General features: G+C 31.5%; 6 protein-coding genes and 1 long non-coding RNA gene across 8 annotated transcripts in view; 2 read left to right on the forward strand and 5 right to left on the reverse strand.

Moving 5' to 3' along the window:
* The window catches only part of LOC105797381 (probable disease resistance RPP8-like protein 2), a 4,110-nt gene extending 3,534 nt beyond the window's left edge, over positions 1–576 (forward strand). The window contains exon 2 of the mRNA XM_012627364.2: positions 1–576. This exon is cut by the window's left edge and continues 1,199 nt beyond it. Within this exon, the coding sequence (XP_012482818.1) occupies positions 1–576 (576 nt within the window).
* Positions 577–7,666: 7,090 nt separating this feature from the next.
* Positions 7,667–9,664, forward strand: LOC105798146 (uncharacterized). Its single transcript, XR_001134936.2, has 2 exons — positions 7,667–8,134; positions 8,245–9,664. It is a non-coding gene; the product is annotated as an uncharacterized LOC105798146 (long non-coding RNA).
* A 3,766-nt stretch (positions 9,665–13,430) lies between these two features.
* LOC105798147 (probable ubiquitin conjugation factor E4) lies at positions 13,431–19,998 on the reverse strand. Its single transcript, XM_012628085.2, has 16 exons — positions 18,917–19,998; positions 17,636–17,840; positions 17,289–17,440; positions 16,895–17,177; positions 16,659–16,811; positions 16,004–16,216; positions 15,791–15,903; positions 15,578–15,692; positions 15,396–15,485; positions 15,091–15,294; positions 14,901–14,996; positions 14,645–14,767; positions 14,419–14,511; positions 14,149–14,313; positions 13,963–14,052; positions 13,431–13,881 (listed from the first exon to the last, which is right to left on the reverse strand). The coding sequence occupies exons 1-16, from the start codon at positions 19,801–19,803 to the stop codon at positions 13,702–13,704; spliced, it is 3,162 nt and encodes a 1,053-aa protein (XP_012483539.1). The 5' UTR covers positions 19,804–19,998; the 3' UTR covers positions 13,431–13,701.
* Positions 19,999–22,441: 2,443 nt separating this feature from the next.
* Positions 22,442–24,061, reverse strand: LOC105798148 (hypothetical protein). Its single transcript, XM_012628086.2, has 2 exons — positions 23,769–24,061; positions 22,442–23,467 (listed from the first exon to the last, which is right to left on the reverse strand). Exons 1-2 carry the CDS (start codon positions 23,911–23,913, stop codon positions 22,722–22,724), a joined length of 891 nt encoding a protein of 296 aa, XP_012483540.1. The 5' UTR covers positions 23,914–24,061; the 3' UTR covers positions 22,442–22,721.
* A 1,255-nt stretch (positions 24,062–25,316) lies between these two features.
* LOC105798149 (pentatricopeptide repeat-containing protein At3g29230) lies at positions 25,317–27,433 on the reverse strand. Its single transcript, XM_012628087.2, has one exon. It carries the CDS (start codon positions 27,328–27,330, stop codon positions 25,519–25,521), a length of 1,812 nt encoding a protein of 603 aa, XP_012483541.1. The 5' UTR covers positions 27,331–27,433; the 3' UTR covers positions 25,317–25,518.
* A 1,159-nt stretch (positions 27,434–28,592) lies between these two features.
* On the reverse strand, positions 28,593–32,558 carry LOC105798150 (cyclin-dependent kinase C-2 C). 2 transcript variants are annotated; one of them, XR_008188588.1, is made up of 10 exons: positions 31,807–32,558; positions 31,341–31,625; positions 30,889–31,206; positions 30,566–30,793; positions 30,390–30,487; positions 30,214–30,319; positions 29,610–30,131; positions 29,430–29,512; positions 29,239–29,341; positions 28,593–28,838 (listed from the first exon to the last, which is right to left on the reverse strand). XR_008188588.1 is itself a non-coding variant. In XM_012628088.2 (9 exons), the coding sequence occupies exons 1-9, from the start codon at positions 32,194–32,196 to the stop codon at positions 28,831–28,833; spliced, it is 2,070 nt and encodes a 689-aa protein (XP_012483542.1). In that variant the 5' UTR covers positions 32,197–32,556; the 3' UTR covers positions 28,593–28,830. The 2 variants fall into 2 exon arrangements, 1 of the variants encoding a protein (XP_012483542.1); XM_012628088.2 differs by lacking the exon at positions 29,239–29,341 and having other exon boundaries at positions 29,398–29,512; positions 31,807–32,556.
* A 13,737-nt stretch (positions 32,559–46,295) lies between these two features.
* On the reverse strand, positions 46,296–49,110 carry LOC105798151 (probable WRKY transcription factor 3). The gene is made up of 4 exons (XM_012628089.2): positions 48,665–49,110; positions 47,397–48,070; positions 47,160–47,315; positions 46,296–46,834 (listed from the first exon to the last, which is right to left on the reverse strand). The coding sequence occupies exons 1-4, from the start codon at positions 49,073–49,075 to the stop codon at positions 46,549–46,551; spliced, it is 1,527 nt and encodes a 508-aa protein (XP_012483543.1). The 5' UTR covers positions 49,076–49,110; the 3' UTR covers positions 46,296–46,548.
* Positions 49,111–72,089: the final 22,979 nt, after the last annotated feature.

The following is a 72,089-nucleotide window of genomic DNA, read 5'->3' on the forward strand; positions in this document are numbered from 1 at the left end:
AATCCCCCGGTCATCATTGCGAGTGAACATCTTCGATCCTTGTCTGTTTCTCGTCCCGAAAACATCGATTTCAATCTTTTGGCATACCTAATTTCGACCTGTGTTCATGTATCTGAGTTGAGTTTAACTTGTTCCATAGGTGAGTTCTTACCAGCATGCCAATTTCCGTACCAAATCACTTTCATGTCCTTGAGTGAGACCGAGCTTAGGACAGATCCAATGCCAACTCTAGGGAAACTACCCAACTTAAAGATTCTTGAACTGCAAAAGGCCGCGTTCATTGGAGAGGAATTTCACTGTTCTACAGAAGGTTTTCCTGAACTATACTCCCTGAAACTTAGTTCCATTTCTACGGTAAAACACTGGATCGTTGATAACTCTAGCATGCCTAAACTTCGTCATTTGGATATCATCGATTGCAAAAGCTTAGAGATGTTACCAGTTGGATTGATGTTCATTACAACACTTGAAGAACTCAAGATTGAACTGATGCCAAAAGCTTTCAAGGATAGATTGTGTGAAGGAGACCAGTTCAACAAAATCAAACATGTAGTCATCTTTCAAAACTGTTACTAGAAAACATAAGCCTGAACAACCATATATTTACGGAAGATATAATGATTTATATAGCCCTTTTAACATTTTTTTACTTCTTTTAGCTTTTGAATTTGTAATATTTGTCAAGTCACATTGATATCGTGGTATATAAGTTAACAAAAAATATTTTATCCATTTTAGGGTAATTGACAAACAATGTAAGTTCAATACTAACAATTAATTAAGGACTAAAATTATTTTTTTTTGAAGTTAGAGGACCAAATAAATGATTATGCATTTATAAAATTGTTGCTATCGAAACTTTTTTTTTAAATCGACTTTATTTTGAAAAATGAAAAAAATGGGAGTCACCACCAATCACTTTTGAGAGGCGTGATCAGGTCACCTCGTAATTTGATCATTTTAATAAGAGGTTTGATTTATTAAAACAATGTTTTTCGGTCTACAAAAATCCAGAAGATGGGTTCGGAATTCGGTTACGCACGAGGAAAGATTAGCGCTTTCATTACGCCCAAAATTGGTACCTAGTTGATTACTTGGTGTCTTTAGTATCGAAAATTGAAAATTTGAAAAGATTTTAAAGTACGATCTTTTATTGAAACCTTACTTAACTAAGTTCATTTTCGCAAAAAGGGGTTTATTTCAAGTTAATCGAGAAAAAGGATCACGTCCCGTAAGTTAGGACACAATGCCTTAAGTACTCGAGAACGAGAATAAACACCGATTACTCAAATCTCATTTTTGTTTAAAAGTAAATATTTGACTATCTCGGTTTTAGAAAGAAGTCATATTTCATAAATTAAAACCACGACTTTTCTAATTCCAAAAATAATGAACGTCGTTTCGATTTAAAATTTTCTTTTTATTCATCGTGCAAAAAACGAACATGATGCTTATAGAGACGGGCATTTTAACTTATTCAGATATAATAATGAATAGGTACTTAAGCCTAATGTATGATATCACGATAATGAGATAATTTAAAATGATTAAGATGATAAACAACGGGTGAATAAAAGAATACTATAATACAAATAGTATAATTATAACAATAATAACAACATTATTTTGTGGTATTAATTATAAAATAAATAAAGTAATACAAATGGAAGAAATAAAATGGTAGATGTCTTATGACGAATATAAACATAAATAATTTAAAGATGATAAAAGAAATGATAAAATAGTAAAAATGAGATTAAAAATATATACAATAAAGAATAAGTAAAATGTAAAAAATGTAACAATCTTACTTTAAATATATAAAAGAAAATAATAAATAAATGGATAAATAAATAAATAATAGTGGTAGTAATTGAGATAAGAATAAAAATAATACATAATCTTTAAATATATAAAAAGAGTAAATGATAACAAATAAATAAACAAAATATATTAAATATATTAAGGGTTGAAATTAAGTGAATGAGAATTAAATTGCAATTTTGACGAAATTTGAGGATAGATTTTAAAAATAAAAAGAAAGGCAGAATGGAGGACTAAAATAAAACGCGTGCAAAGGAAGAGGGACTAATTGGGAAATTATTCCCTGTCCCCAAAGCGACGTCGTTCCTCTGGGGACTAAAATAAAATAAAAATAAAATAATAGGGTAAAATAAAAAAGAAAGAAAAAAAAAGAATAGGACTAGATTGAAACAGGCCATAAAAGAAGAAGGACTGAAAAGGTAAATAGACACTTAGCTAAAAATGCACGGATCCTCTGGGTCGGATCAAGTCGGCCCACAAAACGACGTTGTTTTAGGGCCTTTCAGACCCTTCCAAAATGGTACCGTTTTGGCACCCTATATACGCCAACTAACCTTCAAAAAAATTCATTTTAACCCCATTTTTTTAAAAAAATCCAAAAAACCCTCTCCCCTCTCTCTAAGCCTTCTCCAATCTCCGAGCATCGGGGTCACCGGGCTCTGCCGTGATGGCTGTCGGTCACCGGCAATGGCGACGCCATCCACGGTGGCCGGCAAAATAAAAAAAAAGCCTTTTTTATCACTTTTTTACTCTCAACCCCGAATTTAAGATCAAAATGCCCAAAAACCCACCAAAATTTCGAAAAGGAACGAAAAAAAAAAAACAAAAGAAAACAAAGGGACCTTTCAGTTCCCAGTTGCCGCCGACGAGATTTTCGGCGAACCCACAGACTCTGCCACCCTCCAGACCGAAGAAACCTCCGAGTACGACGATTCAAGTAATCGTTTTCGTTTCTTTTTATTTACTTACTATTATCTATTTACTTCGAAAATAAAATAAAATTGCTACCTTTTGAAATTATTTGTTTTCTTTTGATTATTCTCGTGTGTAAATATTACATTGATTAGGGCTTTCATAGTCGAATGTATATTTGATTTTTTGCTACTGTTTACTACTGTTTCTCTGTTATTTCTGCCTTCCCTGCTCTGTCTTCTTTCTTTATTCTTTTTTGCAGGCCTTGGCAAGGTAAAAGGAGTCGTGCCTTGCCATCTGGTGTAAGGGAGGCAAACCTCGAGCGGTGGGTGAGCTGACGCGGCAGGTGGAGAAGCGGCGTGGCTGGGTGTTAGGGTTTAGGTTTTTTCTGAGTTAGTTTAGGTTTTGGGGCCAATGGGCCTCTTTTGTATTTGGGTTTGTAATTTTTTTTGGGTCTATAATTTTTGGACTGGACTGTTTAATTATTTTGGAAATTTTATTTATTTTTGTATTTGGTTTTTTTCTGGTTTGGGCCCGGGCGAAAATGGCCCATTACAGCTACCCCTCTTTGCTCATTAACATGTAACGGGAATGGAGCAAAGACCTTATAAGGGACAATTTTGTCTGGTCTTGTCGAATCTCGACTTCTTTGGTGCTTCTCTTTTTCAAGTAGCTCCATTCTAACCCACTGCAACTTTAAAGGTATAAGATTTGTTGCTTCAATCTTCAATCCACTCCACTGCAACTTTAGGGAGATGAGATCGATGACTTTAATCTACTCCACTGCAACTTTAGAGAGATAAGATTTGTAACCAAATTTAGTCCGACCCATTGTAACTTTAGAGGTATAGGATTTGTCGCTTTAATCTGCTCCACTGCAACTTCAGGGAGATGAGAGTTGTTATCTTTAACCTGCTCCACTGCAACTTCAGGGAGATAAGGTTTGTAGCTTTAATCTGCTCTACTGCAACTTCAGAGAGATAAGATTCGCTATCTTCAATTCTGCTCCACTGCAACTTCAGGGAGATAATGTCTGTAACTTGTAGCTTTAATTTGTTTCATTGCAAATTCAGGGAAGTAAGATTCTCATCTTTAATCTTTTCCACTACAACTTCAGAGAGATAAGATTTATAGATTTAATCTACTCTACTGCAACTTCAGAGAGATAAGATTTGTTATCTTCAGTCTGCTCCACTGCAACTTCAGGGAGATAAGATTTGTCGCTTTAATCTGCTCCACTGCAACTTCAGGGAAATAAGATTCACCATAATAATTTCAATCCATCCCACTGCAACTTCAGGGGTATAGGATTTATGGTTTCTCTAATCTGTTACACCATTTTCTGGGGAACATGACCTATAGAATCCATTTCATGAGCCTATTTATGCCAAGCAATTGTGATATCATGATCAAAATGAATCAAATGTTTCTAATTAGATGTGTATGCATGATATTTGCATGAATGCAGAATATCATTTTCGATAATGATCCCCTTTCAACGCTTAAGTCGACATTGCTCGTTGTTCATCAAGGTTGTATCACTGACGTATTACCTTGTTTTCTTGTTCAGCTGATATTTTGACAGAAAACCCGAAGAAATAATCACAGTTTAGACTATTCTTTTCCAAATGTTTCCAACTCTTAAATTTGGTTAGTTCTGACTAGTGGTCCTGTTTCAGGTCCTCGTACTATTTATAAGACTTTTCAGAGCAAATATGCAGAACTCCTTTTACTTGAATATTATTAGTCAATTAATCGTTATTTCAATGTAAAATGCTTGAAAAAGATCATAATCGTGGACAAGATTGAAATTTATTGAGAGCAAAGCTCGAAATGAATAAATTAATCAAATTAGGAAACTTCGATAAAATACAAGATGAATAAGATGAAACTAGGTGCCCCAGATATCATAGCATGAGCTTCTTCGCACTAACTTCTTGATGACCCTTTGAACTTGATATGTGTTTAGAAGACCTAGAAAATACCAATTAAAATGAAGTATAAGGGTAAATTTCAAATTTCACTTAAAAGAACAATGGCAAATTTAAATATTGACATATTAATTTACAATTTAACCTCTAAAATATATTTATTTTTTCATTTTGGTACCTAAATTTTTTTATCCAATTTGGTAGTTAAAGTATGCCTATATTATGTTTTTAGTCTCTCATTTAACAAACGACGTTAAAAACAACGTTGGATAGCTTTGGTCAATGAAAAGCGCAACTTGAGATTCTTTTATAAAATATAAAATTTCTATTTTATCAAATATATGTAATTCTTAAAAAATTATAAAATGAAAATAAATATATAAATAATTTAGAAATATATAAAATCTAAATTTATATATCAATTACAAAAATTATAAAATGGAAAGAAATTATAAAAAATAGGATAGTGTCACATTTCGTTCCTATACTTTCATAAAATGTTTGATGTGGTATCTATACTTTGAAAATGTCCAATGTGGTACCTAAACTATCAATATGTATTTTATTATGGTACATGGTGTTAACACTATTAGCGAATTGCTAAATCAACCAATAAAAATTTGACACGTAGAATTTATTTTTTTCCAAATCATAAAGTCCAATTAAACTAAATTAAAAAACATTGTGTGAAAAACTAACTAAAACAAAAAAATCCAATTAAATTAAAAATATATAACTAAACATATAGTTAATAGAAAAGAAGTAAATCCTAAACTTACATGAAAGTACATGTACTTTGATGGAAAATAAAAATATTATTTAAAAACTAATTAAAAATATTGTTTCAAATAGAAAACTCTTTGGAGAAGATGAACATTTGCTTAAATGGAGAAGATTGACGTTTTGCTCATATAAATTTAGTATTTACTTCGTTATTATTAACCATATGATTAATTATTTGTTTTAATTTAATTTAATTTTTGTTATATTTAGTTTTTATATAATGTTATATTATCGATGTGGGCTTGATAATTTGGAGAGAAAAAAACTTATATGTCTAATTTTCATTGGTTAGTTTAGCAATTCACTAATGTTGTTAACACTAGGTAACATAATAAAACACATATTGATAGTTTAGATACCATATTGGACATTTTATGAAAATATAGGTACTATAATAAAACACATATTCATAGTTTAGATACCACATTGGACATGTTATGAAAGTGCATGTACAAAATGTGACATTATCTCTTGTATTAATAATGAATTTTATTTCAATCTTAAAATATTAATTTAGTTATTACAATTTAATTAAATGAGAATAGATCTAATTTATAATAAAACTCTATTAGTTTTGAAACAAAATTGAGAGAATAAAATAACATTTTATAAGTAATGAAAATAAAAAGTGAAAAACAACCAATAATAAAAAATTAAGTAATTAGATAAAGTAACTTATTATTCGAATATGAGTCAAAATTTCAACTACAAATTACCATTACTTTAATACTCCATTGTTTTTGACATAATATTTTGCCTTTAAAATTATAAAAATAGAGGCTATTAAAATGGTGAAATTACATTTTACTATCTTAAAATTACAATTTAATTTCGCCCCTAAAAAAATTTCGACTTCATCCGTGCTATCAAATATCAAATAATAACTACTAAACATCTCAAATAATAAAATTCAAACAATATTCATATTCTATATATATGTCTTGATAATGCATATATTTATAGTGCTAAATATTAATTTTAATTTATATGTAATTGTAACACTAATTAAGTACTAATTAATTTAAAATAATAGGTGTAATTAATACGGATACAAAGTTTAATGAAATGATAATTTTAATAATCATTGCATTAATAATGAAAACATTATTAATTATAATTATAATTATTTTATATTTATAATTTTATGAACGTAATTCTAAATTCAAGATTTAAAAGAAACATTTTTAAAAATAATTATAAATATATATTATATTATTGATTTAAAATTTTGAGAAATATAGATAATACAAAATATTAAACTTTAATTGATCAATTTTCTTTATCTTAATTCCTCTAATAGATACGAGTCATACTATTTGTTGAGTTGAGATTTGTGTTAAATCAAATTAATTTGATTAGATGCAATTAATATTTATAAAAAATTAATATTTAATTATAAAGTTTTTTTTTTCAGATAAATTATGAATAAATAAATACATTATAGATTGGATTACCAATAAATCGATATTATCTTTATATATAATATTAATCTAACACATTTAATTTTTATTAATTACAATTTTAGAAAGAAGTAGGCATAACCTAAGCACTCACAGGACGAAGCCTTGGAACAATGGCCCCATTGTATCTTCAAACAGCAGCTGATTCAGAGATGATGGCGACTCCTCGAGCAAATGAAGATCAAGTGGCCAACTCAATGCCAAACTAGCCAAGGGATCAACACAACACATGCTTGATTTCCACCTCCCAAGTCCCAACCCCTTCGCAAAAGTCCACGGATAGAGGTCACAAGGGGCGAAATATACCCCTGCCCCGACTCCCTAGTTACCTTTATTAATTATTATCATATTTATATATACATATTATAGTAATGTAATTAAAAATTTTGGATTGTTATTATTTTTTAATTTATTTAATTATATTAAATGATTTCATATTTTTATAATTTTATTAATTAATAATATATTATGTTGTTTTTTAAGTAGAACTTTTAAAAGATATGATAAAATTAATTATAATTATTTTTATATTATTTTATTTTATTAGTTTAAAATATATGAAAAACATGAATACTACAAAATACTATCGATTTTTTTTGTAGAAACGAGGTGGTTCTTTCTTTACAAAACAGAAATTGTGACTAAAATAATGCTTGGAACTGTGACCACAATTTTAACCACAAAACTAAAAGTGTGTAGAAAATAAAGAACACCGAGATTGTTTACGCAATTTGACTTCAGTTTGCATCTACGAAACCTTACCTTGAGCAATGATCCACTATCTTTTTCACAGTACAACCAATGGTTTAAATCCTAATACTAGTCTAACACTCACCAATTTAGCAACCTCACTGTTGTACGAAAACTAGATCATTCTCCCACTAAATTTTCCCCTCGAAAGTTTAACTTTGCAATTCAAGAGACTCTCTTGATTGCTGACAAAAACTATGCACACATACAAGTTTTAAAAAATATCAATACTCATTTAAAAAATATTGATACTATCAGGTTTTAAAAACTCATGCAGCGTGTTTTCAAACAATTTAAGAAACCCCTAAATTTTTCTGCTCTCGTTTCAAAAAGGCCTTTCAACCCTAACTTCAAAATTCCTTAATACTTCATTTTTTTCTTTAAAATCTTAACACAAAACAACCTATGTTGTCTTTTCTTACAAGGATTCAACAAGTTTGCTCTCAAATTTCACAATTTTTAAGCAATTTCAAGGTAAAAAATTTATTTTTCCCATTTCGAATTTTGTGGAATTTCTGTCAAATTCTTGGTTGCAAATTATGTTTTTGGTTTATTTGGAACATATACATTATGTTTTCTTGCAGGAGGTTGCCTAAGCTTAGCCAAAGTCTTAAAACTTTTCTTTGAACCCTTTGCATACAAGGTGTTTGATAAAATTCCCCAACCAGAATTTTAAGTGCAAATAGTGTCTCTCTAGTCTAGTTAGTTAGAATGTCTATTAGGAAACATCCTCGTTTCGGTCCTATTCATCTAGTGGTCAAACCATTTCTTTCAGTGATTGTTTTAGAAATTACAATGATACTTATCTGTTTGATCAATATTTTTCAAAACGCAAAGTTAATGTTACTCGCACACTTGATTTTAAATTTTTATCCAAAATCAAATTTCAATTTCTTGAAACGTTAGTCTAATGGCATTGGCTCGTGTTTTTTAAAATTCGTTCACCAATGCATGCTAATCTTGTTTGAGCATTTTATTCAAATGCTTGGCTCGAACATGATGAATCCAATGAGACTGTGGTTGCTATTAATTATTTTCTCATGAATACTCCTCTTCGTCTCATTTTGGAAAATTTTGGTAAATTTTTTAAACTTCCTCCCGATAGTGAGTCAAATGAGAAATGCCCTTACTATCCGGCCTTAAACGTTCGACGCTCGTATGCATCCGAGCTCAATGTCCATGATCACGTTTTGCATTTTATAATCACATGGATATTGTGTCCTATTTCAAAACACATCATTTTTTTTTATCTATTGACTACTAGTGGATTGATTGTTTTCATAGCAATAGGCGTTCGGATCTTACTTTAATTTTATTTAATGACATTACCGAGCGTATTGGCAAGGAGCTCGCTAGTCAGCTCACTTTACCTTTTGGCACGTACTTGTTATATATTTTTGAACGCCTAAACATCCCAACCAATATCGACCCTCCATTGGTCATTAAATATCAACCTATTAGCTTTACTTCCCTTCATCGAGCTGGTTTTAAAATGGATCCTTTTACCAAAAATTGGGTTAAGGATGATCATCCTAATCCTCAAGATGTTGATGATGAAGACCTTGAAGAAGACCATGATGATATTCCTCCTTCCGAGCAGGACCCTCCACTGGCTTCTTCATCCGCTCAACCATCTACTCCAACTCTCTTTGACGACATGTTTGTCACCATCCTTAGTGCTATTACTTCCTTGAGTGAGGAGTTTAGAGGTTTTCGTACTCAAGTAGATGATGTGTTTGATCGAGTTAATAACAATGTTAGTAGTCTAGACTTTAGGATGTCTAGGATGTAGGAAAATATTGCATATCTAATGTCTCAATTCTCTCCTACTCCTCCACCTCAAGAAGACTAGGATACATATTTTTTTTTCTCATGCGTTTTCCTCATTTTCATGGCACATTTTCCTATTTCTATGTCAGAACTTAATGTTTATTTTGGTATATTGTTTGTAGATCCTTGAAAGTTTATTTTGGTATATATTTATGTTAGTTCTTTGCTTTCCAATTTTTCAATTTCTTTTATTGGGCTAACAAAGTCTCTCTCTGTAAGTCTTATTTGTTGATTTTGATATAACAAAAGGGAAGATAAGAGAAAGGTAAATTATTGGTATTTGGTTTATTATTTTATGACTAATCTTTTAATGCCAACATCATGTGACCAATTTTTTTACTCTCAAATCTTTGTCTCCAAATTTCATAAAAATCAAGTCATTGATTGCAATTGAACTTTAAAAGGGAGTAATGAATTCAAAACAAATTTACCAAAATGTTTTGTTATATCAAAAGGGAGATTGTTGAACTAGTTTTATTTGATAAATTATTTTGATATAACAAAGAAAATGTTTCGAATAAAATTTATTTTGAACAAAGAAATTATTAAGTTCAAAGCATAAAAATCATTTCAAGACTTCCAAACATCTTACAAAATGTTCTGAACACTTAGTTTGACAAATTTCAAAAACTGTTCTTAAACTCTTGAACTTAATTGAAACAATTTTAAATCAATTGAAAAACTACTCCCTATAAGAAGTATCGACATTTTCCAAAAAGTATCGATACCCATATGATTTTATCGATATCATTCTTTTTATCGATACCAAAGTTGCTCTCTAACTTGAACCAAAAATTGAACAAAAGCAATAAGTATCGATACTTTTAAAAATATATAGATACCTATTAAATTTTATTGATACCATATTTTATACCGATATCAGTTTTGTATTATGACTTGATGAGTTTTTCAAACATTCATAAAACGTATCAGTACCCATTCAAAAATATCAATACCTTTTATCAGGTATCGATAAATCATCATTGGTATTGTTGGAAACTAACTTTAACGGTCACTGAATCAGACATTAAATGCTATTAGTATCGATACTCATAGAAAAAGTATCGATACTTTTTGTTACAAGTGAATTTAATGATCTAGTATTTTTATCCCTAACTGCTCAATATATTTTCTCAACAACCACATTGGTGGAAATAAATTAGAGGGTATAAATATCAGCTTCTAAATGTCCTACAACAACAAGAAAGCATATTCAAGCAAAAAGATCAATCAAACAACCATTGTGCCAAATATTTTCATGCTTTTCTTTCATACACTTGTAAGCTTCATTGCTATTCTATTAGCTCAAGTGTTTTTCATTGTAATTGAGCTTAATTTGCTAACACTTTGATCTTGTAAGGATTATTTCTTTGTTTGCTTCTTTGTATCTCTTTGAAAGGGTTTGTGCCTTAACGTTTGGGTAGAAATTTTAAGGGAGTTTGTAAGGTTAAACCTTATTCTCAAAGGTTATCAAATTAGTGGGTTTGGGAAAATCTTCAGTTGTGGAAAGCTAAGGTAGTAGAGTAGGCAATTGGGGCTGAACCCCTCTAAATTCTTGTATTCAATTTTATACCCTTTCTTTAAGCTTACACAAAATTTTTAAAAGTCAATTCGCCCCCCCTCTTGGTAATTTCGATTTGATTATTTGAGCTAACAAAATCGATCATTCTTGACGATTATGTGATTTATTTGCAAGAATCAGATTTTGATATAGGAATCAATAAAAATCCAGTTTCATTTTCACAAGTCATAGATAGTGATGAGCATGATAAATGGTTAAGTGCCATGAAAGATAAGATGAAATATATGGAACAAACAAAGTTTGAAACATTTTTTAATTGCAAAAATGTTCAAAAATGCATTGGATGTAAATGGGTTTTTAAACCAAGCATGTCTCAAATGAAAATATTGAACGATATAAAACCTGACTTGTTGCGAAATGTGACACACAAAAGGATGGTATTGATTATAAAGAGACATTCTCTCTAGTCTCTAAAAAATATCTTTAAGAATTATTATGGCATTAGTGACTCATTATTATTTAGAGTTGCACCAAATGGATGTGAAAGCAGTCTTTCTAAATGGAGATCTTAAGGAAGAAGATATGGGCCAACCTGAAGGTTTTACAAGTGAAAGAAAAGATCATATGGTGTGTAAACTTAAGAAGTCAATATATGGACTTAAACATGTTTCATGAAAATGATACATCAAGTTTAATGATACCATAAAGTCTTTTGATTTTCAAGAAAACATCGTTGATCGGTGTATATACCAAAAGATCAATAGAAGCAAGTTTATTTTCTTAGTTCATTGATGATATTTTACTTGCTGTAAATGATTTTGATATATTGCGTAAGACAAAAGTTTTTCCCTCAAATAACTTTGAAATGAAGGATATGGAAGAGACTTCCTATGTGATAGGAATTGAAATTTTCCATGATAGATCACAAGAATTACTAGGATTGTCTTAGAAAACTAAATCGAAAATGTTCTAGAGAGATTTAATATGCATAATTGTTTAGCATGAATTATTGCTATATGAAAAGGGGACAAATTTAGTCTCATGTAGTGTTTAAAGAATGATATAGAATGGAAAAAGAATAAAATCAATTCCTTATGATTATGTTGTGAACAGTTTGAATAAATAATTACATTCTCATCTATAGAAAATCCAATTGGTTGAAAGTGATTAGATATTTGGATTCAGATTTTGCTAAATGTCTTGGCAATAGGATGTGCAATTTTGGCTATTTATTTTTACTTATTGATGGAGCCATATAATGGAAAGTTCTAAACAATCTATCATTGCATCATTTTATGATGAAAAATGAATTTGTGGCTCATGTCGCAATCACAATTCATGTATTATAGTTGCAGAACTTATTTTAAGACTTGGAGTAGTTAACACCATTACCAAGCCATTGAAAATTTATTATGCAATAATATTTTATTCAAAAATGTCAAATATTTTAAATGTGCAAAATATATGGAATTAAGTTGTTTTGTTGTTAAGGAGGAAGTTCAGAAACAAAGAGTGTCCATGAAGCACCTTAGAACTGATTTCATTATTGTAGATCCACTAACTAAAGCCTTACAACCAAAGACATTTAAAGAACATGCACATAGAATGGGTCTTGATTGTATTGATGAATGAAGTTATGATGTTCTGACACTCTGAGCTTAACTATGGTGTTTCTTAAGTAAAATGAATGTATTTCATGTTTATTATGATTGTATACACATAATTTTTTTGTTTGAAATTATTTAAAACGGAAAAATATTTATAGTTACTTAAAGACCTATTATATTGAGTTGTAATGTTGTAGTATATAGAAGTATGAGACTTAAACTATATTACAATTGCCATAACTCACATTGCAATTCACTATAATATGGTAATGATGATAAGTGCTATTTTTATGCACATTCAATAATTTTGTTCTATTAAAGTTTGTGCTTTTATCCCATTGAGCCAAGTGAAAGAATGTAAAATTTTAAGTCAAACTACTATGGATCCAATTAAGTAAAAAAATAATGTGACTCAATTAAAAGGTTTTACCTTGAATAGAAGTTAAATTCATTCGATTACTTGATGGACATACCGGTTAAAAGTTAATCATTATAAACTATTAGGGTGACACACACAAAAACACGTTAAAGATTATAGCCTTCATTAATTAGAATTTGTATAATTAAGGAAAAGATCAAGAAAACAAAATCAATTTATCAAATGTTCTTCGTATTCTTCTCCATTAAGGTTAACAAACTCAAATTCCGCTAAAGATAAAATCATATTATTCTAAAAATCCTAAATCATTATTTATGCACTAAAGGATTTTGATTTGCAAAATCTAATAATTCAAATTCTAGTAGGAAAACCAAATTATATTTTTCTCTAATATAAAACTAAATATTTTATTTATAATTAGTGGACAAAATATTAGAGAAGTAAATAAAAATTTTGATAAATTTTATTTTGATCCGTTATTGCCTATATGAGTTTGGAACATGAATACATTCAATTTTTTTCTCAAGATTTTCATGTATTCAAAGAATCCTAAGGAGATGATGTCCCTACACCATGTCCTAGTATGTTTCAAATGCACATGTGGGACACGAGAATTTAAAAGAAAAAAAAAGGTCGAAATAACATATAGTTTGACATGAAATAAATACACCATTTGAGAAAACCTATGAACCCCTAATTCACCCTAATCAATTAACATTTCTCCACTTGTTGGTTGTATTGTTCCTTTAGAGCTTTGCATGTTCAAGCCTTCTCCATGCTTCTTCAGCTCCTGGGACCTAATAAACTCTTCAATTCTTGCCTTCAGTTCGGTGTTCGGAATCAACATCTCCGAGGTAAGATGAGATCGGTTGAATGGATCAGTCTGCAAATCATATCAAATTAGTAACGCACAACATTCCAGGAAATATTATCGTTATATAAGTAGAATCCGTGATGGACTTACACTATCACTTAGAAGATGTCTTTGGATAACAGGTCTGTCTATTGTGATTCTTGAAGATGGTAAGATCACCGGATCCTTCATCAATGTATACTGCAGGAAAGAAAAGAGTATGTTTACGGTCCTTCTTTCCAGTTTTAATGAATTCCAAAACTAAGCAAAATATAGCTGAAATGTAAATAGACATACTTGAATTGGATCGAGGAATTCGTCGGGAATATCTCCAAGGGCAGCTTCAGTGTCCATGGCCTCTGAAGCCGCAGCCTTGGCCTTTGCACCAAGCTCGATAAAATCTTGTATTATCCTCCCATCCTCACCAATTCTTCGAAGAACATCAGCTGCAGCACTAAACAACTGGAGCAAACTCAAGTTTATTAGATTGTGCTTTAAGAACTATCAGGTCTAGTGGGAACACCAATACTTAGTCCAACGAATGGTTAAACACCCATTAAGGTATACCTGTTCATTATAGGATCGACCATCACTGGAGATGGCAGATGGAAATATGTTTTTGGCATCACCCCTTGCCAGATGAACGTATATGCGGACAATCTTCAAATAGAAACAATTCACAGTACATAAAACGTCAGTTAAATTCAAAGCCACTTTCCAAGCAAAATCATTAACTTCTTACTTCCTCCTTGTAAGAGTATATACCAAAATGAAATTTCTACATTTGACCAACCTGCTTGAGCAACTCTTTCGGACGGAATTCATACTTTTCGGGATCTTTCAGAGTGAGTGACTTTCTTTGAGGGCCAACTAATTGCAATAAAAAGTAATTTAACATATTCGCCACTCTCTCAACCTGGAAAAAAGGAACAAAGAACAAAAACAGATCAAGGATTCGAAAGGTGATGGCAAGGTAAACTTTAACAAGTAGAGCTTGTCGGCATAAATTTGAGAAATGATAAGCATTGATGCAGAGGAAAAGATGTTACCATCTCAGGGAGTAGAAAAGGAGCTGTAATCTGCTCAGATGTAAAAGCCAGCATACTAACATCCTCATTTGCCAACTTCATGTCAATCCGTATAATCTGAACATAATCCGTAATAAATGTTTAATTGAAGTTCAAATTTTAAACATGAACCATACATACACATCCAAATGGGGGGAAAGGGAATACTGACATTCTCCTGGGAGTGGAACAGTCGAGTTCTCTCTTGCCTCTCCTGAGCGGGCCTGCGTTCCCATTCTGCAGTATTTGACATCTCAGCCTCAAGCTCTTTGAGTTCAAGAATTTTGTTAAGACTTTCATCGAGGAGGTAGATGCTATCGTTAATCAGGAAATTCAAGAAATTCAGATAAACACCCTTTTCTTCTTCCTTCGCAATCTGATAGAACATTTCAACAAAATTCAGGAATCAATTGATAGTTAAACTAAAAACAAATCATAGAAAGCTCCCCATGTATTAGCCAGTGAAGAAGACCCTACCTGTTTCCAAGCATTACGGTGACTAGGAACTTGCCAAAGATATTCAAGAAGTTCAGCAATATTATGGCGGATGTTGAACTTATCATAGAACTGTACACAGATATGAAACGATGATAATCGACAATGGAAACTCGAAGAAATTATAAGATTAAAAAATAATAATAATAATTGGTAGCAATTACCTGTGTGTGAGAACCTGTGAATTCAATGTCAACATATAGCTTCAAAAGATTCCGCACGAGATATTCCAAAGACAGTTGATGCACTTCAAATAGTGTCGATGTCGCAGATGAACCACTGGAAAGAAAGAAACAAGGTAGTGTGTAAACTTACGGAAAATTTCGTGTGAGAAACATGTGACAACAGCATATGTTTTTCTAAAGAGATTGAATAACCTTCTACGCGGCATCCAACAGTTCAAAACTTCAACCATTTTTGCTCTGAGATAGGGGTTCTTGATAAATTGCGGACTTGCCATAAACATAATAATAAATTTCATAAAATCATCCTGACAAGCAAAACACAAGAATAAATTAATAAAACCATAACGATATGAATGAACTTGAGGTATGATCAAAAGTACATAGCTATCCAAATCTAAAACCTACCAGTACATATGAATGAACTCCATCAAGAGCTTTCGGAATCCGAGAAGCAAATATTAATAGTTCCATAGCATCTTCCACAAAGTGCTCTGGCATCGAAGCAAATTCCATCGGACATGTAGGTGGCAGAGGCATTTTAAACCCACCAACCAAGCCAACTAACCAAACCACCATTAGTCGATAGAACGAAAGTGCTTGTTGAATAAGTGCCCCATCCTAGTGAATAGAAGAAAGCAACAATTCAAAATGCTACCAAATTTATAAATTTCCTTTCCTCAAATACATCAAAAGCAAAGATAATACGATAATAAATAATTAGAATTATATAAATAGAAAGCCCTCTACTCAAGGTGGAAAAAATGCTAATATGGAATAATAAGACGGAAAACGAAGGGATTGATACATTTCAAAGTTCAGCAGACAAGCAAATCCATATGCATGTGTGCAGAAACCTATGTTATTTGGATTCGGGCATTGTCAAATACAGGTGTGTTTAGTTTTCTTCCAAGCTCTCCATATATTTGGAGGATACTTGGAGAGTAATATCCTCATACCATATGCAAATATGCAACGGACATAGGTATCCAATACAGATACTATAAAGAATTGGAGCAACATTTAATGCGGAAATGCGCAAGGAAGAAGAGATAAGATGTACCCTCAAAATTTGAGCCTCGTAACAGAATTTTTCCTGTGAATACAATTCAATTTCCTTCTCAAGCCTCGATATATCAAGCTCCAGTTGTGGAGAAGGTGCCTGTCCTTGCATGGCTTTTAAGGTGGCAAGTGTGTCTTCACTTCTTGAAATGTCCTGGGTGACGGCATATCAAATAAATCAAATCATCAGTAGAAGAAACAAGAATGGAAAAAGCTCGGGAATCAGTAAAGCATTACCTGGACTAGATGCTTAAAGTCCGAAAATGCCTTTAGGAGGCCCAAGTTGAGTACCCTAGCAGTCATAAAGAAGCATTCACAAATGAAAGGATATTTAGCTTTTTCACTACTACTTCGGGTTGGCTTCACATTTGGGGTACTTCCCGAACTAGATGCTTCTTGCAATTGCCGCAAACTATTTTCACCATCATTATTTAGTCCACTCCCGTCAGTTTTCACAGGATTATCTTTATCGATCCATTCAGCCACTTCTTCTGATGTTGCGTGCAGAGCAGTTAACCCCCTAAAAATGGTTCACTATCAATACTTAACAAAAAGAATTCAAAGCATATAACATTTGGAGCAAAACAATCATGATCTCCATTGAAAAAGAAGGGGAGAAAAAGACCATCACCTCAAATCCAAACGGCTACAGTAGAAGACATAGGTTGGATCGATTTTATCTCTTTTTGTTAAATTTGCATCCAAAAATGGCTCTGAAAGTCGGAGCATAACAGCACTGAGATTGACAAACATGCCAGAACTTGCACAAGATATAGGATCCACCTATCATACAGGTCCGCAAAAACGTGTCAAATAGGCTAGAGGGTAGATACATAACCAGACTTACAATTAAGAAACAACTCAAACTTTTACGGAAAATATTCTTAGGTGGAAAAAACAACGAACAAGTTATTGATGCAACAGTTAAGCTCTTGATGCAATCTAACTTAAACAAGGAATGTCATTTAGGAGGGAAACCTGTATATGGGCCCTTGATGCATTTTTATTGATGACTTCTGCAAGATACTCGAGGACACTGTCACGAGTCTCAGTGTTTTTAAGGAGACAAAGAAGAACTTCAGCCAGACCATCATATAAAGTATTCATGAGAGTCTTTATTGTGGTGAATGAAGATAACAAGTCAGCTGCTCGTCTAGTTGATGCATCTGAGAAGCACTGCTGGCTATAATTTTGAGAGAAAATTTATTACTAGACAAAGCTAATAGAACAAAAAGTCATAAATGTTGATAATTACATTAAAACAATTTCAGGCAAGAAAATCTATACTATCAAACAAACACAATGGCATGGATTTTCTATAACAGTTTAAATTTCCAAAGGACCTGTAAAACACACTGATAAAAAGAAGCTTCCAAACAAATAAAGATCAGCATCAAACATCATTATATGGAACACACTCAAGCACTTCATAGAGTCTCTCTCAAATGCAAAAAGTGAAGATTTTCTTACTAGTTTAAACAATAAAAAAATAAAATATACACAATGCTAACCACGAGTCGAATAGTAAATTACATGGATGTATAAACAAGTCGAATTAGTACAAACTATTCAACTTTATTCCAGTGAACAAAAAATATGAAACTCAACAAATGCCAAGTATCAATCCAAATTTAGGAAGGCAGCTCCAATGAGAAAACAGTTACTCAATCTCCCCATTCACTCAAAAAACTTGAGAGGAGCAATCAAGACTGCTACAACAGTAACAGCCAACAAGCAACATAATTAAGAGTTCACCCTCGACAAAGATTCCAATAGTTGACATCATCAAAACAACAAAAAGCTGCAATTGACTGCCATTGCTAACCAGCTATCCCACCAGTAGATCATTATTAAGCAACTGCACCAAGAGGCCAGACAAGGTAATTAAACCATTGGTTTTGAGATGTCATTCAGTTCAAAAAACTGAACATGTCTTCCCTTATACAAGTATCAACCAATGCACTGGCCTCAATGCTTGCTCAAATGAGAAACCCTGATATAAATGCTTCCTAATACTAACTGGCCTAAGATCAGTTACCCTAGTAAAATGTACTTACTAAACATTTATTTGACACCCAAAGAGTTCAATCATTCAACCCAATGTGCAAAGCAAAAGTGCATTCTACAATGCCAGCTATGTTTCCAACAACTTATATAGAACCAGATTAAAAATAATAGTCATGTATATAAACATAATGAGGTAATACTCGTTCTCAATTAACACAACAAGCTAACGCAAAAATCAACATCCAAACTCACCCAACATCAGGCTGGCTCTTGAAAATGGTATGATCAGGCAGAGCACTAACATGGAAAAAGGGGCCCAAAATGCTAGTCATTTCGATGACACGTCCATTCAAGTAAACTCCTTTAGGAATCCACCATGGATGATTAACCAAGCTTTTAGCACCAACAGGGAACTTAACCAAATACAACAAAGCCCTCAAAGGTTGCTGAAAATTTCCCAAAGCTGAAACTTTCAAAACACTCCCTCTTAAATCCTCATACAAACCTTTTAAGATAGGGTCCAAAGTATCAAAATCTGAATCCTTAAAGAAGTCTTCCAAAAACCCAGGTGGACAATCCACCCGACTTCCAAAATCATTCCCTCCAAACCCATCAAGCATTACTCCACTTGAAACTTCAGCAAAAACTAAGGGAAACAAAGGGGAACTGGAAGACAAAGAAGAACCGGCTTTGGGGTTACTATCTTTTAAATTCCCATTAGAAAACAAATCAGGATTTCCCAGATGAATCCTAGCATATGAAACAGCCAACTTCTTAGCCTGTTTAGCAGCAGATTCCATCCCAGAACGCAGCGTCTTGTCTTTCATGTTGGAAATCTTCTTGATTTCTTCATGAGCTCGCTTATAACAACCAATGAGATAATTAAAAGGGGGTTCTGAATTAGGGAATTCACCAGACAGACGATCAATTAAAACCCTTTCCATTAGATCACGTGAAAGTAAAAGACTTTTGCCTTCACTTAAGATCTCAGCTGCGGTCATCTCTAGGTAAACAACCCTTGGATCAGAAGAAGATGATGATGGGTTCTCTGGGTTCTCTTTAAGGGTTACAAGGAAGATCTTCCTTAGGATCATATCTTCTATTTCTTCTGGGGTTCTTTGGGGTTTTTGCGTAGCCATAGTTTCGAAGACAAAAAAGGGAATAAAAACTTGGTTTTTTCCCTCCTTTATTTTCCTGAGAAACAAATAGGGTTCTCTTTATATTCCGGAGAGAGAAGAATAATTAGGCTTTGAAGAAAACTATGGAGGAAAACAGATAACTGAAGATTGAGAAATAGGTTTCATGAAGATTGTAGGAAAGGCTGATTGAGTTGGTCTTGAACTTGGTTCTGTTTTTCTCCAAGTCTTTGTGGCCGTTGATTAGCTTGTTGATTCACTATGATACTGCCACGTTCAACTTCGTTGTTTCTTTGGAATCTCGTAAACTCTCCTCTTTCTTTCTTTTATCGCAAGTATACTGACAAATATTTTCAGACTTTTTTTTACTACCAAAATTAATTTAATATCTACTTGAATTTTAATTTGTATTTTATTATTTGGAAACAAAGCTAAGGATAATATTTTATTATTAAAATATTAATATTTTGTACTATTATTTCAAAAAATTATCAAAATATTAATATATTTTTAATAAAATATTAAGAATTACTTAAATTTTAATTTATTATTAAAATTAAAATAAATTAAATTTATATTTGAAGCTAGTGTTTGAAGTAGTGTTTGGGACTAAGGTCAACTACTTTTAAAATTGAGAATGAACAAGGTAAAAAGTAAATGTTCACAAAGTTCAATTTTTCTAAATCTGCAAGGCATTGTCTAGAAAAATAATCTACATACAAGTGATTACAACTTCTGACACTCACCAAATTAAACTCCTCACTTTTGTACCAAATATCTAAATAACTCTCTTCTAAGTTTTTCCCATACAAACTTATGGCAAATAACCAAGTAACTCATTTGATTTTGTACTTAACGAACTCACGAGAAATGTTCCTCCATGAACAATAATAAGTGTTCTCATATCAGTATAACTACAAGTCTCCTCAATTTATAAAGAAGTGAGACTTGCTAATATATTATATCAATTACAACCAATCTTCCACTAAAACTAGCAAGACAACAAGCACAAAAAATATCTCTAATGTGCTTGGGATGAATCTTGAATCTCCAATATATGCTTCCAAGTTTTACCCGATTCCAATCCCACCAAACTTGGGAAGTTGATTGTGTTTATCCAATCCAAACCAATCTTTAGGATATGTTGTTATAACCAACTTGGATATCATAAATGTGCTTATAGACATCCAAAGTACCGAAAAGATTCAAAGCCAAATAATTTTTATTGTCAAAATTTGTCAACTTAAACATGACAAGTTTCTGAGCTGAGCAATACTATGAACCAGTAGAAACTGCTCAAAAATTACCTCAACAATCTCTCATTTTGGCAATTTTTTGAACAAAACCATAAAATGAAAACATATTCAACAAGAGATATAAATGCTCGCCTAAGTAACTTCCCCTTAATTAATCATACTTAACTACGGGCATAATCAAACAAATTAATCATTAATATCATAAAAGAGGATGATCAAAATACTAGAAATTATATATAAGTGAGCATAATAGAAAAAGGATTCAAAAATATAACAACCAACCTATATAAAATTGAGTTCAAAGTTCCAACACTACATCTTCAAAAAGAATTGAAAATTGAAAATCATTAAAGAAATAACAGTTCCTACTCCCTCTGTTTGTTCAATAAGTTTGCCAAAGTGTTGTTAGAGTTGCTTGGCTAGCAGATGTACGTTGGCTTGAAGTTGTGGAATGATGCGTTCGTGAGAGGCAATTTCAACATCCAAATGTTGTAGCATCCTTTGTTCAATGGTCGACAGTTGCCCAAGAGTATCAATTTCAGTGCCAACTGGTATAAGCCGTGCATCCACAGGTTGAGCTTCAAGATTAGCCTTAGAATGCTTCCCTTCAAGCCACTTGTAAGAAAACTTTAATTTGGTAGGTTTTCTCTCATATTTTCAGTTGCAAGAATGAACCAATTTAATAATGTACACGCCATAAATTTCATTGAATATATTTAAATAATTAAAATATATTTTTTAAAGTAAAAAATGAATGAAGAGTAAATAAATTTGGGTTATGCATTTACAAATACGAACCAATTTAATTTAAGTTTGATTTGAAATGTTTAATAGCATGTAAATACAAACATATTGCTACTGCAAAATGTAAGATGCCACATCTAATTCCATTATCATGAAACTCTTGTATTATATTTTAAATTGCATTTTAGTCTTTTTACAAAAAAAAAAAAGGAGTAAATTAGTCCATATCGTTAGATGAGTAAACAAAATTGACCCTTTGTTAAAATTGCACCGTTAAATGTTTATTTTAGTGTGTATATATAAGGTATAATAATAAATTTAACCCTAATATTTTATTGGAAGTAAACTAGAATTTTTTAATGGTTATAAGATTTTTTTAATTGCTTATAAGATTTTTGAAATAGAATCCATTTTTTAAAAAATCAATTTTAATGAGTTGGAATTGTTATTTTAGTAAAAATATATATTATCTGTTTTTATAGATTTTTTATAATTCTTATGATTTTTAAATAATATTAAATTTTAAAAGTGTTTAATTGATTTTTTAAATTTGTTACTAAGGCCTTTTTACCTTTTAGCCTATTAGTTTCAAAAATTTTAATTTACTTCTAATAAAATAGTAGGGTTAAATTGAATAAATATGTAAAAATTGAGAGCTAAATTTATTATTATATCTTATTTATAAACTCCAAAATAAACTAGCGTTGCAATCTTAACAGATGGACTGTTTTACTCACTCCTATAATGTAATCCAAAATATAACTACATAAATAAAGTTATAATTTTGCTAGAATATGCACAAACTTGGATGATAAGTAGTGCATTTTGTAGCATCTATGCCTAGTAAAATCAATGTTTGACCAAACAAAACTAACATGTATAATAAAATCATAATCATAGCATTTGACGCTAATCATAAACTCAATTTTCCCACTTTCTAGGACCTATTAACCCAAGAATCTCTTCCCAAAGCCCAACATTTCCAACACTTGCAAGACCAATTACACTTGGGCTACAAGCCACAACTATCCAAAAACCAGCCTTTATTTCTTCATCTAATTGTTCTTTGTCCCACAAACAATACCCATCAAAGAACCTAAAATCCCTTGCCTTCACCACATTTCTCTTCACCATCTCAGCAGCATACCCTACACTTTCTTTAGTCCCATAGTACAACCCTTTCATTACTTCTTCAAAAACCCCACTTTTCTCCACACCACCATCATCATCATCCTTTGTTGGACTCACCAAAAAAAACCCATCTTCCAATGGCCCACCGAAGAACAACGGCACATGAGAGAACACCTCCGAGACATCTCGGATAGTTGTCGATCTCATTTCTTTGATAGATTTGAGAGATGATTGATTTAGTATGATCCCTAATGGGCCTATAGACCCTGCTTTTAAGAGGAGGATCACCGTCCGCTCGAAAATGTGGACCCCGTCGAGTTTTTTGGTAGCGATAAGTAGACAACCTTTTTCGGGCTCACGGATGGTGTGAGCCCATTTTTCACCAATTGTAACAGGTTGAGGAGGTTGGTCCACTACTGTATCAGGACCAGCCCATGATGAAGGGCCTGAAACTTTCTCGGTTGCCACTAATTTAGCTCTAAATGAACGCCAATCAGAATCAAGGGTGGGCTTCTTCTCATCATTTGAAAGGCAGCCTACATTGGTAAAATCAATAATGATATAAAACCATTTTCAGGTTAAAATTTGCAATAGATCCCTATACTTTTCACAAATTTAGAATTTAATCTTTATACTTTTATTTTTAGGAAGTTAGTCTATTTACTTTTTAAATTTTAATGATATAAAACAAGAAGGTTATATTCAAAGAAAATGAATACATGAATTTATTAAACAACTTGGAGTTTAATTAGTGAATATATTTGAATAAGGGTATTCAAATTATGACAAAAATATCAAACCTAAAGTAAGATTTAATAAGGAAATTGAAGAACTTACATGTAATAGAACTTGGGGAAGCAACTTTTGTAGAGTAGAAAAGGTTGGAATTGGTGTTGGGGAAAGGAAGTGTTTTAGGTTTGATTGAGGGCTCAAACTCAATAGTTTTAATGAAGGAATTTGATGAGAAGAAACAAGCTTCCATGTGTTGTGTTTTTGTCTTCTTTGCTTTGGCTAATGGAAGTGAAGTCCCCAAAGGATAAGACCAAGCAAGTTACAGTTGGACTTGAGAGTGGATCTCTATCACAAGTTCATTCCCGCTCTATCCAATGCTAACCTTTCTCATCAATTGTGTATAATTTTGAGCTAAACTTGTTATTATACTAGCTAAATTTATGTATGAATTAATTATTATTATTATTCACTTATTTTCGAAATTGACAAAAATTAAATTACTCCAATTTTTTAAAAATAGACCAATTTATTTAATATCGAAATTGAGAGAAACTGCTTATCTTTTATTAGATTTTCTTGGCCTTAAATTGTTTCTTGTCTTTGTAAAGAAAAAATACAAATGTAAATGGATATGGGATAACATTTGCTCCCTAAAACTTGGACTTTCATTGTGGGTGGTAAACTATTGATTATAATTTGTATGATTTTTAGTAAATTTTAAACTTTAAAAGGACTTAATTTTTTTAATTTGTTACTAAGGCACTTTTGACCATTCAACCTTATTAATTTTAAAAATTTTCAATAAAAGAATAAGGCTCAAATTGAATAAATGTGTAAGCTAAATTTATTATTATACCTTATATATAAACACCAAATTTTACGTCGAGCCTAATTTTTAAATTTTTCAATATAAAAGTTAAAATGCCATCTAAGGTGTAGTTTAGAAAATTTTGTGGTACTTTTACCGTGATTATGCATAAGTACTTGAACTATTATTGAATTTATTGAGTTCAAGTACTTCAAGCATAATATAAATAATATATATACACACAATATCTTAAGATACAAAAACTTAGCCTTTTGAAGATAGGTGTTTGCAAATGCTAGTATCGTAATCCTATATCGGTATAGAATAGGGTGTAAATGAGATATTAGTGTTTGCAAGTTATACGAGTTCGACTTGAAAAAGAATTGAATTCAATTCGATAATTATCAAGCTGAACTCAAGTAGCTCGAGCTATCAATCGAGCCAAATTCGAGTTTAGTAATACTTGACTCAAAAGGCTCGTGAGCCTTATCGAGCTTTTTATATTATTAAATTATGTTATTGCTCTTAATATATATTATTTGCCCTATGCTTAATTACTAAGTCGAGCTCTAGCTCGAGTTTGACTTCGAGCTTAAAAATAAATGTTCGGTCGAGCTTGAGCCAAGTATCAATATTCGAATTTCAAGTCGAGTTCGAGCTTTGTACTATTCGAGCTTGGCTTGACTAGATTATACCCCTACTAAAGAACCTATAATATAAATAATTTGGGAATAATTATAAAAATTATTTTGTTCTTTTTTCTAATTTATAAATTAAAATAATTTTTTTATAAGTAAATAAATCTTAAAAGCAAAAAAGAAGAAGCCAAAAATTGAAAGAACCGATTGAACCAAACTAAAGAAATTCAATTCGATTTATTCAATTTTAGGGTTAAATTCGGTACAAATTATTTGGTTTTGTTGGCTTATTCAATTTATTCGGTTTTTTTTATATAAAAACTCGAACCCACCAAATATAAACATTCAATATCTAATACTTACACTCGAATCCAAGTCTGAATAACCTAGCTTGTAAAAGTGCATCTATCTAAATCACTAGCTCACCAACTTCTACCGGTAAGGTTGCATCTTTGGGATGTGAAACTCGCTTAAGGTCCTGAGCCAACCTGTGAACCATTCCATATATGCTATCAAAATTAGGATGTGATCTATCAAACACGGTGAACTCATGGACTTCATTGTCTATTTCAACTGAGCTTGCTCCTGATGGTTTTTGGACCCCTACGCTCTTCATCTGAAGCCTTACCGTTGCAACACCATCCCAATCTCCTGCCGCAGCAAATATATTAGCTAACATGGAATAATTTCCGGGATCCGTACGATCCAATTTAAAGTGATCGAGCACTTTCTCAGCAAGTTCCGTAGCACCATGTAATCGACATGCCCCCAAAAGGGTACCCCAAATAACAGCATTCGGTTCGAAAGGCATGGTATTTACAAGCATAAAAGCTTCCTTCAAACGCTCTCCACGGCCTAAAAGGTCGATCATGCAACCGTAATGCTCAATTTCAGGAACAATTCCGTAATCCTTTTCCATTGCGTAAAAGCATTGTATGCCCTCGTCAATAAAGCCTGCATGAGAACAAGCACACAAGACGCCAATAAATGTAACTCTATCCGGCTTAAATCCTTCCTTCTTCATTCTTTCGAAAACACAAAGTGCTTCCCTGCCATGGCCATGCATGGCAAACCCCTGTAGCATAACATTCCACGAAACAACATCTCTTTTCGACATTCCATTGAAGACACTCAATGCCTTGTCCAGACTACCACACTTTGCATACATATTAACTAATGTGTTACACACCGCCACACTACATCGAAACTTAAGCCTCTCTATTGAATCATGAACTTTTAAACCCATTGCTAACGAACCAGACTCGGCACAAGCAGCCAATATACTAATAACGGTGCCATCATCCAACTTGAACCCATTTCGTTCCATTCGATCATACAACTCGATGGCTTCCTTTGTGAACCCCTTTTCGACATATCCTGAGATAATTATAGTCCAAGGAACCAATGTCTTAACCGGCATCTCATCGAACAATACTCTAGCCATATCCATATCACCAGCCTTACTATAACCCATCACCAACGTTGACCATGAAACAATATTCCTTTGAGGCATACTTTCAAACAATTGAAAGGCTTCCTCCATTTCTCCTGCTTTAACATAACCATTCAAGACCGTATTCCAAGTAATTATACTTTTCTCAGGCATTTCATCGAACAACTTCCTAGCTTCCCTCAACTCTCCAACTTTCGTCAACCCTCCAATCATAGAATTCCAAGAAACAACATCTCTATGTTCCATCACCGTAAACAACCTCAAAGCTGCTTTAATACCCAAACCTCCAAACCTTGAATAACTATCAATAAGAGCATTGGGTACAAAAATATCACCCAAAAAACCATTCTTTTCGATCTGGGTATGAATCATTTCCACCATTTGTAGACAACTACAAGCTTTTAAAAGGAAAGGGTAGGTGAGGGTATTAGCCAGAATCCCATTCCACTGCATTTCAAAGAAAAAAGAAAAAGCTTGGGTGGGCTGTGAGTTTTGTACATAGGCTCTAATCAAAGTGTTATACAGATGAACATTGGGGTTTTGAATTTGGTTAAAAACGTTAAGAGCTAAGATTATTTGGCGGAACCGTGAGAAAGCGGAGATTAACTTGGGAGCAATGGAGAGGTGTTGCTGAAGATTTTGTTTGATTATTTGGGCTTGAAGTTGTTTAATATGGCTTAAGTTGGTGTAGTTGTGAAGGTCTTGGAGATTTTGGTCAAAGAGTCTTCTTGTTGAAAACCAGGAGGGGGGTTTACAAGGGATGGACATTGGGGTTGGTTAAGCCGAGGTTTCAATTGAAAGTGAAGAGATAAGGCATCCATTTTTTTTCTCTAGTTTTTTTCTGTATTCAAATTTTCGCCTCCATGATATTGAAAATAGTAGTTTTGACTTCATCAGTATTGTTATTAGTGTAAGAGGATGTAAATTTAAGTATACTGAAGTACATCATTTTATTATTTTAAAGGTTGAAAAGAGGTTACGAAGTTGATAAGAATACATATAATAAATATCAATAATGAGATTAATATTTAAAAAAATTAAAAATTTTACCCTAATCTTCAAAACCACACCAAAATTTTTAAAATTTATAAAATATTCTAACTTATACTAATATCCAAAATTTTTAAAATTGTATTAAAATTTTGATGTGAGCTTGGAGCTCGTGGTAAAATTTTCCGAAAATAATTTACAGGATTACAATTTCACTTATATGATACTAAAAATTAACTTATGGCTAGTAGTTTTATTTAAACATGTTGTAAAAAGGTGTGGTTGGTTAATTTTATTTGTTTCACATTGTTGTTGAGTTAAAATTATCATTTTAGACGTGATATTGGAAACTAAAATTTTAGTTAATTTTAATAAATAAAATATAAATTTTAAATATTTTTAAATAATTAATATAACTTACTTGTAAAATTAATGATACATAAAATATTTTAAAACTTTAAATATAATGATAAATGATATTTATATAATTTAACATAACGATACATAAAATATAATTTAATTTAATTTTTATATACGTTTTAAATAGTGAAAATAAATAAGAGATAATGACATAAAATCTCCATGCACTTTAACAAAATTTCATTATGGTACTTGTACTTTCAATTTGTCTAATGTGATACATGAACTTTTATTCACATATATTTCCCTCTAACGGTGTTAGTTTCTGACGTGGTGGAACATATGACCCACTTAAATGGTGTAGCGTGTCCCTTTTGTCGGCGTTTCTTTTTTTAATTTAAAAACATATTAAGGGACTCAAATTAAATAATCCAAATTTACTTTTTGACTTTAAGCTTAAGGACTTAAAAATAATTTACCCAATAATTATCATAACCAAAATTTAAAAAAGAGAGCGTGCGTAAGAATAAGAATAAACGATTACGGATTATTTAGCTAAACAAGCCTTAAAAATTAAAGATTACCCTTAGATTGAAATTAAATTAAAAAGATTAATTTAAATTTTCCTTAACAATTAAAACTTGCATTACATGTTCCAAATCATCACATCAAAATCAAAATTTGTTGGTCATTTGAAGGATTCAATTTTATAAAATCATAGCTCAATATTGAATATACAATCTCTTTTCTTTTTTCTTTTTTCTTTTTTCTTTATACAATTGAATTTTTGGCATATAAAATAAGTCAAATGGCAATATCATCATTAAATTCAAGCTTTGCTTGCTTCAAACTTCAACCCCCTTCTTGCTCTCTATGCCTAAAGCTTTTCCCTTGAAAGATAACGGTAACCCTTTTGCTTCATTTCTCTGCCAAAACCAAAATATTTCGTGTTAGGTTGAGCTTCATTTTCAAAAAAATTAACTTTGATTCGAGATAAAAATCAAAATTACTCGGCTTTGACTCATTTTTAAATGAACTATATATCCAAATATTATAATATCTGAATTTGGTAAAAATATCGTATAAAGAGTCCGATTACATCTTGCTCCTTTTACTTAAAAAAAGACGAAGTAGATCAAAGAGTAAATTAACCATTTTTATTAAAAATTTCATCCATTTTTTATTTTTAGAAACTGGCGAGGTTAATAGAATAACTAAACAGTCACATATGGAATGTCATAAACCAATTTTAACTGTAGAAGTAGATGAAATTTTTAATAGAATAACTAGTTTACTTTTTTATCTAATATGTTAAGATAAATTTACCCAATTTTAAGTAGAGGGGTAAAATGCAATCCGACTTTTAGCACGGTTATCCTTGGAATTCATCATGCTTGATAACTCAAGCTATTTGAACACGAGCTCAATGCTGCAATGATAAAATTAAATTTAGATTAATTTATTTTATATTATGCCCTAAATTACCTTTATCAAATCTTGTTCTTCGAGCTGCTAACCGGATATGGTTTTCATTCCTTTGTAGGAGTTCATCAACTTGATCGGATTCAAAGACTAATGGTCCCGAACACCCAACTTTCAACTGATGATTAAAAACCCAGATTAATTAATCTCAAAAATATCTAAACAATATGTTCATCAATGAGAATTATGGATGATTGTTGAAATTGAATCTTTACCTTGTTATTGTGTTTAGTCATCATTTCTTCATGACGAAACCCATCAATGGCGTCAAAGAAATCTGATTTCTCAAACTTGTTTTGTGCTTGTTGATCAATTAAACCAGAAAAATCAAGCTTTTCTGATCCGTCTGCGGCTTTGAGCTTCCTAGAATCAGTATGAACACCTTCAGAAACATTTTGGTTCTCTTGTGTAGATGAATTGAAAATGTTGTTCGTATTTGAGAAGATGAAGCTCGATGAATCTTGATCACTGATTTGACTGATCGAACTAGGTTGGTTATAAGAAAGCGTAGATTTCGCATCTTTCCGTTTCTTCGCCCATGAAAAGCTGTTGGATCCAGTGATTACCGGTGGCGGAGCGGTGACAATATCGCCTTGTGACATCGTTGTCAATTGAGATGTCTCCGATCTTGTATCGAACGCCGGTTGATTCAGATGAACAATTCCATCCTTGGGTTTCGGATTATTTGCAGTAATTCCCTGGTTTTTGCCACCGAATCGAGCATTATCCCGTAGGTCCTGCATATACAAAATGGATGAGCATTAGGTGTTTGTGCTAATGCCTGACTGAACCAACGTCCGTGTTGAGAATTGCAGAGACCTCCTTCGTTATTGTTTTATTGAGATTGTTAGCTTCCTGCAATGTTTTACGTGGTCTTCTTGTTTTTCTTGTCACTCCTGGATCTCTAACTCCTCCTAACTTCTTCCTGAAATTTTGATGAACAATAAAAAACTGATACACAATGAAACAAAATCATGCATTAGAACTTTATTCACCTTCGCAAATCATCTCGCTGTTTGGCATCGATTTCTTTATTAGGCGAATACTTGGGCAAGCTTGAAGGGTCGGAAGGGAAGGGTTTCGTATGGAAATACTGAAAGATAGAGAAGTTAGAAACAGGTGATAGAACATTTCAAGAAACCGAAAGTGGAATCCATTAACGGAGGTTTACCTCGGACATGAGAGATGAAGATGCAGTTCCACGCTTATGGGGTTCAACAGAAAGAAGGATTTCCAACAAGTCCAATGCAGTTGAAGGGATGTCTTTACACCTTTGTTGGAGACAACTTTCGTAAGGATGTTGGGGTTTAAACATGGTCGAATGAGGAAGCTTCATTTTTTTCCAGTACTCATCTGGTGGTGAACCACATAGTTTGAAGATTTTATGCAGTTGTTCAACCTGCAAAACAATAAAAAAAAGGTACGTTACTCGGACTTATGCATGAGTGAAATTCATATCCGAGTCCTAAACACGAACGCTAGAGAAAAATTCACCTCAGTTCTGCCTTTAAGAATAGGTTTCCCCATAAGAACTTCAGCAAAAACACAACCAACACTCCATAAATCCACCGAGACTTCATAACTTGTAGATCCCATCAAAAGCTCGGGTGGGCGATACCAGAGAGTGACGACTCGGCTAGTTAACTGGTTTTTGTTCTTTGAAGTTAAGATGTTTGCTAATCCGAAATCCCCTAACTTCAAAATTCCTTGATTGTTCACCAATATGTTGGATGCTTTGATGTCTCTATGCATTACACCTCGCAAATGGCAATGCTCTAACCCCATTAATAGCTGCTTCATATAGCATTTCACCTACACAATAATGGGAAATCTAAACTGAACTTCTTAAACATTCGAGCAATCAAACTCAATGTTAATGGATCCTATTTGAGTCATTCGTTATTCGTATAGAGGTTATGTTACAGCTACAAGTTGCAGAAACATACCTGAGCCTCAGTGAAGTTGATATCAGGACAAGATGATAAACCAGCAAGATCATGTTCCATGTACTCAAATACAAGGTATATAGTACTTGAAAACCTTGATGTGATCACCCCTTCTAATTTCATGACATTAGGATGGTTCAGCCTACGTAGGATCGTTATTTCTCGAGCCATAAACCGAATGCTTTCGGGTTGAAAGTTGTCGAACCGCACCTTCTTCAAAGCAACCAACCTTCCGGTTTCGACTTCGCGTGCTTTGAACACGTTACTGTACGTGCCTTGTCCGATCTGCATGAACATTAAAAGGGAAATGAAGTGTTTGTACTCTCAAGCTAAGCAAATGGCGAACTTGAAAGAGAAACCGAACCCGGAATTTAGTTTAGTGGGTTCATGCAATAATATTTTGGATAACTCTATCATAATTTGACAGCCATTTTGAATATATTGAAATTTGAGAAATATTAAAAACCTTGTCGAGTTTCTCAAAAGCATCAGCCTGCAAAGGAACCCAACCGTGAACGGCTTCACCAGCGGCAGAGCTAAGCCAAGCAGGCCAACCGGCGGCGACTTGTTCAGCCTCCACAAACCTTTGAGAAAAGCCAAGTTTGAAGCTAAAAGAACCGCTCTTTCTCCCTGAACCATCCCTTTTAGATTTCCTCAAATCTCTGCTTTTCTTTGGGTTAATAATTTTACCATTTTCACCCAATTTCTCATCATCTTTATCAACCTCTAACCTCTCAGGTTGATGTTTCGATGATGAAGATGATAATGTAAAACCATGGCCGTTTTTACGAACCACTGGAACAGGGGAATCTGTCACCGGTCTACCGCCGCCATGTTTGGAGGTAATACAACCCATTTGTTCAGCTCGAAAAAAAAAAAACCAAGATTGACCCAGATCAAGAAAAACAGGTCTGGGTCAAAAATGGTAAATCATTCCCACATTAGAACAAAAGTTGAACCATTTTAACCTGGGGAAAAATGAAGGAGAAATAAAACAAAACAGAGTTACCAAGAAGAAAAACAGAGGGGAGAAAAGAAAAAGAAAGAAAGAAAAAACAGATATTGTTCTGTTTTTTTCTTCTTCTTCTCTGTCTTGGTGTTTAGTTGCGAGATCTGCGGAGGGAACGTAAGAATTACCAAAGAAAAAAAGGAAAGAAAAATGAGAGAGAGATTCGTGGGTCCATAATAGAATTTACAGGTTTTCTTGTTTTTGCAAAAGCTACAAAAAAAAAAACATTACTTGTTTTCTTGTTTTGTTTTTTTGTCTGTTATATTATTATTATTTGTTTTCTGTTTGTTGATTTGGTTTATCAAACCATCATGGGAGTATTTACGTGTATTTAATATTTAAAACTTGGGCTGTTAGATTGGTTAAAATATCATATTAGTGCTTGTACTTTTACAAAATTTGAGATTTAATCCCTCTACTTTAAAAGTTAAAAAAAAATTCAATTCTCCTACTTTTTTCTGTTTAAAAATATTTGTCCAATCATTACCATTCGTTCTTAGTAGTGGTAAAAGTACTATAGAGGCCTTTGTACTAGAGGTCGAATTGCATTTTGCTCCATCCAATAAAAAAATAGGTATATTAGTCAATGTATATTAGATCAAAGATCAAATTGATTCTTTTGTTAAAAATTTTATCCATTTCTGATGTTACAAACTAATCATGTACTTTATTAGCATGAGGTACACATGTATGCCACAAGTCATTGTTTGATTATTTTGTCAATTATGTCAGTTCTTAACAATACAAATAGATGAAATTTTTAATAGAAATGACCAATTCGCTTTTCGGTTTAACGTACAAGGACTAATTTGTCTATTTTTTGAGTAAAGAAGGCAAAATGCAATATGATTCCTAATACAGGGGCCTCCATGATACTTTACCTGTTAATAGTTTCCTTCAGAATTTGTCAATGTAACATATTTACTTTCCTGTCAATCATATATCATGTCATATGATGGCAACCTAATTAATATGCCAAGTTCATAAATTTTAATAAAAAATTACTAATATTGTCAATGTTTGAACGAAAACTTTTAAATTAAAAATTAATAAGATTTAATTTTTTAATTTCATATATTAATATGTATTTTGACTCCCCATTATTTATATTCCACAAAATAAATTTTATTACATCCTCAATTACCATAGACATGTGACATTGAGTACATATACTTTCAAAAATAAGAATAATATTTTTTTCAATGCTACGATAATAATCTAAAATTATTACCTTATTTAGATAAAATTTTATTCTCAAATATTGTGTTGATGAAATTTCAAACAATATAATCGATTGCAACAATTAAAGGAACGATATTCTAGGATATTTAGCTATATTAGTGGTTGTATTTTGGTAGTTTACTCTTTATAAGAAATATTAATTTGTACAAATATAAAATTTATTTTCTAGTAGGAGTCTTGGATCTGTATTTATATGTTTGAAGTCAATAATAATGAGGACATCTTTTTTATCCTAATATTTTTGTTTTCTTCATGGTACCAGAGCGATGGCTCTTAAAGATGAAGGATTATTGGTTCTGATAAGAAAACTTTCAGTCTTTACACTTTGAGCCCCAACGACAATCCAGGCAACATAATTACTTAGGTGTAGTTGAAGGGAGAAAATTATGAAGAGTGAGCACGAGTAGTGCAGACTGCGTTGATGGCCAAAAAGAAGTATGGTTTCATTAATGGAATTGTGAAACAACTAGTAGATGATTCACCGAAAATTAAAGATTGGTGGATAGTCAATTCCATGCTTTTTCATTGGGTATTTAACACCATTGAACCCTCTTTAGGTTCAACTATTTCTCTTGTGGAGAATGTAAGAGATCTATGGAAGGACATAAGGCAAACTTCTCCATTGGGAATGGACCGAGAGTGTAGCAATTAAGGTCAAATTTGACAAACTATAAACTGGATGGACAGACCATAGTCAATTACTATGGAAAGCTTAAAATCATATGGGATGAACTAAATAATTATGACAAAATACCATTGTGTAATTGTGGTGGATGCATATGCAATCTCACTAGTGAGCTGGAAAAGAAAATGGAGGAAGAAAGAGTTTATCAATTTCTGATAGGCTTGGATGAAGAACACTATAGTACTATGCGCACTAATATCTTAAGTACAGACCCATTTCCCAATCTTAATAGGGTATGTACAATGGTTTTTCAACAAAAACGAGTAAGGATAATGTCGCTAACAAGAGAAGAGAAAGACAACCCCATGACCTTTGCATTTCAAGCTAGCGGACAAAATCCAGGGGGATAAAACTACGGTTTGTTTGCATTTAAACCGTGAGGGACATGAATCGATTACCTACTTTTAGTTGATAAGGTATCTATATTTGTGGAGAAATAAACTTCGCTCTAGTGCTACAGGGCGAGGAAGCGAGCATAAGCATAATGGCGATGGAAGATGTGACAAGGGTGGTGTACCACGAGAAAATGTCACTCAAACATTTGCAACAGTGAGTGGTCATGGAGGATTCATAGACTCGGATAGGAAAGGGCTTAGTGGTTTGAATAATGAACAATGGAGCACTTTTCTGGGAATTTTAAGTTCACAGAAGACTATATCTAATGAAATGTTGATTGGTAAGCAAGGAATTATTTCTTGGATAATAGATTCAGGGGCTTCCCATCATATGACTGGCATAAAGGCTTGTCAGAGAGATTTGTCTGACATTAAAAGAATGAATAGTGTATCTTAGAGGAGGATTGAAGTTGCAACATGTTCTTTTTGTGCCTAATTTAAAATACAATTTGATTTCAGTTTTACAAATTCTTAATGACTCAAATTTGATGCTGCAAATCACTACAAAATATGTGCTATACATGACCGAAATACGATGAGGCTAATTGGAACATGTGAACAACGTGAGGGCTATATTTTCTTAAAGAGGTGGTTTTGGCAAATGCTTGTAAAGCTTCTGAAGTTGTAAAATTCAATCTTTGGCATAGGAGAATGGGTCATCCGTGAATAAGGTGCTAGAACTTATTTCTGCAGCAAATAAATCTAGTAAAAGTAGTGATAACTTAAGTTGTGATGTTTGTTTTAGAGCAAAACAAACTAGAGAGATGTTTTTATTTTAGTGAAAATAAAGCTAAAGATTGTTTCGATTTAATGCATTGTGATTTATGGGGACCTCGTAGAGTTTTAACTTCTTGTGGAGCTAATTATTTTTTGACTATTGTTAATGATTGTTCTCGTGATGGGTGGATTTATTTGTTGAAAGGAAAACATGAAATTGCTTGTGTTCTTAAGAATTTTATTGATATGATTAAAATATAATTTGAAAAGGATGTGAAAACTATTAGGAGTGGTAATGGCAACGAATTTGTGTCTGGGAGAATATTTTGATGAGCATGGCTTATTGCACCAAACTTCTTATGTAGGAACTCCCCAATAGAATGGACATGTTGAGAAAACATCGTCACATACTTAATGTGGCGAGAGCTTTGATGTTTCAAGCGCACTTGCCAATTGATTTTTGGGGTGAATGTATTCTTACCACTGGATACTTGATCAATCGAACACCATTTGCAATTTTTAGGGGAAAACTCCTTATGAAATTCTCTTTAGACAGCCCCCTTTCCTATAATCACATTAGGACTTTCGGGTGTCTTTGTTATGTACATAAATAACCTAAGGATAACGATAAATTTTCCAGTAGAAGTTGTATGTGTGTTTTTGTGGGGTACCCTTTCGACAAGAAAAGATGGAAAATATATTACTTAGAAGCTTCCAAGTATCTAGTTTCAAGGGATGATGTATTTGTAGAAACAAATTTTCCATACGCTACACAAGTGTTTGCAAGTGATAATTTTACTAAAATTATAGATGAGCCTAATGTGCATAAGGATTGGGAAATTATCGAAGAAGAGCGGGAGGTATGGAAATGAGAAACCTCTTGAAGACAATCTTATTGCTCAGGAAAATTTTGGAGACATAGCTATCGAAAATTCAAAAGAAAAGGGTGTGCTAGTAGAATACCAGTTGGGTCGAGGACATAGGATTAAACAATCATCCACTCATATGAAGGATTATGTGACAAATAATGTGAGATTCAGCTCATCGTAGAGTTCATCTCTCCAATCGCCTTTCTCAGGTATGTTTTATCCCATAGCCAATTTTGTCAATTATGATAAGTTTTCTTTACAGTATTGGTCCTTTTTGACAAGCATTACTACAGGTTCAGAACCAGCTTCTTATAATGAAGTAGTGAGAGACGAACGACAGCAAGAAGCTATGAGAAAATAAATTCAAGCTTTGGAAAAGAATGAGACTTGGACAGTGGAAGACTTGCCTCTTGGGAAGAAGGCTATTTGCAGTAAGTGGGTGTACAAAATAAAATACAATTCAGATGGAAACATTGAATGGTGCAAAACTCGACTGGTAATTCTTGGCAATAATGAAAAAGAAGGTATCAACTACCATGAAACTTATGCTCCCACCATAAAGATAGCCACTATACGTACTTTTCTCGCGATGGTTGCTGCAAAGAACTGGGAACTACATCAAATGGATGTGCAGAATGATTTCTTGTATAGAGGTTTGAACGAGGAAGTTTACATAAAAATGCAACTAGGTAATTTGCATCTGAAAGTCTTGGGAAAGTGTGTAAACTTCACAGGTCTTTGTATGACTTGCATCAGGCACCACACTATTAGTTTGCTAAGCTAGTAGATTCTTTGAAGGAGTTGGTTTTCACCAATCTTACTCAAACTATTCATTGTTTGCTTTCCGCGAACAGCACATACAAATACATGTCTCTGTGGATGATCTCATTATTTCAGGTAATGATGTCAAGATTATGCAACAATTTAAGGAGTATTTGAGTAGTTGTTTCTATATGAAGTATTTGGTGTTGAAGAAGGAAACGTGAAAGAGACAATTACAATATGCATCAGAGTTATTCTATAATTGGTGAACACTGAATTGATAAAACAAATCATAAATGCCTATATTTATAGGCTTACAATGAAACTACCTTAACACAAAAATAGCTAACAACTTATTCAATTAAACTGAAAATCTGGAACTAACAAAGATTCTACCGAGATACTTGGTCAACTAAACAACCCACTACTTTGAATTAATTCTCAACACTCTCCCTTAATTCAAAGTTGCAGACACCAAGTAGACTTTTAAAATAGTTGAACTTCTCATTTGACAAAGCCTTTGTTAACACATCTGCTAGCTGCTCTTGGGTGCTGCAATACTCTAAAGATATCTCCTCTTTTGCTACCAAATCACGAATGAAATGATAACGAATATCGATGTGCTTTGTTCTGCTATGAAATGTTGGATTCTTTGTCATGGAGATAGTTGATTTGTTGTCACAAAATATCTCTGTTGCACATTTCTGCTCTTGTTGAAGATCGGCTAACACTTTCCTTAGCCAAATAGCTTGACAAGCTGCTGCAGTTGCTGCTACATACTCAGCCTTTGAGGTTGACAATGTTATTGTAGCTTGCTTTTTAGAACTCCATGTGATCACCCCTAAACCTAGAATGGACATTTGTTGATACAGTTCTTCTATCATCTAAAGAACTTGCCCAATCACTGTCTGTGAACCCACACAATCTAAAATTTAAAGATTTTGAGTACCAAATGCCATACTCCAAAGTTCCAGCAATGTACTGCAAGACCCGTTTTGCTGCTCCATAATGAACCTTTGAATGTTGCTGCATAAACCTAGAAATAACACCAATAGGAAATGCAATATCGGACCTAGTGTGTCAAATAAATTAAACCTCTAAACAAGCTTCTGAACCTCCTTGCATCTATCATTTCTTCTCCATGTTCTAGTTGTAATTTCTCATTGATATTCATGGGTCTAGTTGCAGGCTTGCAATTAAGCTTGCCAAAATTACTGAGAAGATCCTTGGCATATTTTCTTTGTGAGATAACGATTCCATCTTCAGCTTGATGAACTTCAAGACCAAGGAAATAATGCAATAAACCCATATCCGACATCTCGAATCCATTCATCATTTGAGACTTAAACTTATCAATAAGAAAGTTAGAGGAACTAGTATAAATGATATCATCAACATAAAGACAAACAATGATGAAATCATTTTTACCTTCCTTTTTCACATACAATGTAGGCTCATTCTCACTTCTCATGTACCCATTTCTTTTGAAGATACCCATCGATCTTGTTGTACCATGCTTGAGGGGCCTACTTCAATCCGTATAGCGCATTTTTCAACTTGTACACCTTTGTTTTGTTACCCTTCTCTATGAAACCTTCTGGTTGTGCTACATAAACCTTCTCTTGTAGATCTTCATTGAGGAATGCTAATTTGACATCAATTTGACAAACATGCTATTACAATTGTGTAACCAACGTTATAACAATCCTCACCATTTCGAACCGAGCTACCAGTGAGAAGGTTTCTTCTAAATCAACACCATATTACTGTGCATAACCTTTTGCCACAAGACGAGCTTTATACTTTTGGATGCTTCCATCTGCACCAAATTTTTTCTTGAATACCTACTTCAAACCAATTGCATTTTTTTCTTCTGGCAAGTCGACCATCTCTCAAGTTTCATTCTTTTCGATAGACTTTATCTCCTCCATCATCGCCTTTTCCCATTATTCCTTATCAGCAGCTTTTTTATAATACAGAGGATTTGAAATAGCTAAACCAAATTGACAGGATGCATAAGTGTCATCAGTATATTTCAGATTCGACTTTCTGACCCTTGTTGATCTCCTTAGTGGAATTGGTTCTTTAGAAAACTCTTCAAGTGTTGTAGATGTTGATGCCAACTCTTGTTTTTCATCTGAAAATCTTCAATGGGAAAAGAAATCTCCTGATGTACCTGCTCTACAATCACATCCCAACTTGCATTTTCATCAAATACTACATCTCTTCTACTTGAAAAATTTCCACTATGAGGGTTATACAATCTATATGTTTTGGATTGAGTATAATAACCAATAAAAATACATTGTTTAGATATTTCATCAATTTTTTTACGAGCATGAGAATTTACCAAAGCATAAGCAACACGCCCAAGAATTCTTAAATGACTTACATTGGGTTTCCTACCACACCAAGCTTCATATGGAGTTTTGTTCATGACAGCCCTTATTGGCGAGAGATTCAGTAAATATACTGATGTTGCCACAGCTTCTGCCTAAAATTGATTTGAAAGTCCCATTGCTTATAACATGCTTCTCGCCATCTCCACAATAGTTCGGTTCTCTCACTAAGCAACACCGTTCTGCTCTGGAGTGTAAGGAATTGTTAACTCCCTATGGATGCCATTGTCTTCACAAAACAGATTGAACTCTTTGGACACGAACTCTCCTCCTCGATCTGTGAGAAGAATTTTGATATGGCAGCCGCTTTGGTTCTCCACTATAGCCTTGAATTTCTGGAACTTTTCATAAGTTTCTTACTTGTTTTCTAAAAAATACACCCAACTCATACGGCTATAATCATCAGTGAACAACAAGAAGTAACAACTTCCACCCATAGATCAACATGAATTAATTTTAAAGATTCAGTAGCTCTCCATGCTTTTCCAATAGGAAATGGCTTCCTAGTTTGCTTTTCATAAATGCACCCCTCACACAAATCAAGAGAGCCAATTTTTGGTAGTTCAAGAACCATACCTTTATCACTTAGAAATTTCAGGCCTTTAATATTGAGATGTCCATACCTCAGATGCCATAGCTTCGAGTCATCCTTTGCACTTGCAACAGGAACAAAGTTCTCCCTGTTTGAAACATCCAACGGAAACATCTTGTTTGGAGTCATGTGGACATAGACTTGTATGCTTGACTTTTTATTTTTGATGATACATGCATCATCATCAAATATGATAGAATATCCACCAGCCATTAGTTGTCTAACACTCAATAAATTGTATCCTAAATCAGGAGCAAATTGAACATTGTCAAAAATTTTTCCTTCTTCATGGCTAGTAAAAATTTTTATCGTGTCTTTTCTTTCAACTTGCATCTCCCTTTTGTTTCCAAGCTGCACATTTATCTTTTGTGAATCATCAAGCACCTTGAATAAGGATTTGGTGCTTGTCATATGATTCGAACAGCCACTGTCCACAAACCACAAATCACTTGGCTTATGGTTAGCATCAATACAAGCCATAAAAAGCTTGTTTTCCTCATCGCTTTCTGCTGCAAAGTTAATTTTTTGATCTTTATACTAGGAATCAACTTTTATATACCTATATGTGTTACAATGATAACATTGTATGCCATATTTTATGTTACCTTACTCATTGTATTGCCTCTGTCCATCATTCATTCCTCTGCCTCTGCTTCTGCCTCTACCATAACCACGACCACGACCACCACAAAATTCTCCTATTCCTCGATCATTATTTGTTGAACGGTCATTGTCGCCTTGATTTGTGAATGTCTCATTAACTTGAAATGCCTACTCTTCGCTCTTTTTTGCTGATCTGATGATTATCGCCTCATGAGATTGAAGAGACCCCATCAATTCATCAACAGAAAGAATTGACAGATCTTTGGATTCTTCTATAATAGGCATAACATGATCAAAAATTTTTGTCAAGCTTCGCAAAACTTTCGTTACAATTATCTCGTCTGAAATTTGTTCGCCTTAAGAGCACAATTGACTGACTGTTATCCTTGTTCATGACAAAGAATAGCAATTGATTCACCATTCTTCATCATCAAGGTTTCAAAATCACATCATAGTGATTGCAATTTTACCACTATAATATTTGATTGATACTCTTTTTGCAAAATTGACCATGCTTCATTTGATGTGGTTGTTGCAGCAATTCTTGAGAAAATTCTTCTTCATCAGGTTTAAGTATGACAGCAAACCCGTACTCAACCAAGTCCTATAGCTCTTGTGATCTGAGCAATGTCTTCACTTTGATGCTCCACGACTCATATTTCTCACCATTGAAAATGGGTATGAGTGGTTGAGAGGAAGAAAAACCAGCTAATGCCATTCCAAGAACACACACTCTCTTCTCTCGTGTCTTCCAAAGACTCAAAATGTGTTCCTCTCAAATACCCAGTGGACCCAAACTTAACTTTCACTCTATTGCCTAAAAGATCGAACCTTGCTCTGATGCCAAATTTGTTGAAGAAGGAAACGTGAAAGAGACAATTGCAATATGCATCAAAGTTATTCTATTATTAATGAACACTAAATTGATAAAACAAAGCATAAATGCCTATATTTATAGGCTTACAAAGAAACTACCTTAATACAAAAATAGCTAACAACTTATTCAATTAAATTAAAAATCTAGAACTAACAAAAATTTTACCGAGATACTTGGTCAACTAAACAACCCACTACTTTGAATTAATTCTTAACATTTGGGACAGTTAAAATATTTTTGGGGCATAAAGGTGGCAAGAAATGCTGAAGGGATTTTTCTCTGTCAACGAAAGTAGACCTTGGATATCTTCTCTGAGGTCAGCTTGTAGGGAGCTAAGCCAACGAAAACTCCACTTGAGCAAAATCATAAACTTGCTCTTGTAGAAGGAGAGAATGCTCATAACCTTGCTCAATATCGTCAGCTGGTAGGAAGACTAATCTGTTTAACTATTACACGACCTAAATTGAGTTATCGTGTGCATATTCTTGCTCAATTTATGTAGCAACCAAAGAAGGCTCATTGGGAAGCTACATTGTGAGTAGTACGATATTTGAAGGGTAATCTTGGACAAGGAATTCTTTTGCGAGCAAATTTTGATCTCAATCTGTAAGCTTATTGTAACTCAGATTGGGTGAGTTGTCCTTTGACAAGGCGCTCATTGACAAGTTATTTTATTTGTTTGGGTAAATCTCCTGTTTCATGGAAAACTAAGAAGCAACAGACAATTTCTCGTTCCTCTATCAAAGTAGAATATCGGTCAATGGCTATTGTAGCTTGTAAACTTAAATGGTTGAAATATTTGTTGCTATTTCTTGGTGTTGGTCATTCTGGTTCCATGTGTTTGTACTGTGACAGTCAATCCACTTTACATATTGCAGTAAATCCTGTATATCATGAGTATACGAAACACATCAAAGTTGATTGCCATTTTATTTGTGAGGAGATACCAAACGGGAATATTAAAACAGCTCATGTGCGTTCTTCTCTCCAACTTGCTGATATTTTCACTAAAGCTTTGGACACTTATCAATTTCAATTTCTTCTTGGCAAGTTGGGCATTTTGAATCTTTATGGTCCAACTTGAGGGGGGTATTGAGGAAATTTCAGACAACATTATGAGCGCAGTAATTAAAGGAACGATATTCTAAGATCTTTATCTATATTAGTGGCTATATTTTTTATAGTTTACTCTGTATAAAAAATCTTATTTTGTACAAATATAGAAGTTTATTTTCTAGTAAAAGTCTTGGATCTGTATTTATATGTTTGAAGTCAATAAGAACGGGACATCTTTTTTATCCTAATATTTATGTTTTCTTCATCTTGGCTTAACCTTTAATTTCCTCTTAAATAAGATTTTAATTTATAATTAAATAAAAGCTATATCTAATCAAAACATAAGTGCTTGTTCAAATATAATAAAAATTTAATTTAATAATTTGTGTTATATAATAATTTGAAATTTAATTTAATTAATTCCTATTATAACTTTAAAGTATAATTATTCTTTATATTGCTATTGAAATTTTTAAAAAATCTACAAATTACAAAATGTTTTTAAACTATATTAAAAATTTAAATCTAATAAATAAAATACATACGACCACTTAAACCCATTTATAATTTTTTTCAGTTTTACCACTAATGTACATAATAATACTCCAAATTTAAATAGGCAAAAATCCTATCCAGTCCCTCTCAATTTTAATATTGAGTAAATTTGACTTCTTTTAAAAATTCAAACAATTTAATTGTAATTAATTTGAAAATGAGCAGTTAGGAACAATTAATCGCGATAATTAATGTTTTCCGTCAATTGTACATAGTTTTGATTCATATAATAACAAATTAAGTCCTTGGTATTTACATATTTCATCAATTTAGTTTCAATAATAAAAAATGCATAAAACTTTAAAAGTTCAAAAGAATATATAGCAACAACTTTAGCTTAAAATATATACAGAAAGATAGAGAAAATATTTACATTTTAAAGGTTAAATTTGTTATTATACCAATCAAAATAATATAAAATTGACGAAAAACACTAATGTTTTGATTAATTATCCTCAAAAGCTCATTTTCGAAATTGACAAGGATTAAATTGCTCTAGTTTTTTTTAGACGGACTAATTTACTAAATATTGGAATTGAGAGGACTAAAGAGATATTTTACCAAATTAAATTCAAACCTCGATATTTGTACTATTGTCTCTTTTGGTTCAAAATTCTTTATAAAAAGAATAAATTGCTTGGAACTGATGTTGTAGGCCAACAATTCCACTTTTCTCTTAACAAATGTGGGTTTAGATTCTAATTAAAATTCCATGATTGATTCATTGATATTTTAATCATTTAAGAGGATTAAGTGGTGATATTATTATTATTATTATTGAAGTCATCCTAAAGAGTTTAGGTTATCAAGGATTTGTTGTTGCATCTTTTAATGGGTCCATGCTTCATTCTAAAGAAACTATCACTAAAATATAATTCCACTCTTTTAGTATTTAAATAAATCTTTAAACCCAGATATTCGAGTCTTATCGTGTGTAAATTATTGTGATTGGGTTTTCTAGTATCATTTAGGGGTGTAAATGAGATACTGGTACTCATAATCAACTTGAGTTTGACTCGAAAAAATATTAAACTCGATTCAGTAATTATCAAATCAAGCTTGAGCTTAATAATATATGACTCAAATTAGAAGCAAGGCTTATCGATATTTTCATATTTTATAGTATTAAATTACATTGTTGTCCTTAATATATATTATTAACCCTAAATTTAAATATCAAGCTAAGCTTGAGTTCATTTGTGTATAAAAATTGGTAAACAATTTTAATCGAGCTCCAACTCGAGTCGAACTCAAACTTAACAGTATTCAAGCTCAGCTCAATCACCCTTGTAGTTTCACTAGAAAAAAGGATTCTATGAAACAAGTGTGTCATATTAATTTATATCTCATTGAATAATTTAAAATCATCTCATTAATTTTTAACATGTAATTGTGGAGACATTGGTATGTATTAAAAGTAAATGTAAATTTTAAAAATATTTTAAATTTAATTTAAAAAAAACTTCACAAACAATAGTGAGATGGTGCCATGTGTTCTGAAAAATATTTAAAAATAAAAATTTAAGTTGAAAACCCAAAATTGATTTTTTTCTTTCATTTTGATATAAAATATTTTTAAATTTACTTCTACTTTTAAATTTTTGATGTGTAAATATACCCACAATGACATGTTAAAACCTAATGAGATGGCTTTAAATTATTAGAGTGGGATACAAGTCAAAATGGCATATTTGTTTCATATAAATTTTTAGTCTTATCATTTTGCAGTTATTATATGTGGGTTTTATTTAGTTATATTTCGGTTTTTCGTCAATTTGTATTTTTTTATTCTTTATATCCGTTTTATGGTTCATGAAAATTAATTATTATGGGAATTGTGGTTATCCCTCTCAACAGTGTCACATTTGGGGTTCGAACCTAAAATATCTTCTCAGGAATGCAATATGCCTTCCTATTACACCCTACACTTGTTGGTTTCATCTATTTATACTTTGTAATAGTTTGGTTTTATTTCATATGTCCGTTTGTGCTGCGTAATAGTTTAATTTTATTTTGTAATTGTTTGAATATGTATTTGTAAATATATTTTACTTGCGATTACCTAATTTGTACTTTTGATTTAATTATTAGGAAATGGGGAGGATTATATGTTCAATGCGAGTTTGATTTGTTTATGTTGAGGTTTTCGGGATTTTTCAAGTTGTCCATGATAAGCCAGTTCGGTTCTCAATTTTCTATATTAATTTTAAACTTTTAACTTATTTTGACAACAAATTTTATTTTATGACTTTTGTACATTATTTATTAAAGTTTCAAAGTCCTTTTTTGCATAAATAATTCCAGTAAATAAAAAAATTCAATAAATCTTAAATAATAGCATTTTAAAAAAATAATTATAATTATAAATATAAATTTTAATTTATTTTAGAGGGGTCGAGACCCTACCAACCTCAGATTTCGCCTTTGCCTCTTAATTGAGTTATAATCCACTTTTCTCAATTTTTAAAAAATGGAGTTACATACATAACAAATTGTATTTATATCAAAGTAAGGTTTAAGTAGTATTAATATATATAGTAGAAAAGAACTGAATAAAGCAAGAAAAGAAAAGGTAAAAGGAGGATAAGTTAGACTAGTCTAGTGCAAAGCACAAGTCACCTTTACGACTTAGTAAGCCTGATTTGCCTAATTCGCATCACACGGCCGATTTCGGTTTAGGTTGAGTTTACATAAGATATAACATGTCTAAACTCGACTTGATTTGAAATATGATCTTAAAATTTTATTGAAGTCTATCCGTATTTATAAATTTCTAATCTAATTTTATTTTAGGTCAACCCGTATTATTTTTTTAGATTTTTTTGATAAAAATTTATAGAAATTTTTATATTTTTTTAATATTTATATTATAATATTATATATTATTATAGATTTAAATTTTTTGTGTTATGAATTACATAATATATAAAAATAACATAAAATAATATATTTGACATAGAAAAACGGGTTAGACTAGACCAAACTCAACCTAAAATGTTCAAATTTGAGCTCAAAGCTATTTTTTTTACCAAACCCATTTTTTGAACTTAATATTTTTACTTGACGGACCTTTGAATTTAGACGGATATCCTTTATTTACTATTTATCTAAGTAGATCTGTTGCAATGAACCTGCAAGAGAACCTGGCCAATTGCGGACAGCAACAAAACCCAGAAGCTTTCCACAAATCCATATTTCAAATCTCTAAAATCTGCAACTCTTTTTCTATCCTTCTACTAAACAAAAACACAATGTATATTTTACAACATAACTTATGAATTCCAACATACAAAACTGTGTAGTCTATTAGCAGTTATTGTCATTTGATTTGTCTTTCTTTTGACCCCCTTTTTTGTTGTGGAAATACATATTCATTTCATACGCGGGTTAGTCGGCTGCAATCGGCAGCCGAATTCCCGGTTATTCTACAGGTTTCAACAGAGAAGTTTACACTCTTATTTGCTCCTCTTTTAGCCTTAAAACTGCTGGTCCCTGGACATTTTTTCTGAAATCAATCTCTTGAAGCAAAGAATGTTTCTCGGCCACTGCATCGTGTTGCTGTTTCGGTTGAGGCAAACTGTTGTTAACTGTGTTGTGGCTACCGTTTCTGGCCGCTGGGACATCGTGGTTGTGTTTTCCCTCGTATGTTGTTATGACAGCTTTGGGATCGGATGAAGCTCTTTCCACATGCTTCCGAACATTGCATCCTGCACTCGTGCATTTGTAATAGCTCCTGTTGGAATAACTCAAATGCATCAGAAACAATCCCGAAAGGAAGGGAAACTACTTGCGATTACGAATACAGCAGCTTGAAGGCAAAACAAATATAACTAGAAGGACAACAAAGAAGATCGCAGCAGAGCATATCAAATTAACTCGACCAGATCATTTCGTGTAAGATTTAGTTTTCTTCAAATGGTTCAAGTGTTTGACATTACAGATAAAACGCTGTTTTCGGTTTGTCAGGAGAAAATGCATTCGACACCAGAGTTCAAGCCGTTAAGTGATTATTGAAACCATAGACAAATAAATGTATACATAATTATAGTCTGTAGTACCTTGGATGAGGGTTCCCTTTGACAACTTTCTGCCCGTATTTGCGCCACCGATAGCCATCATCTAAAAGGTCAACTTCACTTCTTGTTTGCACGATAATTTTTGCATCCGTGACAGTCTTGTGTGACAACACTACTGCAGCTTCCCCTGTGCTATTCCTGCAGCCAGAAAACCGAAACACTCTCAGATTGAAGAGCTATAAATTTCCGAGACCAATTACAAACTGATTCAAAACTTGCCTTCTTTTTCGATTTGGTTCATCATCATCTCTTTCTTCTCGACTCTCTTCATCACATCCTTCCTCACAATCACTAAATCCAGGTAATTCCACCGGTTGAGTTGATTCATGATTTTTCCCTTCACTTAAGTTGTTCGAATTTCCAGCTACAACCAGAGAACCTAGTTCCAGATTACCCTGCAAATTTGCATTTCCATCACTTCCACCCTTCGGTTGTTTATTTGGTGGAGGCTTTTCATGATTATGTGTGCTTTTGTATATAATTTCAGTTATTAGGCCCTCGGCAGAACGCTCGACTATCTTTTTGACAGGGCAACTCGGATGTGTACATTTATAGTAGCTCCGCGGATACTCACAACCTTTAATTTGCTTCTGTCCATACTTACGCCAGTTGTAACCATCCTCGGCCGGTTTATCGACAGCAACACAAGGCTGACTTTTTTTATCGAATTGAGAAGCTTCCAAGCATTCCATTGCAGAACTTTGAGGGTCTGAAGAAAGCATCCGCTGCAAAGTTTCTTCAGGATTGGCAGATGAAGGAGGGATCGATGGTTCCGAAGAAGTTGCAGCAGACAAAGTTTGATATTCCGGTTGCGCATGTACATGAGATTGCACTAGAGCAGCTTGAGCCGTAACCTGTGCCAATGCTTGCTGGTGCGATATTCCAAAAGGACTCTACACAAATTATCGAACGGAAGTTCAATTAACTGATCATCATCAAAAGAAGTTTCAATCCAAACATCTAAAGACTCATAATTCAAATCCGGATTTAGACCGTAAACATGGAATGGTAATCAATCCGAACAAGTTCTCAATGAATGAATTTAAGATTCAGTATTATTATCCCCATGTTAATCGAACTCGATACGAGTATATATCCAACATGAATATGATGAATTTTTCAAAAGCTTTTTCATGTTTTTGAACCATCATTTGAAAGTGATATGTCTCATACTCATGTTCATAAAATGAAAAACAAAAGCAACATATGATTGAAAGAGCATAATCTTAAGCAATCCTTTAATCATTAGATGCTAAAAAACAACAAAATTTGCATTGAAATCCAAGTTACTATAAATACCCAAATCAATTACCTTAATCATTTAGCTAAAAACTGCATGGAAATTCCAAGATACTACAAAAAAAACCCAAATCATTTACCTTAATTTCTATTAACACACAAAAGAAAAAAGAAAAACCCATAATTAAAACATCAAAAAATCAAGTCAACTTCAAAAGAAGAAAAAAAAAAACAAGAAGTCAAATTACCTGAGGAGATAAGCAAAAGAGACCAGGAGAGTTAAGCAAACCAGAAGGGCTTAACCCAGGAGGCACAGTGAACCAAGGAGAATTACCAACACCCAAATTCAAAGGTCTATTTTGTTTAAACCCAGAATTCTTTTCACCTCCATTTTCAAAACCCACTTCCATAAATGAATCATCCATGGGATTGTAAGGCAGTTTAGCTCCAGGTGAAGCCATGGCACCAGCTAAAAGCTGAGAAAAAGACCTATTTGTTGAGTCAGGGTCAGAGAAAAAAGCTGAAACCAGTGTCATAGGTCCTGGACTTAACCCAGAACCTGATTGAAATAAGCCATCAATGGGTGGTCTAGGTGGCAAAGTTATAGTGGGATATGTTGGAGCTGATAGCTTTGATCTTTTTCCTTGCTCTGCTGCCATTGTTTTTTCCTCTATCTTCTTTCTTTTCCACCTCTTTTTCTCTTTATATATATCAAGATTGTATTTTTCTTCTTTTTTCTGCATTATTATTATTATTATTATTATTATTATTATTATTATTATTGTTGTTGTAGAGATTGGTTGGTTCTTCTGAGAGTTTCGTGTTATCTTCATCTTTGAGTGAAAGTCTAAAGCGGAGAACTGAAAATGACATTTTAAAATAATAATTTGGTTATGCTACATAGGCTTTCACGATGAATTAATTACTGTTTTATTCTAAACTTAATTTTGGTTTAAGAATTTTATTAGTCAATGCAATTATTATAACAGGAATAATAATATATTATTATAATCTTCTTACTTTTCTATAATAATAATGACATGAGTATTATTATCAATATAAAAATATACGAATTTGAGTGCGTTGATCTGCATTATCTTCTTATTTATAGTTTGGAGAGAAATTGCAGGTAGTTCTGTTAGATTGGTAAATAATATCTAATATAAAATTAGAACTGTAAACCACGATTTATCATGTCAAATCTTCAAGAATAAATCAAGAAGAAAACTAGATGCGAAAGCGTACTTAAATTCATTGATTTCTTGAAATCTACGGATCTTGGGATCTTGATCTTCTAAATTAACACACAAAAGATGCCTCTCCCTTTTCTAAAGATAGGATATTAGAAAAGTTTGCTTGTACGTACTTTAGGGACTATAACCTTAATATATATAACTTTGGCATATTAGTCCTAATTCCTAATTAGCCCATCATTAATTAGAAATTGATTAAAATTTAATTACTAGAGTATCTACATACTTTATTTAATAATTAAATTCGATAAACCTTAACCAAATTAGATCACTTTTAATTTGAGCTAACCATAATAGTAAATAATAACATGTAATTACCCTTATTATAGATATGTGATGCCTATATTTTCCAACATGTTCTAGCAACAAATGTGATTGCAAATTTATTCAAAAAGAAATGGTTTAATTTTGAATTCAATCTCTCTATTTTACAAAAATTAAGAAGTTAATCCCTTGATTTTAATTTGTTAGAATTTATTCTCGTAATTCACAAAAATCAAGAAATTAATTTAATTATGGGTAAATAAATGAATTTAAATTGATGATATTTATTAATTATTATATATAAATTGTTAAACTATTGATTTTTTAATTTTTAGATAAATTGTTAATTGTTAATTTCTTTTGACAATCATTTAATTACAAGGTATAATGATTAAATTCTAAATTTTTATAGAATAGAGGATGAATTTCATAATTATTAAATTGAAGAAAAATTGCACCAATTATTCAATTGCAAATTTTCTTTTTAAAATATCAATAAATGCTTTCTTTTTCTTTCTTTTACGTGCTTTGTTAGATGATATTATTATTTTATTTTTACAAATTCAATACACTATTAAAATTAGAATAGATATTTAAAATATGAATAATATTACAATAAATTATTTAATGATTACGTATTTAAATTTAGTTAACAATCTACATTCAATAATTAATAATTAAAAAATTAGAAACTATATATAAAAATAGAATTTTACACAATCGACTGAGTCTTAGCTCAGTTGGCATTGATATTATTGTCAGAGCAGGAGAACTGAAGGGATTATGAGTAGTTTTAAGTATTGCATAAAAAAAGAATTTCACACAATCTACTATTATAATAAGGGATAATATAAATTTTGGACCCTGAAATTGGCAATTTAATTTACTTTGGTACCTTTACTTTTTGGGGCATTTGAACTTGACAACTAAGTCCATTTTGGTCACAGAACTTAAAAAATATAAAAGTTTGATGATACCACAACATTACTTGAAGATTAAAAAATATTTTTTTTAGGTGATAGGGTGGTATAATTTCATAGTGTCACATTTAGTACTTTAATAACTAGATCGGTGGTTGAACAAATCAAATCATTAATTACCAAGTCAACTAGTTAGATCAATTCGACAACAATACTAACAATAATCAAATAAATAATTAAAATTTTATAAAATCTAAAAAATTTAAAAATAAAAAAATTCATTAAATTGGTTCAATTGTGATTTTTGTCTCGATTTTCAATTTTTACCAACTTCTAGTAATTTTCGAGTCAATCAATTCTACCCTTTTATTCAGATTATTATATCAAACTAATTTTTAATTTGTCCTATTTGATCTTCTTCCAATAATACTAATCATATCATTAAATCTTGACCCAATCTAAGGGTGAGTTTGGATGGGCGATTGGGTGCGATGCGTTTAGTTTACTTTTTGTCTCACACTACAGTATCTAATCTCATCGCCACCGCTGTTTTTACACTAACCACAGGTAAACACACCGCCCATCCAAACTAATCTTAAATTAAAAGATGAAATTAAAAAAACCCAATAAATCATTAAAAAAATTGTACAAGTTAACATATAAAAAATTACATAAATTCATGTCGTGTCATGTGAATAAAGCCGTAAGCATTATAAAGTTTTCTACTCAAGAGAAAATTGGGACACTAGGATAATTTATAACATAAAATGGATGTAAAACGTGTCAAATACATGAATCCAATTAATTACAATAATGACAATTGAGCAGCATTTGTCAACTTGGTTTCTAAAAGATGCAATATGTGCAATTCCTATGTTTTGTGTTGTATTTTACTTCAATTATCTCTTATTTTGTATTCCTACTCTATCAAATTAGATTGATAACTTTCAAAATTGACATAATAAAATTTTAATATTTAATATTTATACATTATATTAATTTAGCCTTAATTCTAAAAAGAATTAACTGTCAAAATTTACACATTGTGTAATTTTTTTGGCATTGAAGGTTAGTTTTAAAAGAATGAAAAGAAAGATAAAAGTTATTATCTTGGATTTTTTTGTGTTTTTATTTTTGTATATTTTCAATCAAGTTTAGCTGATAAATTTATTGTTTTAGCTTTTTAGGTGAAAGAGTCACAAAGAAAAATAAAATTGCAAAAAAAACCCCAAATTATACAATGTGAAAATGTTGAGGGTCGGATTTTTTAGAACCAACACTAAATTGATATAATATATAAAAGTTTAGGGTTAAAATTGCTATCATGCCAAATTTAAAAAATGTCACTGTAAGCTCGTTAATGACAAAAAAGAAGAATAAGACAAAATTGAATAGTTAGGAGATCAAAAAAGAAACGTAGTAATAATTGGATGATTATTAGTGTAGTTTACCCATATTTTAAAGTTATTTTTAGAAGGAGGAATCAATGAAAGGACATCAATTCAAATCCCGGATTTTCGAATTGAGAGAGTTATTCAGAGAGATCAAGAATTCTCACTATTTCTTAGATTCATAGACCCAATTCAATTCAGTGGGATCTTTCATTCACATTTTCTTCCACCAAGAACGTTTTATAAAACTCTTGGACCCTCGAATTTGGAGTATCCTATTTTCACGCAATTCATAGGGTTCAACAAGCAATCGATATTTCACGATCAAGGGTGTAGTACTATTTGTAGTAGCGGTCCTTATATATCGTATTAACAATCAAAATACGATTGAAAGAAAAAAATCTCTATTTAACAGGACTTCTTCCTATACCTATGAATTCCATTAGACCCAGAAATGGTATATTAGAAGAATCTTTTGGGTCTTCAAATATCAATAGGTTGATTGTTAAACTCCTGTATTTTCCAAAAGGAAAAAATATCATTAATATAATAAAATTCATTATCATACTTTTTTATGAACCAACCTCGTTGAAATGTCGAAAGGCAGACAAGAAAAAGTGAAGTTCGGAATTGACTTGTTGCCCTCCAAGACCGGCATTTATAGAGATTTATTAAAATTAAATGTCAACCACTTATAAAAAAGAAAAAATGTCTTAATTACTTCAAATGTGGTTTTTGATTCTTCTAATAAAATTATTTTAAAAAATAAAAATAAATTTTTGAATCTTGCATTTATTTCATAAAAATCTTAATTATTTATATATATAATATTATAAGATCTCAGGCTCTTAGCTGATGTGGATAATTTATTTTTTGTCATGTGGAATATTCATATTTTAAGTTAATTATGTTATAAAATAAATAAACAGAGAGTAAAGAACAAAGAGAATGAGAGAGTAAAGAGAGAACATATTTTATTGATCAATGAGAATATTTACAAAGTTTCTCCAAAGTCTTTATTTATAGACATAAAAAGTATAAATAGAGTATAGATCTATTTCAAATGACTATTATAATTCAAAGTATATCAAACCTTATATTGATTTTGATGGACATCCACTTAATAAGATATTCATAACACTCCCCATTGGTAGATAACATGTCTCGTTAAAACTTTACTAAGATAAAAATCCCGTGGGAAAAAAAAATTCCTAGTGAAAGAAAAAAAAGTACTCATATATATAATACGCATAATATGATGCCTCATTAAAAACCTTACTAGGAAAACCCAAAGGGACAAACCTCGGTTAAGGAAAAAAGAGTACAACGCGTGTTTACCCCCTCATGAAAACATCATATACTTTCTCATATTCTACGTATTCAATTTTGAATACTAGTTTTTCAAATGACCAGTTGAAATTATTTACTAACCATTTATATTACAATTCTTTTGAAAGTCATGAGTGAGGAAAAATTTGGAAAAATATATTTTGATCTCTTCAGAAGTTTCAATAATAATCATAACAAACTTTAATCATGATTCTTCTATAAAAATATAAACAGTATTTTGAATCATTTTATAATCCTCCAACTATTATTGACTAGGTCAAATTTACCACATATGTTCAATTATTTCAATTCATATAAATGAACAATTTGCCAATAATTTCAATATGTTTTGACATTCTAAATCTTTCAAGGATTTTAATATAAACTTTACTATATAGTGATTCACAAAAGGTTGTAACGACAACCATTAGACATAAATTAAATCTTTTATCAATTGTCAATTTAACAATATATCTAAAAGTTATTACATCCATCACAAAATAATATTATATCTTTTCATAATCAATGCTAGGACTTAGCAAAAAATTTCATATTTTATTTCACTTTTATGAACTACTTCATTTTCACCCTTACTATCTTTATACCTTTAGATATTTAGGCTACTGGTCCAAAAACTTCACAAATTTAATTGTACTTGAGTTGTGTCTTTCTATTTTGACCAATCTATTCCATATCTATATTTCTCAATAGATTTATTTAATATCCTCCTTTTATTTCATTATTTCAATAATAATATTGCATGCAAAACCATTGTCGACCATTTTTATTATCCAGTTCCATATTTTTCTCGAATTGATATAACTTATCGAGATATTTTATTTTCACTATTTTAATATTCAGTTTCAGGTATTTAAATCTCTTCTGGTTACTTATTAGTTATGTCTTGGGTCTCTTCTGGAGGACTTGCCTCCATTATATAACCATCTAGAAGAATTATTTTCTTTTATGAGAAATTTCATATTTGGAACTTGTAATGAATTACCCTTATTGAACTTCTGGTTCAAATTACTCTCCCCCTAACTCATTACAAGTTATTATTTCTCTCCCCCTAATGTCGGGAAAACTATCGAATCAAAATAATAATCATAAATCATGTCATAATTGAGTCTCCAATACATTTAAAACATATAATAATACAATGAGACTCGTAATTAATATATTCTCAACTTTCTTTGAGGATTCATTCATCTTTTTGCGTTGTGGTGAAGCAATTGGAACATATATGCACATACAAAAATTTAAAGATGAGAAATATTCAGCTCTTTACCAAAAACCAATTGTAATGGGGTATATTTATAACTTATTGACTTGATGCGTACAACATGTAAATCAACATAATCTCATGTTGAAATAGGAAGTTTAGTTCTCATAAGTAATGATTTAGATATTAATCAAATGCGTTCAATCAATAATTTTCTAAACTATTAGACATAAAAATAATAAACTTTTACAAAAGTTTTTCAAACTCAATCAATAAAACTCATCGGTATTAGTAAGATGAATTGTCTTAATTGCATGATTTGAAATTAATTATTTAAACAAGCAATATTGCAAACGACAAGTTACAAATTGATAAAACATATGTGATTATTTTGTAGATGCATCTATCAAAATCATATAATATCAAAACCATCCACATTGTGGATGAATGTGCTTATATTCATTTAAAAAATGTAGTACATTAAATCTCAACTTTAGCTAGTGAATTTCTAAGAATTAATTTTCATTGAGAACAAACAACAAATCACGAATTCTTTAAATTAAAGAATCTTATGATTCTTTAATGAATGACCATATGAATTCTCAATTAATTTCCACATCATATATGATCTAGGATGGTCTAACTGGTCACACCAAGTAGTAAATGCATTTATATCAATAAACTTCTAGTTTACTTTAACATGCATTTCAATTGTACTAATAATGTCAATATAAATTGTGACAAATTGATAATTTTATTGTCATTTGTTTTATTTTGTATCCACGTATAAATACTATTGTAACATTTACTACTAGAAATGTCTAAATCAATGTGAAGTCTATAATGCCACTAAGTCAACAAAATAAATATAATTTTCAAACAATTATATGCAATATTTGCTTCAAGGAATATGCCAAAATCTTTAAATATCTAAAAGAAATTATTATAAAATATTTTGAATACTATAGAATTTCAGGTGCATTCAACCATAACGAGTTTTAGATAGAATTACCATATTCTATTGCTCATAAGTAGATCTTTCACAGTCAAATATTTTATTTTCAACCCATTGACAGGGATGATGACAAAAGCAGATCACAAAGATAATCACAGTCAATTCAATTTAATAACAATTTTAATCAATAATTCAATCCTCCCTTTTTTGTCATCCTTTCAAAATAAATATTTATAGCAATAGTGATTCATATGAAATATAATCGTTTTCTCATTTACAATTTCAATATAAGATCCATTATAATGAATATTTTTAAAACCAATGAATTAACCATCACAAAATATTAATATATTAGTTGTTCTAGAGCTTTCGGCTAATTTTGTATTACCAAATATTGAAATAATATTGGTTTTATTTTCTTTTGTGTTCATTTCAGGAATGCAATAGATTTACTAGGATGAACTTATAAACATCTAATTTTTTTCATAATCACCATCACAAACATGCGTGGATTTCAAATCAAAATCTATCTATTCATGTTATCATGATTAGTCTCTAATTATAATAAACATGATTATAAATAAATCATAGTAAAATATACCGAAGATCTTTAACATCATCGTCATCACCTTAGTTGTTATCGGAGCACTATTACAAGTACTAAAATAATTATACTTTCATAAGAACATATTACACATAAGTTATAGAATCTTATGGTACTCTACTAAATTATTTGTACTTTATAATTTAATCTAAAAGGTATAATGCAATCATTCGACAATAATAAATTAATGAATAAATTAGATCTTTTGAATTTCATTTTCTTTTCTTTAATCAATGGCAATTGATTAGTACTACTCTCTCACACAATTTTAATCAAATTTCAAGCATACTTAATAACAATAATTTAATCATAAAAAATTAATTATCCAAATATCATGCATACTATAATTTAATAAAAGAATCTTAGTTTAAAAGAAACCTTAAAAGTAATAATATTTTTTCCATAAAATATATTTACCAAAATCAATCAACAAAGGAGAAAAAATACCACGTAAGGATTATATAATTTTTTTGCATAAAAGGGTATACAAAATTTAGAGATTTATGTGTACCTAAGTGGTTAAAGATTTAATGATTACCCATAGTGCTCATGCCTCAATTGAAATAGTAGCAGCTCTAAAGGGCAATCGATAATAGTAAATTTTGAGATATTTTGTGACTTATGGAGAAAAATAATTAAAAGAGAATCGTGTTGATAACGTTTTATTAAATATATAGAGAGAGTAAAGAACAAAAAAATGAGAGAGTAAAGAGAGAGCATATTTGATTGATCAATGGGAATATTTACAAAGATTTTCCAAAGTTTCTATTTATAGGCATAAGAATTATAAATGAAGTAGAGATCTACTTCTAATGACTATTAGAATTTAAGGTACATCAAAACTTATCTTGATCTTGATAGACATCTACTTAATAAGATATTCATAATAAATTAATATTTTTAAAATTTTATTATTAATAAAAAATCCAATGATAATGTCAACAAAATAAAATGAAATAAGGTTAACCATTCAAAATTCCTCATTTTCCTTAAAAATATTTATTTTGTATTTAATATATTTGATAAGTTTAAAATAAAAAATATTTAAAATGTTTAAAAATAAATTAAAATTGTTATAAAAACCCTATAAATAGCTAAAATTGAATTTAATGAGTTGGCCCTAAATCCTTATATTTAGAATTTAGTCCTCTAATTTTTCAAAGAATTTAGTTCCTCTACTTTTAAATTTAAAAATATAAGTCCAATTATTAACACTATTAAAGTTTTTTTAAACTTCAATTTCATTAAGGCATTATTTTTTGTTATACACCAAGTGAGTATTTTTTAATTTTAAAATGTTACACCAGCAGAATTGAAAAATAAATTTAAGGTGATGTTAACAATTAAACTTGATTTTTGAAATATAAAAATGGAGGGACTAAATTTTAAATTTATAAAAATACAAGAACTTAAAGCATATTTTAACTTGATTATTTTTCCTTTTAAAAAGTACCAACCTAACCTATTAAGTAAAATAGAACAAATAAAATGTATTAAAATGATTTAAAAAACTTAAAACATATTAAAACATTTTTAAGAAAATGATAAAATTAGACTTGTAATCTAATAATAAATTGTTTAAAATTTAAAATAAATAATAAATAAAATTTAAAATTCAAAAGAACGTGCATATCTAACCTAATATATACAATATAAAATAAATTCGACATAGCTTATAGCTTCAAATTTTAAATACACCCGATAAATAAATTTAAAATATATAATATGTTTTAAATTTGAGATAAATTTAAATTATGTTCTGTATTTATACCGATTAGTTTAGTTGCAATATTTACACTCTTTGTACCAAAAAGTGCAGGGTAAACTACGTCAGTAGTTGCGCAACTATTATAAGTTTCTTTTTTGTCACCTAATAAAAGGTTATAAAACGATCACACAATTATTTAGTTTTTTTCTTTTATGGTCATCATAAGTTAAATGGCTAACAGAAAGATGACATGACAACTTTTAAAATTGTCACCATAACAACTTTTAACTCTCAACAATTATACATTGTGTCAATTTAGTCTTGATTCTAAAAAAAAAATTAACCCTCAACGTTTACACATTATGTAATTTGGTCCTTTTGTAGTTTTGCTTTTCTTTATGACTCTTTCACCTAAATGACTCAAAAAAAATTTATCAACTGAAATTGATAAAAAATATACCAAAATGGAAATACCCTAAAATCAAAATTTTCATTTGTTTTTGTTCTTTTCTCTTGATACTTCAGTTCTCCAATGTTGGATTGAACACTAACGAGTGAGATGACTTGGTCTTCACTGGTTCACACTTTACCAATTTTTTAAGATTTGCGCTTGAGTCATTTGACATCGGTTCAACTGAGTTGCTCTTATTGTTGTCATCGTTGTGATCGTCTTCGGCGAACATAGAAAGTCCCATCACTCGTTCAATTATCCAATATTAAAAGGAAAATGAAAGTGCTTTTGAAATCATCAACTTCCAGAGCTGAAGCTGTAATAAGCTTAGTTAAGTCTAAGGACTAGATAAGTTGAACGGCTTGGAACTCAAGAGTTCAAATGACATATTTCATTGGTAAATAGGAGTGATTAGAGTGCCACCACTTCGTCCCTTTGCGATTTCATCCTTCTGTTTGACTCAATGGAAAAACGAGAGCAGTAACAATATTCAAGAATCAAAATGACCCAAAATTTGAAAAATAATCAATTCAATTCATTGAAAATAAAAAAATACCCTCTAATTTGTTAATTGAACTCAATTTTAAGTCTAACAACTTCCCAAAAAAAAAAAAAGCTTTGACTTGCTTCAATAATAGCCATCAGCTCAAGCTAACAAAAAAACGAGTTAATTGTTATCGAGAGATATCAAGTTCTCAACCATTTGAAGTACAAGGGAAGCAATGTATTTGGAATTATCTAGTTTAATTATAAACATCAATTTTAAAAATATATTTGTTTTTATTTCTAATTTACGCATTGTGTGTTTGATTATATTTTGTGTTAAAATAGGATAAAATTAGGTGATGTGTAAGCATTAAGGGATACTTTTTTTAAAAAATTAAGACTAAATTGATAAAATGTGTAAATGTTGAGGTCTAAATTTGTTATTATACCAATTTTAAACGCTACGGTCATTTTTTATTAGCCATTTAACGGTGATGATCAAGAAAAAAATTCAAATAATTAAATGACTATTTTATAACTTTTATAGTTTACTTTGAACAAACAGACACTACAATAAAAAAAATAATTTAGAAGTTACTTTCATTTTTTTACCTTCCCATCACAAATGCTAATAAGCTATATATTCTACTCTTCAAATACTTAATTATTACCTAACCTATTAATTTAAATTCATTTTATTTAAAATAAAATTGTCCTAATTTAATTTAAACTCATATATTAACTAAAATCTAAATTAATATTAACCTATTAATTTTTAAATGAGTTTGACCATATTAAAATTTTACTTAATATAGAATCTTCAAACAAAAAAGTAGAAGGTTGAATATGATAAATACATATAGATAACTATTTATAACTTAGAGTTGAAAATATTAACTTCATTTCATTTCCAAAAATATATAATTTATATAAATTATCAAAATTAAATATTCAAAATATTATATTTAAAATTTATTCAAAACATCCATAAGAACATAAAATATTTTATTTCCAACAACCAAATTATGAAATCAACAGATTTTGTTATAATAAACCTTTAATGTCTTTTTATGTTATTATACTTTCATGATCTGAGTTGATTTTTTATACATATTTTTTAACAATCTTATTATAGGTTCTGATCATATCTGCTCTTTTTAATATAATACCTAAAAACTACCGATAGTCCCTCTCCAACTCATAAATAGGAGGATAATGCGCTTCAGTGCACTTGAACTCACGTTTTCCTGTATTGACAACAATGTCCATACCAATTGAACTAATAGTCAATCGGCTTATTTTTAGGAAGAGATAGTTATTGTAAATAAGGGTTAGTATTTGGTAGATTGGTAGTGCGCTTTTTTATTCCATAAGTAAATTGATATATATATATATATATATATATTAATATTTTATTATATCCTTAGAGACCACTTGTCAACGTCTAACTTTACTTGTGGAATCTAAAAATTTTATTGACGATGTACTAAATATTTTTCTTTAAATAATAGTAGATATTTTAGATGTATTTTTTAAAATGGTTAAGTTTTTATTGGAATATATTATTTAAAAATATTACAAGACATGAATGTGCTTATAATAATATTGTTAATTTTTAAAAATAATTTTTACTCTTTTTAATTAAAGTGTTGTTTGATAAATTGAAAATTAAGTTTTAAAACTTTAAAATAATTTTTTAAATACTAAAGCTGTATCATAAAAATTGTTTGTTATGTTAGTAAAAATTAAGTATTGAATATAATTATGTTATTTGATAATAAAAATCTCGATTTTTGAAAATTACTTATTTCATATTTTAGTTTCATTAATATAATATTTTGTATTGTTTTGAATAATTCTGGATAAAAATTGAATATAATAATTTGATTATTTCATTTATTTTTTGAATATAGGTTTTTAAGAATAAAATTAAATTATTTTTTAATATTAAGTGTTAAGTATTTATCTATCTACATATTTTATTCAATATTTTTTTTGAAAATTTTAAATCTAAGTGAATATTTTTATGGTTATCACATTTTAAAAAAACTAAATGTTAAAATTTTTATTTTCAATAAAATAAAATTTTTTAATAGTATATAAAAAACGCCCTAAGTCAATGTTTAAGGAAAGTGTTCATAAGCCGAGTCGGGTTAGATTCGGGTTAGATTGAGATTCTGCTTGGACCTATGTTTGGTATTAGTACACATCATGCTTACCAAAGCCTGATTTGACTCAAAATAGGAATATTAAATTTTTGACAAAACTCACCTGTATTTGTAAATAAGTAACTCAAGCTTATAGTAGACCCACCAAAATTTTTAAAATTTTTAAAAATTTATGTTATATTTTACGTTAATATTTAATTTAATATACTTTTCTTGCATTAAAATTTAAAATTAGAAAAACTTACATATTTTCTAATGTTTATACTATAGTATTATATTATTATAAATTTAATTTTAAATGATGTAAATTACATAATATGTGAAAATAAAATAAAATATTTTACAATTAGAAAATAGGCTAAGTGAGTTGGTTTCGAGCCTTGAATGTTAGAGTCCAACCTAACTCATATTTTAATGAGTCTTTATTATTATTATTATTATTATTTAAATTTATTTTTCAAGCTTAATATTTTTTTCAACCATTCTCACTAAAATCTTGCCTTTCTGTCATTGCTACTCAATTGTTTATCTATGAGTAAACTATAGTAAAAGTCATTAAATTATTAGTTAGTTTACATCTTAGTCACTTAATTTCAAAAAGTTATATAATGATCACTAAACTATTCGAAAGTTTTCATTTAAGTCATTAGGCTGTTAAAATTGTTGCTTATGGCCTTCTATGTTCACACCGTTTGTACCAATCGAAAGCTCTCATTCCCTTTCTCTTTTACAGTTCAAATTTTTTCATGAAATATATTTGAATGTCACGAATCTGCAAACCAAAATTCAACTATCTTTTTTCTTTGATATTTGATATTGACCATCCGATAGACTTGGATTTAAGGTATATTCTTCTACTCGTTAATGGGTACTGATCCATTATACAAATCATCGAATCATTTTACTAGTCGAATTTTTTTGAAAACAACTTAGCAACTCAATAACTTAAATAAAATTTTTAAATAATTTAACGACTTAATTAAAAAATTCTAACAATCAAATTTTTTGACTTTTTAAAATTAATGACCAAAAGGCGAAGTTTACCTTTTATCTATTTGCTAGTTTACTTTCACCTGGCAAAGGAAACAATGCATTCGAGGGATCTTTAATGAATAGCATTGTCGTACTTACCTACTTTCATTGTTCCGATTTGTCGTTAAAAATCACTTAATTATCTATAAGACTGTAATTTCAGTAAATTTAGAATTTATTTTATTTTATTTTATTTAGTTGTATTATTTTAAATTTTAAAATTTAAGTTCAATTATTAATACTGTTAAAATTATTTTATTAAATTTAAATTAATTACAATATTATTATTTTTGGTTACATGACTACTACTAAGTGATTGTTTTTTTATTTTAAAATGTCACATCAATAAATTATACTAAAAATTTTAATAGTATTAACAACTGGACTTAAATATTGAAATTTGACAAGTGAAAGGGCTAAATTCTAAAAATAAGAATATAGGGATTAGATTTCAAATTTGTGAAGAGTACAAAATTTATGACATATTCTAACCTATTTATAATTATATATAAATGATATATTTGAGTCATTTTTTATAACTGCACTTTTTTTAATTATTATATGATATTCAAACAAACTCTTATTTTTTAATTTTTAGTTGAATAATTTTATTAATATTTTAATTTTGATCTAAGAAAATTTATAAAAGTCATGTTATTTGCCATCCAATTTTGAGTTCGAAGAGATTGTAGAAGATACGGAAGCATATTCAGGTCAATCACAATCTTTAATACAAAGCTGCAAAGTTCAAGCAAATATATTTTTCAACCATTGCGTTAAATTTTTTTTTTTTTATGATTTAACTCACAAATTCGGATTTAAATTTTTTTTTTCTTATCTTCGTATTTAAATTTTTCAGACACAAGTGATATCTAAATTACTTTTTTTTTTCAAGTTGGTACTTCCGTTAGTTAAACCATTAAATTTATTTAGGTTAATATGTAGTTTGCTTCTTGAATATGTCCAAAAAGTACCTAGTTGGTACCTGAATTTTGTTTTGGATCTAGTTGATACCTAAACTTGTATTCCGTCACATAGGCTGGTGTAACACCCCAAAACCCGGCCCAAAAGTTTTGACTGGATTCTGAAGGTCGCATTGACTACCGAAATGGCCCAAAATAAAACAATGATCAAAATTCGAACTTCCTTTTCCAATTATCATTTTCTTTAGCAATTTACTGAAACCGAAAGAAAGCTTTGTTTACATTTCACAAATGTTAAGTTTTTATTTATCACTTCAAATCAATTTGAAATCAAGTTACTTTTTATGTATTAATTTTGCAATCCAAATAGAGTAGTAATGTAAGGAAATTGAAACTTTAAACCGGAATTGTAACGGAAAATTTGATGTTTTCTTTAAGTCAGAAAACCCATAGATTACTACCTTAAAAACTGTATGCTTATAAAACGAAAAATTACATTTCGATGAACTAAAGCCTATGCATGGTATCAAAAATTTAAATCCAAAATTCAAAAAAAAAAAAGACGATGTAACTCACACCATAGTTTATATAATCGCCTTTACAGATTGATTTAAAATGCCTTATTAAACTTATGAAAAATTTATTAACCAAACCAATACGAATCATTCTGAGATCTCTGATTTACCAAGCCCAACGCTAATCTTGAGGGTTATATGAAAAAAAGGAAAACTAAAAGAGTGAGCTACGAAAGCTCAATGTGAATCTTTAACAAACATAACTAAATAGTGACAAAACAAACAATCAATACGGTAACAAATAACCGAACAAACATATAGATATCAAATGGAACCATAGCCAGATATCACATCGAATTTAACACATTGCTTTATATCATCATTAGACAGACGTGCATATCATATTCAAATGCAAAATGTCACAAAACCTACCTATCCAGCTGCTACACACCAACTTCGTCACCCAATACACACCAATAAGGGTATACTAGACCCTTTCCAGCCTCTTCACACCGTTATTTGGTTATGATGGACCCATCCAACCAAATCACACTATAAAGTGGTCATGTGCCACATGTTTGTTATACACTCAAGTTGCTAGCATAATTATGGTTTTACCGCTAAATAATAACAATGCAGTTTAATTGCCGAATCAAACTTCCTCACTTCCAAAATGAAATCCCAACCCAGAATGCAAATCCACACAGAATCATGCATACAGATGTACCGAATCAGACATACCCATATATGGTTTCCATATTCAATGCACATTTTGTTCCAACCAATTCAGTTGTGCAGTATCAAAATTAGATATTAGTTAACAGAATCCACAGTTTATACAGGTCTGAATTTACATATCCATACTATCTCATAAATCAAAATTATCATAGCAAGGTCGTATTAGCAACTTATACGAATAACAAATTAGCACATAAGTCCATTAATAATAATAGTGTCCTACAAGAAGCACACTTCACAGTCATTCAACAATTAATACTCGTGTCCCAATTACCTTTTATAGAGGCTTACACGTGCAAAGGATCACTCAAGGATTAAAACGAATCATTTAACCAATAGGGAATAAAAATTGTAAAAATAAGACCACACGGCCGTGTGAAAGGGTTCAGACCGTGTGGAAGGGTTCAAACTGTTTCACAGGGTACACGATCGTGTGACTGAGATACATGGTTGTGTAGCTGAGAGACACGACCGTGTGACTGAGATACATAGTCGTGTGGCTGAGATACATGGCCGTGTGGCTGAGAGACACGCTCGTGTGACTGGGGTACATGGCTGTGCCAGGCCTGTAACTCTTTCTGCCCATGTGAAAAAATTACACATTTTAAGAAGCAGGGAAGACACGACTGTGTGACTGAATGACACGCCCGTATGACAGTTGCAATGCCCCAAAATTTTAATTTTGGGTATTGTGAATGTGTGACACAAACATTTATCAGCTTTAGTGGTTATGTGTTCTGGGAGTGTTTGGGAGGTCCCAAGTTCAAGCTAGGACTTGGGCAAATTTTGGTATTTTTATGAATAAGCCCTATCTTTGGTCAGTAGGCTTTTAAGTAAAAGTTGGCAAATAATTAATAGAATGAGCCTACTGGTTTGGTGGACAAGTGGAGTGTTTGTGTGAGAGAGGTCATGGGTTCGAATATTTGGGATGACAAATGTTGTATTTTTGCTCCTAATTTCGGCAAGAGTTGTGCTGAACTAGGTTTCTGAGTGGTGGATGTGTAGTGGGAAGTGAGGGAGCGATTTTAGGAGTGAATCAGGGGATTATGGAGGAGAGTATCCAAAATCTAATCACTTTTTTCTATTTTGAAAAAAATGACAGTCGTTTTTCTCTCCATCTTTCTGACGTTTCCTCTCCTCCATCTCTACCTAATTTTTTTCTTCTTTGCTTCTTACTAGATTATCTTTTCTTTTCTTTCCTCTACTGTCGAAATTCCTTGTTCCCCCTAAACCATTCTATCCTCTTGATTTCGTAGCGTTAAGTAGCACTTGTGCAAATTTGGTAAGTTGTTAGGTATCATTTTAAGAGATTATTTTGAGTTCAATAGTCTAATTCCTGGGTGTTGGCAACAGCATTTCGCGAGGATTAAGGCTCTCCTTGTGATTTTCGTAAACGTACCGAGTTGAAGTTTTTGCAGTAAGTGTTCATCATTTTATGAGTAAGTATTTTGGTTTCGAGATTTTGATTAATCGCGAGGTAAGACTGATTATGGTGTTATTTGTTCAATTATAGGCTTTGGAGTGCTCGAGAACTGTTTTAGCATCAAACAAAACCAGGTGTGTACCCGAAATACAAAAATAAGGGATTCAGTGAAAAGCCAAAATTGCTTGCTATTTGGATAGCAGCAGTAGGCTAGATTTGAAAAATAACTATAAATTGTGGAAATTGAATTAGAGGATAAAAAATATGGGATTAAATATATTTGAGTCTATTTTCTCATAGAAGAAATGAAGTAAGCAAAAGAATTTCATATTATGAGATATTTGAATTTTTTTGAGATAGAGTCAGAGTGATTTCAGAATCCCCTGTTCTGAATTTGGAAAATTATTAAAAATTGTATAAAAATAATTATGGGTTAGAATTTATATTTTTAAAATATTGAATGAGTATACTTTCAAGAGAAACAAACAGGAACATAATCCAAATGCTGTACGAGAAGATAATTAATTTTTAGTGCAGAAAGGTGAAAACTGCCAAACAACAGAATAGGGGAAACTTTAAAGAATAAACTGTACTTATGGGCTAAACCAATAATTCTAAAAATTTTATGGAAAGAAGATATTTGAGTCTGGTTTTAGGGAAAATTTGCAGATCTTAATTCGAAATTCTGTAGCTTAAAATACAAATAATTTAGTGATAGTGACTCAAGTAGATAGCTTTGAAGGATCATATGAGTAAATAGTGAAAACACAAGTGAATAATTAACTAGCACGAGTTACATTAAAATGGATCACGTGGCCAAGGCCAATTTGGGTCATGTAGGCCACACGAGCGTGTGGGCCCACACAGGTGAACATCATGGGCTTGTAGACCCATTTTCACTGTTTAACTGATAAGGTTGCACGGGTTGCCCAAGTCGACTATGAATCTACTGTAGGGTCGGTAAGCTTACCTAGACCCCTAATTGACTGAAATGACTGTATGACTGATATAATTAAGCCTGATGATGTCCCACTGATTTGATACTGTATGCCCTGTTTACATGCATGATATTATGTTATAGCATGTCATATCTGTATATTGCATTGCATTGCATTGGGTTAGAGGATTATAATGTTCGGAGGAAGTGTACTGAAAGGCCTCGAGCCTAATTTACTGGCAGCTCAACTGCAAACTATTGTCTAGTGCCGCATTCAGTACTGCTTGGAGTGTAGGGATGGGTGGATTGATTATATCCCCATATGGAGTGTAGGGTTGGACGGAGATGGTGTGTAGAGGCTGGATGGGTAGGATTTTGTGTTGCATATCATATCGATCATCGACATCTTGTGATGGGTCAAGCCTTCTTGCATGACTATTTATGTACTGAGATGGGCTAAGGAACAAACTGGACTGATATTGATACTGAAAAGGGCTTAAGCCCAAACTGTGATTATTTGTACTGTCTGTTCATTTGTATGGGGATTGCACACTGAGTTTACGTAAACTCATCCCTTCTGTTTAATATGTACAGGTAATCCCCAGATTTAGGTGGATCAGTGCGGCGGAGGACTCAGTAGTGGGCACACGACTTCTTTTAGACAATTTATTACCTATTTACGATTTTACTTTTATTTTGGAGTATTTTGCTGTAATTATGGCCTTTATGGATTTTGATTTAAATTTGGTTTTTTTTTACAATTTTATGATTTAAATCTGCTAGTGTTGGGTAAAGCTCAGGTTTTCAAATGAAATTAATGTTTTATCAAAAATACCACAAATACGCAAACTGTTTAAAAGCTTCCGCAATAAGAAAACGTTTTGAAATTGAATAACGATTTGTAAATGAATAATGTTTTGGAAATGAACGACATGATTTGAAATTAACATAAGACAATGAAAAAATGGTTAAATAGAAAATGAGATTTAGCGACGACATATTTTTCGAAAAGCACTACCTTGTGACATCGTCAGATTCGGCCATAACGTCTAGGCCGGGTCTGAGATGTTACATTTAGTGATATCAGAGCCAGGTTACAAAACTCGGTTGTGGATATGGGTTTTTAATACGTTATTTTTGAGAACTGACTTCTAAATATTTTTACTGAAAGTGTGGTACATTGAGTCTCCGGCGCCGATCCAGTAAGTTTTCTGAAACTGTGAATTGTTTAAGCTGAAACTAAAACTGTCTTTGATAGTATATCCTGAAACTGCTATAGGTAGTATATATTGATACTACTATAGATAGACTATACTGAAAACACTTAAAATAGTGTATACTAAGACTGTAGTATAACTGATAGACATTGATTGACACTGCGATGTATGAAACAAACTTTACACTTCTGATACTGTTTTATAAAATATCTGTTAATAAACACTGGAACTGTAAATTGATGCATAAAACTGTTATTACCGATAAAATGCAATTAGACAATAAGCACCAGAGGTACTTGTGAATGAGGTACAAGAGGTCGTGCTAGAGGCCGTAGAGGTGCTCGAGTTGGGTCTTCGTCATCTGGAAATCTGCCAAATTTGGATATGAGTGAGACGCTAGTGTCACCTGCTACTAAGACTGGGTCTCAAGATCGCATGGCTAGGGATGATGCATTGTCCCAGGCTATGCTAAGGATTTTGGAGAGGGTCACTGGGCCCAATACTGGATTTGGGGGTCGAGGGTCAGTTACGGAACGACTCTGGTCCAATGGAGCTGAGCTCTTTAGGGGTGTCACTAGGGTCGCCCCTAGTATGGCCGAGTACTGGAATGAGTCCATGGAGAGGATCATAGATGATCTAGATTGCACCCTTAAGTAGAAATTAAAGGGTGCAGTCTTGCTACTGCGGGACGAGGCTCATCAGTGGCGGCTGATTGTTAAGGAGGGTACTCAGCCCGAACATCTGACCTGGGAGTTCTTTAAGACCGCATTCTAGGGGAAATATGTCGGAGCTAGTTATATGGATACACGTAGGAGGGAGTTTCTGAATCTTACACATGGGGATTGATCAGTGGCCGAGTACGAGGCTGAGTTTCTGAGACTGAGCAGTTATGCGCGAGGTATGGTGGCATCTGAGTATGAGCGATATGTTCGCTTTGAGGATGGCTTCAGAGATAATTTGAGAGTTCTGATAGCCCCATAAAGGGAGCGAGATCTTTCTCCCCTGGTCGAGAAGGCAAAAATCACTGAGGAGGATATGGAGGTAGTCATGATCAAAGAACGTCAGAACTACTTATCTAATGTGATCTCTGCACTGGTGGTAGAAAAGTTGGTTCGTAAGGGATGTGAGGCATTCTTGGATTATGTAAGTGTTTCAGATTCTAGAGACTCTACAGTTAAGGATATCAGAACGGTAAAAGATGTTCTGGACGTCTTTCCTAATGAGCTATCGGGTTTACCTCTGAATCATGAAGTGGAGTTTGGGATAGAGCTCCTTCCTGGTACAGCTCCGGTGTCTATCACTCCCTATAGAATGGCACCGAAAGAGCTTGTGAAGCTTAAGGCTTAGATTCAAGAGCTTTTAGATCGTGGGTTCATCTGTCCTAGTGTGTCTCCGTGGGGAGCACCAGTTTTATTTGTAAAGAAAAAAGATGGATCCATGCATATGTGCATCAACTACAGGCAGCTGAATAAATTGACCATTAAGAATAAGTATCCCCTACCGAGGATAGATGATTTGTTTGACCAATTCCGATGAGCTTCAATTTTCTCTATGATTGACCTTCGATCTGGATATCATCAATGAAGGGTTAAAGAGGCTAATGTTCTTAAGACGGCGTTTAGTAGGGGTGAGCAAAACTCGATTCGACTTGAAAAAATAAAATAAAAATTTAAATTTCGAGTTAAACGAATCGAGTTATTCGAGTTAATCGAGTTATTCGAATCAACTCGAATTTCTTTTTCGAATTTCGAGTTCGAATCGAGTTGAGTTTTCGAATTCGAATAACTCGAATAATTCGAATAATTCGAATATTAAACTATAATATTTTACATTTTTACTCCAAACTCCCAAACCTTTTTACTTTTCCCTCAAAACTTTTACTCTTTCTCACTTTCCCCCCAAAACTTTTACTCCCAACCCCTCCCAACCCCCCAATCTACCCAAAATCTATTTCCCACCAAAATTTTACTCTCCCATTTATTTTTTTTTCAAAATTTTACTCCCAAAAACCCTCAAAACCTTTTATTTCCCCCCCAAATTTTTACTCCCTCCCACTTTTCCCCTAAAACTTTTATTCCCTTCCCATCCCACCTCCCATCTATCCCAAACCCTCCCCCCTCCAAATTTTTTTTTAATATTTTCCCTCCAAAATTTTACTCCCCCTATTTACTTTCCCTCAAACTTTTATTCCCCAAAACTTTTTATTTTTCCCCTAAACTTTTACTTCTCTCACCCTTTACTCTCAAATAAAAAATCAAAATTATCGAAAAAAATCACTAAACATAAATAGTAATAATTTATTTATATCTACTATTTATATTATTAAATTAAATTTCACATTTTATATTATTTTTATTATTGAATTGTTTAGTCATATTGAATATTTATATTAAAATTAAATTATTAATTATGCCATAAAATATTAGTGTTAAAATTTTATATTGGTATCAATTTCACATTTTATTTTTAAAATAACTTTTATAAAAATCATATTTTTACATTTAATATATTTTTAATTCTAAAATACATAGTGACAAGAATCAAGATAATTGAAATAACTAAGCAAGCAAAGAAGCTAACCGGTATATAAAAATTAATAAATAAATTATGAAGTGATGAAAGTTAATAAAAAATTTGATTAAGGTGGACAAATTTTATTACAATAGGTGACAATGGTTACAAGGATCCAAAATTATTTTTTAAAATTTAACTCGAACAAATATATTCGATTTGATTCGATTCGAATTCCATCTCACTCGACTCGATTCGAGAAAACTTCAAATAAAGTTAGGATGATAAAATGAGATTCAAAAATTCGATTAACTCAAAAATTTTTGATTCGATTCGATTCGATTCGATCGAATGCTCACCCCTAGCGTTTAGGACTCGTTATGGTCACTTCGAGTTCCTAGTGATCCCATTCAGACTGACTAATACACCGACAGCTTTCATAAATTTAATGAATCAAGTGTTCCAGCCTTATCTGGATCTGTTTGTGGTGGTATTCATCGACGACATACTGGTTTACTCGAGAACTGAGGATGAGCATGATGAGCACCTTCAAGTCGTTCTTCAGACTTTTAGGGAAAAGCAACTCTATGCTAAGTTTAGTAAGTGCGAGTTCTAGCTGCATGATGAGACATTTCTTGGTTATGTAGTTTTGACTGTGGGGATTCAAGTTGGTCCTCGAAAGGTTGCGGCTGTGTTGGAGTGAAAGCAGCCTAGGGACGTGTCTGAGATCCGCAATTTCTGTGACTGGTGGGATATTATCGATGATTTGTAGAGGGTTTTTTCATTAATTGCAGCACACTTGACTAAGTTGTTACGTGAGGGTGTGCCGTTTAACTAGACTAATGCACAGCAAGAGAGCTTTGAGAAGCTCAAGATCTTGTTGATGCCCCTTACGATCTGATCGGAGCACGGAAATGAGTTCTTGTTTATAGTGATGCATCACATGTCGGTTTGAGATGTGTGTTGATGCAAGATGGTAAGGTGATAGCCTATGCATCTCGTCAGCTTAAGACCCATGAGGCAAATTATCTCGTCAGCTTAAGACCCATGAGGCAAATTATCTGACGCATAACTTGGAGTTGGCCGCTGTGATATTCGTATTAAAAATCTGGAGGCATTAATTGTATGGTAAGAACTGTATCATCTACACTGATCATAAGAGCCTCAAGTATCTCCTCACTCAGAAGTAGCTTAATCTTAGGCAGCGCAGAAGGATTGAGCTGCTTAAAGACTATGACTGTACCATTGAGTACCAACTTGGTAAGGTCAATGTGGTGGTTGATGTATTGAGCCGTAGGGCTATGACTGATTTGAAGGCGATATTTGCTCACCTAAGTTTATTTGATGATGGTAGTCTGTTGGCCGAATTATAAGTTAAACTAATGTGGATAGAGCAGATTAAGGGTAAGCAGAAAAAGGATGAGTCGTTGGGATTCGTTTTCGACAGGTTAGGAGTGGGAATACCGAGGATTTTGGACTGAATAGCGAATGGGTACTCTGTTTTCATGAGAGAATCTGTGTACCGAAAAATACTGAATTGAGGCAGTCTATACTGCGAGAGGCGCATAGTAGCTCTTATGCTATGCATCCTGGCAGAAATAAGATGTACCGAGACCTTCACGAGTT

Source organism: Gossypium raimondii, chromosome 9 (assembly GCF_025698545.1).
Source record: "Gossypium raimondii isolate GPD5lz chromosome 9, ASM2569854v1, whole genome shotgun sequence".
NCBI classification, from domain to species: Eukaryota; Viridiplantae; Streptophyta; class Magnoliopsida; order Malvales; family Malvaceae; genus Gossypium; species Gossypium raimondii.

Coding starts and splice junctions, on each gene's coding strand:
- LOC105798147 (XM_012628085.2), bottom strand. CDS start 19,803: ATGGCTACGCAAAAACCCCAAAGAACCCCAGAAGAAATAGAAGATATG. Junction 14,512..14,644: donor CGAAAGAGTTGCTCAAGCAG/GTTGGTCAAATG, acceptor TTCTATTTGAAG/ATTGTCCGCATATACGTTCA. Junction 13,882..13,962: donor GACATCTTCTAAGTGATAGT/GTAAGTCCATCA, acceptor TATGATTTGCAG/ACTGATCCATTCAACCGATC.
- LOC105798148 (XM_012628086.2), bottom strand. CDS start 23,913: ATGGAAGCTTGTTTCTTCTCATCAAATTCCTTCATTAAAACTATTGAG. Junction 23,468..23,768: donor TTCCCCAAGTTCTATTACAT/GTAAGTTCTTCA, acceptor TTACCAATGTAG/GCTGCCTTTCAAATGATGAG.
- LOC105798149 (XM_012628087.2), bottom strand. CDS start 27,330: ATGTCCATCCCTTGTAAACCCCCCTCCTGGTTTTCAACAAGAAGACTC.
- LOC105798150 (XM_012628088.2), bottom strand. CDS start 32,196: ATGGGTTGTATTACCTCCAAACATGGCGGCGGTAGACCGGTGACAGAT. Junction 30,794..30,888: donor TTCTTAAAGGCAGAACTGAG/GTGAATTTTTCT, acceptor ATTGTTTTGCAG/GTTGAACAACTGCATAAAAT. Junction 29,513..29,609: donor TGACTAAACACAATAACAAG/GTAAAGATTCAA, acceptor TTTAATCATCAG/TTGAAAGTTGGGTGTTCGGG.
- LOC105798151 (XM_012628089.2), bottom strand. CDS start 49,075: ATGGCAGCAGAGCAAGGAAAAAGATCAAAGCTATCAGCTCCAACATAT. Junction 48,071..48,664: donor TCTTTTGCTTATCTCCTCAG/GTAATTTGACTT, acceptor TAATTTGTGTAG/AGTCCTTTTGGAATATCGCA. Junction 46,835..47,159: donor AAAGGGAACCCTCATCCAAG/GTACTACAGACT, acceptor TTATTCCAACAG/GAGCTATTACAAATGCACGA.